The following is a 60,948-nucleotide window of genomic DNA, read 5'->3' as shown; positions in this document are numbered from 1 at the left end:
TGATTTTTTTTATTTCAATTTGACACAGAGATGATAATTACAAGGATTAATTACTGGGCAGCTAGTCACAAAATCAGCACCACGCCACTGTTGTAAACCGTGAACACAACAGTCAGGTCAGGTCACGACCTGACATGACTCTTTTCTTTCATACATTTATGACTACATTGTTGTATTGTCAAGTCGAACTGCTGGGGGAAACTGCAGCCTGTTGACTCACAAACAAAAAGACCACTAATGACATGTTTGTAAAAAAGCAACCGTACATTGGCTGAGAGAGCATAAAAACAGTGATGACACTCGGCTCCTGGCTTCTCTGTGGGGATCAGCAATGACTGAGTTTACTTCTGTTTCTGCTCCTCACTCAGGAACAACAAAGATGTCGTGTGTTTCTTATTTGCTATGTGCACATCTTAAATGAATCAGGCAAAGGATGAAATATATTAAATCTTAACCATTTATTCAGGAATGCACAAAATATAGCCGTTAACATACATCTGGGTATACTTAATTATTCAATTTTACAAACATTAGCAACAATATTCTTTTCATAAAGTATAAAATTTACACATGTTGTACTGTAACAATGGATTTGCATCGAAAAGCACCTTCAGACTGACATGACGCCACAACAGCAGGACACAGAGTCACACTGAAACTCATGTCGTTTTACATACAAGGACATTTGATTGTGCTGACGTGAAACAAGGCTTCCACAGAAGAACATGTCCTTTATAATATCTGAAACACATCTCACCAAAAATGCACTTGTGCCCTCCCTCGGGTTCAATCGGACCAGAAAATGCTGATGTTAAGCGATGAAGTTATTACATGATGAACTCACTGCTCACCAAAACACAGACCTTCACCGTAACTGCAAACCCTTTATAACTCACTGTTGTTAAGGAAAGATACATACTGTGTACAGTACACTTTGGCAACAGAGTTTGGAAACAACTGCATGAAGGGATTTTTTTTTTTACAAAATAGACAAAATAAAGGCACACCAGCAACATTTAGGCTCACACACAAAATATGAATACAGTCCCGAAATATCTACATGGCAACGACAGAATGTGTTTCTGACTTTTCCAGCACTCAAACGCAGAGCGAGAAAATTAAACATGGCACATGGTTTAATATTACAGTATAATAAGAGCAAGCTAAAACTTTGATTTCCACCCATCCTCGTCAAAATGTTATCAGATGAATAAAATATTACAGAACAGGATTCAAGATTCTCTTAAGTGCTTTTCGTATTTAACAATCCCAGAGATTTATGGTAGGCAAATTGTACATGATGTCAAAACTCTGTGGTTTAACTTCAAACTGCATAAGTGAGGACTTCAACACACACTGTGTATGTAACCGGGTGAAACACAGGCAAACCCAAAGGCAACTGTAGTAATGTTACTTACAGTTCATGTGCTGATGAAAGTAGATGTCAATCGAACAGAAGAATTGGCAGCAAGAAATATCTACAGGCCAGAAAACTAATACACTATGATCAGTTTAGGCACTCAATAGAGAGATTTGTCCTTTCTGAAGACTGTATCATCAACACAGTTAATTGTAGCGTAGATGCACTGTGCTTAAAGATCTGTGCAGTGTGCCCACATTGTCTTTCCCTTGGATCCAAAGTTATTTCCTACAGTTTTGTGTTAAACTTGCTGTACAAAACAATAATGGAAATTCTTCGTCATAGAATAAATGCACACACATTTCAAAGAAGAGGATCAGCACTTAAAAACTGATGAATCTTTAACCAATAAAACAAGCCTTTATTGTAAATCCTTAACCCTAAGTGACCCGCAGGACCACCAGCGATCTCAACCAATATTACTGTCTTAAAGAGGCTGTGGTGTGCTCATTTTGTAAGCTAGCATGAAAGTGCTATCATGTGAGACCAGACAACCTGAGGCATCTATCTGTACCAACCACGTCATGCTATCCTGCCGGGAATAAGGCTAAATAATGCTCCAATGTTAGGCTACATTTGGTGAGAAAAACCACAAGATATCAAATAAAAATGGGTTCTATGGGTACCCACGAGTCTCCCCGTTACAGACATGCCCACTTTATGCTAATTCTGTGTAGCTTTTGGCAAAAACCATGCAGTTTTTTGCATGCAGTATAAATGAGTTATATTTGCCTTTTCTAAAAATGTTGTATATGAATATCTCTGCTTACCGGGACACCTAAGCAGTCTTGGAATTGCATAAATTGGGTATGTGTGATGTTAGCCCCCATAGCAACCATTTCATTGTGAGTTTTGAAACAATGTTTTGTGACCTCTAGGGTAATCACAGCCTTTAGGTTCCTAGCTTTCTAATGATGTATACCACTTTCATCATATACTGTTGACCTGCTATCTCCCCCTAAAGATCACTTGTCCCCCTCTAAAATAGACAAAAAATGGGTCTATGCTGGGTCTCTAAGGGTTAACCAAAGATCAATAAATCTCCTTCAAAATAGTTAAAACACACCTCGTGATCACGTTGTGCTTCTTCAACTTCCATGACATGATCAACACTATGAATTATTATTGCTCTGGTTTCATATTTCCGTCTGAAAAGAGCAACCGTTCTGTGATTCAATTGTATTTTTCCAAAAACGTACGAGCTGTGAGAAAGAAACGGTTGACGAGTGCTTGAGTGTGATCATGTACAGTATTTACATCAGTGTTGCTGTGAGAGTTTGATTAAAGGCCTCTTATTCTGTTCCCAGTTTGGCGATCAGTTCATCGCAGATCTTTGTGAGCTCCTCGATCTCTTGATTCTGGGAGAGACAGAGAAGAAGAAGTTTAAATACTTTAGATGATGATGGATGATAAAGTAGCGATACAGATTCCCAATATGTGGTCAGTTTATCCAAATAATGCATGTGACTTCTTTAGAGATGTGAGAGCTGCTGACCAGCAATCAGTCATGAGATACTGTCATGTATATATAAGAGTGTCTGTTGCTAATGGCATACTTAATCATTGATTTAGTAGACATATGCAACATAAACAGAATGATTATACAGTAACCAGTACATTAGTATTTGATTCTGAACAAAGCCATTTCTACTTTTATTTCAGTAAAGGATCTGAGTACTCCTCAATTACTGTCACTAACTCATCACAGAATGAGTCGGAAAGGACAACACTGTTTTTGGGCCGATGCCCATCAACAAAATGAAAATAAGAACAAAATAGCAAAAAATAATAGTAATAATTAAAAAAAACCCTTATGTTTCTCTATTTAATTTTCATTTCTTATTTACTTGTTTATTTTCAAGGATTGATCTTAGAGTTCTGTGCCTACTTCTGTGCCGACCAGGCTCTGGTTTAAGGAAATGAAACACTGCTCCCTAGTGTTAGATGTGTACCAGTGTGTTGGCAGACATGCATTTATAAAATCTGTGCTGAATGCCTGCACATGATGAAGTACTTTACAGTGATTTTACAGATTGCTGTAAATAAAGCATTGATAAAATCACTGTAATGCAACATCATTAATCAGCATTTCATCGCTGTAAGACACATGGGTGGGATTTTTCTATAAACACGTATTGAATCTAAATTGCTCAACACAAGAGAAGAAAGGAGAGCAAAACATTTTAGGGGGGTTAAACAGATAAAAAGCTGATGGGAAGACACATGTATATTTTTTTACTAAACTTAAAGAGAAAACCAGACTTGACAAAGAAAATGCAGACATTAAGATCATCTTACCACTGGTGCGACATAAGACCTACAAATGATCTCAACTGTGATCTTATTTGATTAAAGTATTAATTCCATAATATTACATAGATGTTTAAACAGACCTTCTTTAGCACCTTTTACCAGACTTCCAACAAGAATAACACAAACTGAAAACTCTCCCACTGAAGAGGTTTTAACCTCAATTATCCAGAGTGTCTTTTCAGCATACCCTGCCCCGCACTCACACAGCATAACACTGTGAATCAATTTTAATCATATTTGCCATCATCCTACCTTTTGAAGGACAGCTCTTTCAAGTGACTCCACCCTCATCTGCTCCTTTCTCAGGCTGGCGCTCAATGCGACACTCTCAGCGTTGGCCTTGGCACGTACCTGGGCTATGTCCTCATTAGCCCTGTTAGAGAGGAAGGAAAGGAGACAAGAGAGATTGTCAAAATGTTGTCTACCCTTGAAATGCAAACTTTTTCCAGTATTTAAAACCTGTCATGGCAGCTTACTTGTCCAGTTTCTCCTCGGCATGCAGCTTGAGGGTCTGGTATCGTTGCTCCTCCTGCTTGATCCGCATCAGGTAGTCCTGCGCACACTTTTTCAGCACCTCCTCATTCTGGAGAGACACATGTAGAGAATATCTAGTGATCTAGGTGTGTGGTAGTGGGCTGGACAGCATCTCACGAGGTTCATATTGAAGCTCTACTGACCTTCTTGAAGCCCTCCAGGACTCCCTTCATGTTCTCATACCTCCTGAAGAGGTCAGCAAAGGAGCGCTCCACAGAGTTGAGGTCAGCAATGGCCTGATCTCTCTCCATGGTCAACTGCCTGACTGACTTGGTGCAGGACAAGGACTTCTGCTGCTGCTCGTCCTCTGCAACCAACAAAGGTAAGATATTAAGGAGGTAAGGGCAAGACATATATCACATCTTTAAGTCAAACAGAAGCAGTACTGTCAAATGAAACCTTGAAGCGTATATGGGCACATCACCAGATGAATCACAACATGTCAGTGCATAATTCCACACTGTGTAGACGTTATATCAAATGACAGTGCAGTATAAGCTATCAGAGCAGTATTATGTTTTCCAGTGTTTGGGATTTGTAGGCTGGTAACAGTTACTACAGTTTCACTCTGAAAAGAATGTAAACACTCTCAGTATAAAGAAAACAGATAACACCTTAACCTCATTGCCATGGTTTCATTTTAAATCCAATATGACAAAAATGCACAGTGCTGTCTGACTGCACAATACTATATACATTATAAATGCAATGCATCCTTAAAGGGACAGCTGGCCCTAGAATCAATATATATATTTCCTCTTACCTGTAGTACTATTTCTCAGTCTAGATTGTTTTGGTGTGAGTTGCAGCGTTGGAAATATCGGCCGCAGAGATGTCTACCGTCTGTCAAGTATAACGGAACTAGATGGCATCCTGCTTGTGGTGTTTAAAGCGCCAAAGGAAAAAAAAACATATGAAAATCTCAACAGCAGTGTTTCTTTTTAGAAAAGTTACTCCATTTAATAGTGTGAGCAGTCTCACATAGGAACTAATTTCTTTCAACACACATCAACTGTATCGGAGCGCATAAGGAAGTGAGCATCTACTGCTAGATCACCTAGCACCAGTGAACTAGCTATTGTTACAGCACAGTGGAGGAAGACACCATTAATGTTTACATCTCAAGCTCTTGCAAACACGAGCCCCTCATCCATGGGTAGATGCAGTTTCCATCTGTGTGGTGATACAGTTGACAAGTGTAGTTTTGTAGAAAGAAAGTAGTTCCCTTATGAAACTGCTCACAACAAGGTCTGTGGATTATGTTGTGTAACTTGGTCAAGATTTCTGCAAAGAGACACTGCTGTTAAGTTTTTCAAATATATTTCTTTGATGCTTTGAGCACCACATCTAGTGCCACCTAATTCCATTATATTCGAGGGAAGACAGACATCTCTACAGCTGGTGTATCCAACACTTAGCAACTCACACCAAAACAATCTAGACTGAAAAATATCATTAGGTAAGAGGAGAAATATGTATTTTAGATTTTGGGGTGAACTGTCCCTTTATAATTTAATGACTCCTGAAAGTGTCATAATCCTGGGGGAGCAATCATGGAAAAACACACGCTACTTACTGTGTACTATTAACCACCACCAGGTGGCAGCAACTTACCAATCATCTGTGCAACTGTTTTCTCATACTCTGCAACTATTTTCCTGTCAAGATAAAATATAGAAAGCACACCATTTATCAGTGTTGTTACTCTAAATTAGTATCATTATTATTTTTTGCATCATAATTTTTTTTTAAATGTGAAACGAGGTTCTAGAGAAACCGTGATGCTTCATACCTCATCTCCACAACCTCGGCTCTGCTCTCTTCATACTTTCTCTTCCACTCATTGACCTCGATCTCTTTAGTGATGATCTGATTGGAAGGCAGGGCATTAACAGAAAAATGTTCAGATCCAAGACATTAATCATTAGCAGGTTCACTTTATAAACAGGAGCACTGTGTTTCTGAGTGTGTGGCAGTGACGTACCTCTTCTCTGATCAGAGTGAGCACTGCAGCCTTGTCCATCTCACTCAGAGGTATGTTGTCCTGGGACAGGGCTGCTGTGTCAGGGACCTCACTGCTGGTCATCTTTGTTGTTGGGTTCATGGATATCTCGCTCTGTGGAACATGAGGAAAACATATTGAATATCTGACAAGAACAGGGTGAGGGTGATTGGAGCAACTTCACTTGCCTTCAAGGTGTCGGGAGAAGCAAGATAAATACATTGCAACACGTTGATCTTGTAATTAAGTTGTTCTAAATACTACAAATGTTGTCTGACAAGATCATCCATGACCTTAACATTTTCCAAGAAGATCCCATATGGCATGTCAGATCACATGATGTCTTTTCAAGGTGTGCTCTGGGAAAACTATTCACATGTGTGTTGATTCTATTAAGCAAACATTTGTATTCCCTCGAGGTGCAAGTTTGGTTATCTTAAACAAATACTGTGTTATTAAAGACAATCTAATTACTGTAGCAAAAATAGATACTGGGGCATAAGAATCTACAAATTCCCAGTATGAAATTAATAAAGTAGGACTCTAATTATGGCTCTTCCCAACTGAGATAAAGAGCAGTTGCTGCAAAACAAGCCAGTCATGTTTAAATATTCATACTGCACACTCCCTGTGGTTCTATAGTCTACTTACAATATCTTCTTTCAGACTGCAGGTATCCTTCTCCTCCAGGTGATCTGCAATCTTAGTCTCAGGACCTTTGAGGAGAAAGAAACAAAATGATTCAATGACAAATGTTGATTGCAGTAATTCCCTAAATATATCTAAGTTTCAAAAATAATGCACACAGTAGCCTTCCTGTGTTCAATGTCTCATTTACCTCAAGTTAAGTTTTAAGAATGTTTAAGAACTGTTTCTGTGATGAAATTATGGTGCGATACTTGCACCACCGACACAGACTTGTTTTAATGCACCACTGTGGGAAGCATTTGTTCCCTAGTGTAGCATTTTCAACTTTCTTGTATCCAGGACAGGGTTTTGCTGAGCATGCATGCTCCATTTTTTTCCTTCATAAAGCCTGACACATTCTCAGAGCTCTGCAGAGTCCAGTACTCCAACAGTAGGAAAATTACATAACTGACCCGCTCTCTTTGTTCATGTTTTCCAATTCACCCTGGTGTTGGAACTGGCACCTTTCTGCTAGGCACACCTCCTGTTTTAACACCATGCCTGACGCATACACTTTTTTATATGCCTTATAAAATACTATTAATCTAAATACATCACAAGTAAATTTCCAAGTTCCCAGCTTTCAGTTGATGTATACCACTTTCATCATATGGAAGCATATGGGTAGCATGACTGAGTAATTACCTTACAACTGTCTATCTGTGGAGCCAAAACGTCTTACTATATGTTATTGTTTGTTTTAACTTCAAACACTGCTTTAAATTCTTCACACAGCAGAGGATCCAAACATACCTTCCATGACAGATACGTCACTGACTGGCTGTTTCTTCACAGGTGCTTTGATGCATTCAGGCTCTCCTTTGTCCTCCTGGCTGTCTGTTGTCTGGCCCATGATGCCGGTGGAGGCGAGCTTCTCCTCATCAGTGGCGTGATGAACTCGCTGAGTGATCTCTGGGGTCTGAGCCACCACCTCGTCCTCCTCCTGGAGACAAGGGAGGAAGACAGAATCCACATTGTACTGACATTTCATACTTAAATATCAAATATGAAGTAGAATTAATTAGAAATATAATATAGAACTCCTTACAGTAAGAAAACAATCATTTAGCTGTTTTAGTAAAAACTTTTATTTTTTTTTTTTACATAGGAAAGTGTATATGTACCATGTGGATTGCTAAAAGAAATGTTTGCTCCCTGTGTGTTTCAACCAAAAATGTTTTGCACCAGTCAGGGGTTACTTGGCTGAAAAAAATTCAAAGGGGGAATATTACTAAAAAAAAAAAGTCTGAGAAACACTGACTCATCACAGTCACAAAAATCCAATTCTGTTTCATGGGCTTTGACAAACTTTAGTACAATAAGTTATTGCAGAGACTCTTAGGCAGTAAACAATGTCTTGAGGAGATCTCCTGAGGACAGAGGAGGTGATATATTGAGGGCACATGGGAGCAGCAGACTAATATTTGACTGCAGAGTGATAAGTCACAGTTCTGTCACCATGCCAAGCCAGCACTGCAGAGCTGGAGCCTCTGCTGATGCTCCTGTCAGCCAGTGTCAAAGTGTTTTTGTGTGCATGCATGAGTGTGTGTGTGTGTGTGTGTGTGTGCGCGTGAAGAGGAGAGGCCGAGAGGTGAGACAGCTGCTGAATAATGGACGCTGCAGTGTCACTGCAGTAAGGTGAACCATTTCAGCTGACAAAACACACATTACCTGATTGCACACGTCGAGCACCAGGGACTGGCTCTCATCATATTTCTGAACTTTACAGGAATTCCTACAAAACAAACACATGATGACAACACACGTGTCAGAATACACAGATCCAAAAGCAGAGATCCTTAAAAAGTTTAACTTGTCTTCCTCCTGTTCGTACAACCATAGAGATGCAAACATTTCGATGCCCCTTGAGCTGATTGCATTGGCCCACAATACAGCTACATACATAGCTAGTATAGTTAGTACAATAATTCTAGGGCTGCTCAACTTCTGAAGGGATCACAAGACGGGACAAATTAACTTGATGATGTATGGCCTTGTGAGTTGAGGTGAAACCTTCACATGCTCCGTCAACAGTCAGTTCTGGCACAGCACATGCCACAATGAGAGTAAAATGGGAAGCAGGCATGCACGAAAGAAAGAGAGCGTCGATAGTGAGAGTACTTACAACAGAAAACAGAGAAACTTGGCCTGTTCAGATGTCCTGGAGCTAATAGAAGTGGACGAAAGCAGAGGTTGGAGAGGGGTTGCGTAACAGACAAGAGGAAGGAAGGATGAAGGATGAAGGAGAAATTGATTAAGGGAATGGAGAACAGATCAGGGAGGAGGAGACAAAGGAGAGCGTGTGAGTGACTGAAGGTGCTCAGCTCAGCATGTTAGATCGTTTAAAGGTTGTGCATAAACACGAGATGCCGACAGACCTGGAGAAGCTGAAATTAGTCCAAACCCCTGCTGCTATAGGCACTTTTAACAGCCTATATATAACCTGTGGGAATTGCATCAATGGCCAGTATGCAGTGTTAAGTGTTTGCCATGTGTTCAAAGCTTTGTTTGGTGGGTATCCAACCACTAGAGGATGTAAATGCTAACACATCCTGCCAAATACAGAGCAAGCTCAGTGGGGTGAAAGTATAAATTAAATAAACTGAAATCTGAATTTGTGTTGTTGGTGATAATGTTAAAACCTCAAAATTGCAAACTCCTGAGGCAAGGAAGACAGTAGACTTACGTGATTGTCCTTTCTTTGCTCTTCTTGGGGATCTGCCTCACTTTCTTCTCCCCGGCTGGCTGCCCTGCTTTCTGTTTGCCTCCATCTTTTACTTTTTTCTCCGGCTGAGGGGCACTACTAGGGGCACTACTGGGTGAGTCCTCCATATCCAAGGTTTTGGAAGGTTTAAAAGGGTCCACAGAGTCATCAAAACTGTCTGGATCAAAACTGTAGGAGCCCTTAGGGAGCACTGGAGAGCTGCTCACCTTGCTATTGCTACCAAACGGATTGAAGTTTGGGTCGTCCCACTGATTGGGATCAAAGTTATATGTTCCCGACTTAGGAATAGGAATATCGTCAATGTTCAGAGGTGCAGTAGAGTCTGTGACTGGCAAAGCAGTTTCTGGAAGAGGATCTGAAACTGGTTCTGATGCTGGTTGAGAATCTGTTTCTGACACTGTGGGTTCTGGTGCTGGTTTGCAGGAAGCTGCTGATCCTTTGGCCTTTTGCTTCTTCGCTGCAAGTTTGCTAGTTGTCTTTTTACCACCTAATTTCCTTGGGGGTGGCTTGCTGACTGTCCCCTCGTCCAGACTGAACTCCAGCATCACAGGCTTCGCCTCTGACGATGGCTCCATCACCTCTGCTTCTGCTGGAGCTGCTGAACTGGCCTCACACACGGGCATGGAGCTACCAAGTGGCTCAAGTCTGGGGAGAGAGCTTGCCCCAAATGGAGGGGGAGAGTTCTGGATTTTGGATCCGCCGCTCATGAAGGGGTTAAAGCTGTCATCCAGCTGATCAGGGTCAAAATTGTAAGTGGCCTTGGGTACAGGAAGTTCTTGTTCCTCATTTGTTTGGGCAAGCTCATTCAGCGAGGCTTCCACCTTTAGGGGTGGAGGCTTAGACTTGCTGGTTTTAGTGTTTTGAGGAGGCTTTGTCTGGTCGAGGCCATTGCACTGTGGTTCTGGTTTCTGCTCTGGGGGCTCTGGAACTGGGCTGTCTGCAGGTTCACTGATATGAACTGAGTCTGGTTGTGGAGCAGGAGCAGAAACTGGAGTAGGAGTAGGATCAGAAGCTTCAGCAGGAGCAAAAGCCTCAACAGGAACAGAAGCTTCAACAGGAGCAGAAGTTTCAGCAGGATCAGGGGGAGGAGCTGGAGTTGGAGCCGGGGCAGGAGCAGAAGCAGGGGCTGGTTCTGAGGCCAACTCCGGGACAGGATCTGAAACTAGGACGGGGACTGGGGCTTGGGGTGGCTCAGAAGGTGTTGCTGTGCATTCAACTTCTTCAGGCGCTTCCCTCACTGAGGATGAAGCAGGGACAGGCACAGAGTTCAAGGCTTCTGTATGATTCTCTGTTTGTTCTGCTTCCAGGGTCTGGATGTTTACTTCCAACGGGCCACCCACGGCAGCCGCAGGCTCATCCTGACCCATGTTGTGGCGGAGTAAAATATCCTGATCCCAAACAGGTGCAGTCACTATCAGCTGCTCCTCCTGATCCACATCTGAAGAAGAAGAAAACACCAGAATTAACCATAAAACATATTCAAACTACAGAAATAAAACCATATGCACACATCTTTTTATGATTCCCTATCTCTCCAATCAAATCTGAACTCAGATGTAGGTGACATCTGATTGGTTCCTAGCCAGCCAACTGCTCCAATTGCTGCTGTTGCCATGGCAATGCCTTACTATGAGGGCTATAACATTTATAACCAAGCAGTGCATCAGAAGAAAAGAAATAAGAGCTATATGATTGATTTCATGTAGCGGACAACGGGGACAGCGGCTGTTGAGGAGTAATTATTGTCTCCGGGGGGACATTTTGACACATCAACATGTTTCAGTGTGCCTGTCATGCTCGCCATATTCATGCAATATTATGTTGCTAGGATACTAGCACAGCCTGCTGTGTTTCTACCTACTTCCACTAGCATGTCGCCAGAGTGCCATTTTCAAAGTGCTCCTGCAATCCAACATGCCTGTACAGACATCAGTATCAACATGCATATTCAGTAGAAAAGTATCCCCATTTGTTCTCTCACTCTTGTGTTTATCAAGGCAGAATGTGTCGCAGCGGGGATGAATCTCACTCAGCTGCAGTACCTGATTGCAATAATACGCAAAACATGGTCTAATTTGAATAGTAAAATGAATTGTTTTGCATTTGTTTACCAGTTTTTAACAATACACAATCATTGTTTTAGTATGAGTAAAAAAATACCTGTGCATAGTAGCTGGTTTAAATCAAACACACCTATATTTTCTATATATTATTATTATTTTAGGGACTATCCTGAATTTCAGGCAGTTTTTTCAGTGTTTTGAAAAACCAAAACATTGCAGATAGTTTGATAATGAATTGCACATGTATTATAACTCTAGTCGAATGTCAGTTTATCATGAATTGGATGGACTGATCGATGGATAGATCCATCCAGGAGAAATACAAAGCAACCCTCATGTATCCATCTGTTAATGTAAGCAAGCTAAAGGAGCTGTATGGAACATTCAGAACATTAATATAGCAGTAAACCACTACTTGCAATGTAAAGATATAGTCGAATAATGGCATCCTGAGCAGAAAATGGAGGTACGCTTTCCCTGTGTGTGTTCTTGCCCGAGCTTCTCTGTCCGTTGTTGCGGTAGCCTGTCCAGCTGAGCGTGCATGTTAGTGCATGTTTTGTGTGTGTATCCTACTGGCTAGCTAATCAATGATAACACCATCCCGACCTCCAGAAGTTGAACAGAGTCGTGGCAGAGGCATAACACCCACTCTCTGGTTTCACCCCACATTAACACCATTAGCTCTCTCAGCACTGTTCCCGTTGTTAACACTATTGACTGAGTAAGCACCATTAGCTGCTAGCTGCCAGTTAAGCCACCTACATACTGAGAGCTGTGAGCAGACAATCTCTGCTCAGACTGTGAACCATAGATATGCTCTGATTGTCACATGCGACCCCTTTACTGTTAGCTGCCTTTTTGGCTCTTCAGCTGTCTGTTAAATATTTATAAACCATCCTCATGTACAGAGTGACACTAATGAAGTAATGGAGGCTTTGGATGGGCATGGACAAACACAGCTATGAGCATGTTTATATTCAAAGAGGTTTCTAGAGGCACTTCAACTCCTGCCTGCCAGGATTCAAACTTCCTCATACACAGCTGCAGGGAGGGATGTTTGTGGTTGACACAAAAGTGAACTCCCTCCTTGCTCGATACTGGTCGACCTTCACAACGTACACTTTGGGAGATGTTGTCAGAGCTGTTTTACAGGAAGGATATATTCCAACCAAAACAGCAACAGCCCCCCATAAACACATGGTCTCCTAAAAACCTCCTTAAAAAGCCAGCTGCGTGATGGTTTCAGCCTGATAACAAGCTTTGTTTAGTCACTCCCCTCATTGTGACCTCTATCAGTTACCAATACAAAACGGGGCGACTCAAAGCTTTTGTTGAACCTGTTGAATTCCAGAGCAAAGGCCATTCCCACACTCTGCTATAGGCTCCTCCTCTCAGTGATTCATATGACAGCGACAGCGCCATCATCACACTCAAAACCCACCCAAAACTCAGTGTGCATACCAGCTTACATACCAAGCATGCAGGACATGTTTCACTGTTGAGGTGTTAGTTATCTTAGGTACCTGTAATAAACTGCTGTGATTCAACACATTTGCTGCATGGTGCTTATAGTTAAAAAAGGCAGGTGAAGTACAATTTAAAGCTAAAATGCAGTAGGTTGGTACATTCCTGAAACAGTCAGACTGCATATGTATCCAATTACTCTGGCGCGGTGAACCTAATACGCCACGCACACAATTCAGACACAGTAGTGGAGTTCATATTTGCCCAGATGTGCTTATCATATAAAGATGACTTAGTTAGTTGATGCATTTTGGAAACATTTTTCTTATGCTGGTCCAAGACAAACACATGCACACACACGTGATGTCTGAACATTTCGAGCAACATCAAAAGACTCTTGTTTCCATGGCAACTTTAAGGAGGGACACTCTTTCTTTATTTGCTGTGTACTTGAAACTCCTGTGATCTTTCCTGTATTTGTAATGTTAATGAGAACCTTCAGCCACCCCGAGGTGTTACTGCAGTGCGTTTACGTCTTGACCAGCATGTATGCCGACTCTGCTTCTGTTTCTCTCCCTCTGTGTTATTTGCTCAGCAGTGGCCTCACCTGTTTGGTCTGCATCAGTGTTGTTGTTCTCCAGCTCTCCTGGGAAGGTCGGAGGGGCGCGGACAGGAGTTGCTGCCTCAGGAGTGTCGAAATGACCCTCTGAGTCGGAGCTGTGGAAGCAAGAGAGGGACAGGGAGAGAGCATGAACTTTCCAAACATTCAAAACATGAGAAAACAGGAGGACAGAATTATCCTTATGTAACTGAGGAGTAATGATCGAGTTATAAATACTGGAGCTGTGTACACTCAGAAGCAAAAGGCTGACTCAGCACTGTGAAAGAAGACTTGCGTAAACAGAACTGCATTAAAATGTGCATTATGTGCAAGAACAAAAGCAATTTTCGCTTTCTATCCTCTCCGTCCTGTCGCATGACCCTTCATCATGATACTTCAACTTAAGAGTGATGTTCCCTTCTAATGACTTATTTTTTGAGGCCTTAAGGGGTACGACTATATTTTTCTTTGGAATAAAAAAAGCAAAGATCAGACAATAGCATGGATGATAAGTGCAAGTGCTGTTTTGGATATAAACCTGTAGTGTACTGAATATAATCATATACACATGTTGATACGTCTAGTATTATGTATCATGCACAAAGACAACTTTGATACACCTTTACAGGTCTCTACTGTCCTAAAATCCATCTATATTACACTTTCTCCTCTGATGTTGTGCTTTGGCAGCACTCAGCAGTATCTGCACTCATCATTTGATTCATGGCAGTAACTGAGAGTAAGAGAAAGATTAAGTAAAAGATAGAGGAAAAGAGGAAATAGGGCAACCCACTCTTTCCTGTCACATTTTCAGCACTACACAGAACGAGGTACTAGACTACACCACGCAAACTACATGTGTATTTTAAAATAAGATGTGAATACTACAACTAAAAACAACATTTAAATGTGATCTGATCACATCAAGAAGCCACATCACAGTCTGGTTAGACATTAATAAGACTCTGGTTAGATAACTGCTGTGATAGTGAACAAACATGGCTTTAGGCCTCGTGGTAGGGCAGTGATACATTATCTGCTCAAAGAAATAGTTGTGAATCTTTACTTGGAACAATGGCCAAGATAATGTGGTCATCAAAGCAGACACGAGGAGCAAAGAGAGACAATAAGGCCCTGACGTCTCGAACGTGTGTCATGTTTGTGAGCAATGATTACATCATTAAACTAGGTGCAGTGTGTGTTATTGCTGTGAGGCCAGAGAAAGGAGGATGTAGTGTCAGTTAGGCTGAGAAAAACACTCAGCTCAAACACCGTGCAACCCAAACCACAGACACACCAGAAATGTGTCACCACTGCGCGACAACATGAAACATCTGACATTTCTGCATGTAAAAAATGCAGATAAGACATCAGGGTCTCCATCTAACTTTCATAATATTAGATTCCTCAACCTGACAGGTGGACACACACATGAACACGTGTGAAAATGCCCCCTCCTCCAGTCCAGACAGTGTGAATCACGGATTCAGAAGTCTCAGGGCTACAGCACAACACTTGCCTGCAGCCTTGAGATCTCTCCTCCTCCTCCTCCTCTCCTCTCTCTCCATGTTGCTCCCTCTCCTCGTTGGCCTCCTGCCCCTCTTCATCCTCCTCTCCACCTCGCACTGCCGTCCACGTCCATTTGGCCCATGACACGGGTGACAGCCAAGACATCACTCCTCTTTCCACGAGGCTTCTTTCAACTCAAAGACTCACTGGACTGGTTTCCAGAGCCTCACTGATCCTTTTCTGTGTGTTTCTTCCTCAGATTTCCACCCTGCCAACAGCTCTCACATCTTTCCACAGAGCCTCTCTCTTCACACGACTTCCCAGGTTCCCATGAAAGGACAGAGACATTTCTTTTCCACTCTTCTGTTTGTAAATTCTCCGTCTTAGAATCACAAAGACTGCAGCTGCTTTCTTTTATATTCTCTATTCTTTTTTTCCAGTCACGCTCCCTCTCCCCCTGCCTCTGTGGCAGAATACCACTGCTCTGATCAGCTGGGTTTCAAAATGCTGTTCTCACTCTCTCCTCTGCTGAGCACCCCCTCCCAAACTCCCCTCCACCTCGAGACAGTCCACTCACAAAAACACAGGCGGGGGAGGCAGGAAGCTCAAAGCTCTTAAAAAGAATGCTGCGTCTAGTTACTGAACTGCATGAGTTCCCCTGTGGTTGGAGAATGGTATGATCCTGTCAGGCCGCTCTTCCACTCTGAAGCAAAAGGAGGGAGTCAGAAAACAAACACAGAAGGTGGAGGAGGAGCTGGACTGTTGGGGCTCCACATTTTATAGCCTAGAGAGAAGTTAGGAATGTGGGGCTGGATTTTTAAGCCTCCTTTGCTCCTCGGGCTGCTAAACAGTTAACTGTTTCTCCCATCCAGTGGCAGGTATGCATGACCAGCGGAACCTGTTCTGTGTGATAGCCCCAGGATACCTACCTGGCTGGCTTCAATTTGTCTGCGCTATCAGTTCAGACAACTGAACAGACAGGGAACTATAACCCTAAATGCACTAATTAAAAGATGGTTAAAACCCACTGTTGTATGTGACACCGGTATTGTTCAATGTCATCAGGGAAAAGAAAGCATGACATAACCCATGACGTGTGTCTGAAATACCTCAACAGTACAAGAGACTGTTTTCTAAAATAACTAATGCTGCTTAAATAAAGCCAACGCCATTCACTAATATCAACAGCGGGCTAGACTCAATCTATTACTAACAGCTGATGCTGGTGATTATGCTATTTAAATTTTACTTGATTACAGCTCTCCATTTAATACAGTTGATGGTGAGATTTTGTTTTATCACCATGATAGACAGGCCAGCCTCAAGTGTACGGTCACACATGGTGGGAACTCCCTTTTTAGTGACACCTTTGACCAGTGGTGTTCCCCAGGGCTCCATCCCTGGCCCCCCGTTGTTCTATATACTTGCTCCCAGTAGTACATGTTATCTACAAACACAACGTTCATTCTCCATTGTTGTAATGTGGGTAAAACTCAGATCTTTACCCCAAACCAGTGAAGGCCAATGATATAATCTAATGTCTTGTGCATCAGAAATCAAAACTGGATGTCCCCAGACTTCCTCCAGCTGGTCCTCCAAGGTCCTCACCCTCGCTACAGAATACTCTTGGCGCTCTGCCTATAACTAAAGGTGACAGGGCTTTTGAGGTCAGGGCCACTCAGCTGTGGAACTTCCTGTCTGTGGATCTACATCTTGGAGAATCAGTAACATTATGAATAACTTCTTAAAACTCATCTTAATAATCAAACACAAAAACAATTTTATAAATGTCATCAATTTGTCACATTACTTCTAAAATGTTTTATTTGTTCTATTTGTTTATTTCACACTTTTATTATTTTACTATGTATTTCATTCTTTTTCTTTTTCTGTACTTTTAGTTGTGTGCTTATAGGGCTGAATTGTTTTGTCTTGATTTGTCCATGTATAGCACTTTGTAACTTTGTTTTGAAAAGTAAACTTATTATTAACAATTAGAATTTTAATATGTGAGTTTTCAAAGCCAAATGAAACACATATCAGAGCCTCAAAGCAGACACCGCTTCTGTTCTTTGGTAGATTTGATATTTTTATTTTGGGAGTCTTGTCATTTAACATGCCTGTGCATCCTATGTGTATTGTTTTCTAATACTGTACTCCCCCTCCAGTAACTCCTCCAAGGTTTGGTTTGGCAACGCAGCAGCTAAACTCCTCCCAGATTCCGATGGAGGAGCAGAGACACACGTGCCTCAGTCAGGCTCAGAGTTTCCACACTGGACCAGAAAGGGTGGAGTTTGTCCTCTTCCCACTTATTTACTGTCTGGGTCTGGTGGAGCTTGAGGCTGGGGTGAGGGTGAGGGGGATACCTGCTTGCATTATACAAGCAGTCCAAAGAGAATATCACTAGAGCAAGAGGATCAATTTGTGCCTTTATTCTAGGGTCAGTATTGGTTTCTTGTCCGTAAAAGGTTAGCTCAAAAAAGCACTAGGCTCTCCAGTTTTTTAAGTCACGAAGCCACAGTGGAGACCCTCAGTACATCAGGTTTATTAGAGCAGAAGATTACTGTCTTTTCACACGTTATGAGCTGCAATCCTTGTCCACTGGACAACAATATTTCATCAACAGACAGAGCTACAACACATGAGAATGAGGAAGGCATGATAGGGGAGTGTTTTCTTCATCTATCAAGCTTTTTTTTCCACAATAAATTAATGTTTGCAAGTGGAAAGAGCATTAAACTCTTTGTTTCCATGGATTCTCTGTTTATTCTAAATGGCTCACTGAATAAGTGGTGAGCAGTGAAGACTCATGGTAGCCAGGGATAAGTGGGTTACATAAGACAGGGCTCCTATTACCATCCCTAACATAAAATCATCACAATTCTTTGCCAGTTTTCTTCTTACAAACACACTAAAAAAAACTTAACTGAGCACCACTATCTTTTCCACACCTTTAAAAACAAACCAGTCGTCCTCACAGATGACAGCGTTATGCATGTTTTCTAGTCTAAAAATGGCATCAATAAACATCAGTATGAGGCAGCTGTGTGTGTCTCCAGATAAAAGACCAACCCATTTTGCCATCACCACCATAGCTACAGCCATAAGAGGTCCTGCCAAGAAGTCTGACGCTCCACCAAAATCCAAACACAATCTCAAAGGAGCTCCGATTTCAAACACAGTGGGAGGAACCCAAAGGCATTTTTGAGAAAACAAAGTCCCTAAAACTAGAAGGAAAACAACTCTGGCCTTTTCTGAGTCAACACAACAACTCAAATTCTGCCTGTCTCTGCACAAATATGACTAACGACACAGTTATGTTTAGACTCCGTGTCAGGCTTAACATCCAAAAACAATATTTTACTGACAAAGCTGCCCTGTAACTTCATGGCTCAAGTGTCTGAAAGAATGCAGAGGTACAAGCTGCACATAAGCACATGATATATTTACACTGTGTCTCCAGTATCATACTTTAAATAAACTCTCTCCATAAATAGAGACTGCATTTCATTTTTAGAGGACAATAGTGGAGCCACATCATTATGCTACAGCCCTTCCACTGGAGCCTGAAATAAGCGTAGACACAATGAGGAAGGACGGCAATCACAATGTGACCAGAAGAATAGTGATTGAGGAACAGATGAGGAAGAGGAAGGACAAGTGGAACAAGAGCCATTGACAGAGATGATTTGTGCAACAACTAGCCTACGTTAGTGTACAACTGTCCTGACTTTCGCCTGTGAGGGAACCAAACATCTCAGTGGCAAACTGAACAGTGTGAGATGAACATTCATCAACCAGCAGCAGCCAGATTTGACCTGAACTTATGACCACATCCTGACAGATATGAGTAACTACCTTCTCAGGCCAGACAAGTACCCATGCATCAAATATTCTATTATATCTCAGTTTCACTGTGAGCTGTCAAATCACAGACTCAGTGTGTTGCAGCAACATCTAGTGGTTTAAGTGCAAAGTGACATTTTAACAGTGCACCTCAGATGAAAAAAACATTGGTGAAAATGCTGTTTACATATCTGATAGCAATAAACATCATCAGTTGGAATACTTAGTTGACAAAGTTCATACACAAACCTAAAATTAGTATATGGCATCTATTATGTGGTACACCTTTACACAGTTCAAATTTCCCTCATAATTCAAGATGCTAACTGTTGCACACCAATAAACTGTATGAACGTGCACTGCGATGACATGTATAGTTTATGAGTTATATAAAGCACAGTGCAAGTACACAGAGGCTCATTTATTTCCTTAACTCAGCATTCACACTTCATTCATAATGTTCATTAGTGCACATAAGTCGTTCAAGATGGCATGTCAAGGCCATGAGTTATAAAATGTATAAAAGACTTTGGAGTAGAGCTGCAACAGTTAATCGATTGGTTGTCAACTATCAAATTAATCACCAAGTTATTTCTGGAAATTGATTAATCAGTTTGAGTAATTTTAAAACAAACAAACAAAGTCAAAATTCTCTGATTCCAGGTCCTTAAATGTAAATATTTGGTTTCTTAACAGCTTTTTAACAGTAAACTGAGTATCTTTGGGTTGTGGACAAAAGACATTTGAAGACATCATGTTGGACTTTGAGAAACACTGATCAACATTTTTCACCATTTTCTGACATTTTATAGACCAAACAACAAATTGATTAATCTAGAAAAAAATCAACACAATTGATTGACGATGAAAATAACCGTTAGCTACAGCCCTCCTTTGGAGCCCATTTCACTTGCAATGTATTTAAGCTACAACTCAGCCTCAACATACAGCACAAACTTCATTTAAATCTCAGTTTTATTGTTTATTTAATTTGCATTGTCATGCTATGTCCACCATAAACAAGCAATTGGGCTAATGCCCTAACGTCTTTTCAGGCCATGATACGTAGTGTGTCATTAATTTAGGAATATGCAACATGTAAGCACTAAATGGTCCCATTCAAGACCATCCTTGAAACTCATTGAATGTTATTCAATTTTGAGCTGTGGTGTTGCATATTCCCAAACAACTTTCCATTTTAATTAACACAACCTATTTGACCCACTGGAAGCCTAAAGCTTTCGAGACCTCTGGAGTACTGGGGCCCTGGCTTTTTCTTTACTGGTAATCAGGCTCTCTTCCATTTACTCCCCTTGAATTTGTAATTAGCAATCATTATACTACACTAAAATATATTCTTGCAAATTCACTGAAAGATCTGACAAAAACACAATTTGATTGTTTTTCAGGGCTATAACTACATAACTAAAACAACTTTGTATTGTTACTATGAGAACAATTAAAAGGGTGATTTGCCAATTCAAACACAAAATAAAAGTGTAAGAAGAGATATTTTGAGGAATAACATACATCCCCAGTGCTTTGAATAATGTCAGTTGTTAGCTGTTAGCTTAGACTAACCTAGCTAAATGGTTAATTTTGGTGCAGGAGCCATGCTAGTCTGTTAAAAACAGTTTCCCCCTCCTTCCACAACTTGATAGTGCCCTGTCACTCACTGCTTACAGGAGCTAATGATGCAAAGCTATTTCCACTATGTATAGTTAGCAGATGATCTCACAGTAAGGTTGAGCCCTTTGACAGATAAATGTAAATCTTGCGAAACATAAATAAACTACTTTGAGTATAAATGAATCAAGCTTGGGAACCCCTGAACATCATAAGCAACAACTACTAATTCAATTTAAAGTTATCTTTATTAATTGCAGTGTTAGTTGTGATGCACTATGTGTGTGTTAAGTCCTGCATGTCACTGCTCTCCCTCCTGGCATCGGTCACATCCCTGACATCAATCTTATGCAATGCTGCCCTCTGTTGGTAACATTCACGCTTCTGATCAGCATTCCTCATAGTAGCTGCAGCATAAAAAATTTAGTATGTGCAAAGTTTAGCATGTAAATGTATGCACTATTTTTCTTTTGCCCAAAGAGCAAATCAACAGCAAAAAATGTGTGATATATTCTGTTTTGGTTTGTCATGAAATGTTGATCTGTAATGGTGTGCAGAGTGTTAATATCTTGCATATCAATTTCAAAAAACATAGTGGTGCCATTATCACTGAAGGACTTTGCATTTTTTTAATCTCTGTGCATGTCATCTTTGGTTCAAAGCAGTCAAATGTCACGTACATTCACACATGGGTAGGTCTTTTCCACAAACATGGCATTCATTTTATATTGTACATTGTTTGTGGCATGTAAAATTGTCTCTGTATCCTGCCTAAAAAATATGTACGTTTAAAGTGCTATGCATGACTGTCTGCAACAAAATTTCGACATAGGCACCTGCCGGTAGATGGTCCCAAACACCAGGTCTTTAGTCAGATGGACCTGTACAGCTCCATCCATAAAATGTTTCAATTTGAAATTAATAACAAATAAAAAAACATCATTTTAAAGCAGCAGGGATGTCTGTCAGATTCAAACATCATCAGAAAAGCAGCCAAATATCTAACTGTGTTTGTTTGTTTTGCATCCTTCCTCCTTGCTTCCTCATCTATCTCTTCAGTCATTTGATTCCATGTTAATATTCAAATAAGGTATTTTGTCAGACCTGCAGCTCTATGCAGAAGCACAAAAACCTGGTAGCTGCATCAAACTACAGTCCCCAGCAAACAAGTTCAAAGCAGCCAAAAGCAAGGTCATAAACATCAAATGGCAGATGGCACATATGACCCAGTGACTGCTCAAGAAAGTGTCACATTTGTGACACTGAAATGCCGCATGACAAAACCCTCTAAAATCTTTAACATTTTGAGGTCAAGGACTTTTTTTTTTAAATGTCTAGAATGCTGTACTAAAACCAAGCTAACAGCATGCCAGTCCATTCCTTTGTATGTAACTTTAAAGTTAACATTTTAATTTTATTTAATTATTCAATTTAAATAGAGTGCAGCGGAATGCATTTGTGAAAAGTGAGAGCAGATGGAGCACTGTGTGCTGTTTGCTTCACTTACCGGGCTCCGGAGTAAAGTATGTTGTGGTCAACCTCATCAAGCAGAGAAGTTAAAGAGCAGAGAAGTTAAAGAGCAGAGAGGTTGAGAACATGTTATTTGACAAAAGATAAGGTGAAAAATAAAATAAAAAGAACTGGATATACTAATTTTTACTGGTACGCCATGAATATCGTCGACGGGCGGCAGTAAAGTTCCTCGCATTCTCAATGTGTGAAAGAGGAGAAGAAGTCCGCCAACCCTGAAGAAGAAGTACTTCCGTTGTGACGTACTCAATTATTAGTAAATGGCGGTTGCGAACAGGGTGGACAGTAAACATTACAACGGTTATAACTGTAACTGTCTAATTATCATCAAAACATGTACTGGAGTGTGTCGGAAATACAGAGTAGTTACAAAATGTTTATTCTCAACTTTCAGGTCGGTTCATGTGTCGTGCTGACAGGAAATTCACTGCCAAAGAGACGAAAACGACATAAACGGTAGGAGCTAATGTTAACATAGCCAGGTTAGCACAGATAGGGATAGCTGTCATTAACACACGTGTATACACATTTATTTAGCAAAAGGGTTGAAAAACGTATAGTTACTTAGACTTTCTGTGACAGCTGTGCTATCTGCTGCCTTTGTATAAAGAATTATCTTCGTCCTGAAACTGATAGCGTTAGAAGTGCTAACGTTAGCTTCTATGGCTGATATTTCCAGGCAGATGTAAGTTACAAACTTGACTGTTGCTGTCTCCAGTTGATCTAATGGAGAACGAAGATGGAGAAAAGGACTCGAAGTCTGAAGAAGCAGAGCTCCGCCTGAAAGTAGAGTCTTTGAAGCAGGACCTCCATGAGTGCAGAACAGAGCTGGCCAAGTTGCAGAAACAGCTGAGCCAGTCCGAAAGACTTCAGAGGAGCACAGAGAGCTACAACGAAGACCTGAGGAAACAGGTCAGTGCATAATAACACTGACCATTATGACCTTAGCACAGGTGGTCTTTATTTTAGACGAGGTAGTCTACATCTAATTAATTGATTATTTGCACCAAAGAAGATTTGAAAATAGAGCCAGTTTCACTTGATGGCCACACTTAAAATATCTCTGTAAGGCTTTTATATATTTTAAGGAGTATTTTATCAAGAGATGCTCACAACCACTCAATCTTCAAAGGAAACATAGTGGCCTCAGCAGATTTTAGACCTAGTGTACAAAACTATGACTGAGAACATTTAAAGGGATAGTTCGGGATTTTTGAAGTTGGGCTGTATGAGGTTCTTATTTATAGTCAGAGTATTACATACAGTAGATGGTGTTTGGCAAGCCCCCAGTTTGGGACAACATGCAGGAGACCCACCAGAGGAGCTTAGCAATACATTGCTGTGGGTGAGGGTTGACATCAAAGTGTATTTTGGCCACCTTAAAAAAAAAAAAACAATCAGTCTACATGGACACTATATTGAGGATTATTTCACCGCTTTACTTCCCCGTCAGATAGCCTTTTTATTTGGCACTACATTTTCTCAACTGCAAAACTTCTGTTTTACTGTGCTGCCACTGCTGCATACTATAGAATGTATTGCTGAGATACCCTGGTGCCTGGTACGGTCAGCTAAATTATACATTTAAGAGAAAACTCATTAGAATTGGTTCAATGGTAGGTAAAATAGTTAGCATGCCACAAAAGCCCTTGACTCCACTCTTTACAGAGAGGAGTAGGAAGAAAGCGTGGAGTACCCTAGCAGATAACTCCCATCCTCTCGGGAGCCAGTTTGAGCTCTTAAGCTCCTTAAGGTGCTATAGTGTCCCTCTGGCCGTTAAAGACATGTTTAAGAAGCCCCTCATCCCTACCATCAGCATTCTTAACTTAACAAAATGACCGATGAGTTAACCACAGACACTGACGTGAGTCAGACTTTGTGTTTCTAATGATATTATCAATATGTTTGCTTTACTAACTGCTCCTCTGTTTGATTGTTATATTAGTCTCCTGTGTTTGTGCGCCAAAGACAAATTTCCACCCTGGTGGACAATAGGTGTATTCTGTCTGTTATAAAACTCAGCAAAAAGCCCTGAATTAAAACAGTCTGAATTTGTAGATCATTGCAATCCTATTATCATGTTATTACAGTGGTTATTAAAAGGATGTCAGCCAATTGAATTTATCTAAATGATATTGTTTCAGGTTGACAAGCTGAGCGCAGAGATTCATGAGCGGAAGAAGAGAGAAAAAGACAAAGTCGACAGTGAAACTCAGACAGAAGAATATGTATGGACAGAAACTGGTGTGTTAATTTTGTATTTACATGAAGTAAATTGATGATCATTTCAGTCAGTCAGAAAGTGAGTAAACTGTTTTTAATTCGCCTTTCCAGATTATTACAACTACTACTATGGAGGCTACTCTCAGAACCCAGAAGGTTCAGAAACTCAGGAAGGCCTCAACACAGTAGCAGCAGTGGATGCATCAGCAGTGGACAACGCAGCAGTGGACGCAGTTGATGGCAGTGAGACAGCAGATGTTTCAATAACACCAAATGAAGCAGCAGCTGCTGATGCCAATTTTAACCCTAACCCTGATGACAGTGTTGCCGAGGTTTGTTTAATTAAAAAGATAGATTAAAAGATTCAAAGTTTTCTTTTTACATAACAAAGGTCTAAAACAATCATTATCAAATACAGAAATTAGGTGATGTTGATATGAATACATTAGATTAATTTATTAGGCAGCAGTAGCTCACTCTATAACGACTTGACTTGGGAACCAGAGTGTCACCGGTTTAAGTCTACGTAAGGACCAGGTGTGGAGTGTGGACTGGTACCTGGAGAGGTGCCAATTCATGCTCCTGGGCACTGTCCAGGTGCCCTTGAGCAAGGCACCGAACCTCCAATTGCTCGGGCGCCTGTCCACTGGGAGCCCACTTGCTTTGACATCTCTCAATTTAATGCATGTGTATAGGCCCTGTTTGTGTATGTGTGTGTATATTTTGGGCCTGCGTATATGTAACATGTAAATAACAAGAGTGAAAAAATTGACTTTCCCCTCAGGGATTAGTAATGTATGTCGTCTTCTTCTTAAATTGGAGTTTTTATGACCAATAAATGGTGCTGTCTCTTTCAGCAGGGCGATGCAGGATCTATAGCTGATATGTTGAGGGCCACTGCTGAAGAAGCTATGACACAGACTGGGTTTGTCTTTGATGAGACTACTGGGATGTACTATGACCACAGCACTGGCTTCTACTATGACTCGGTTTGTCAAACACCCTTTTCATTAATGTTATAGCAGGATTACTTTAGAAGCAATGCACTTTTCTTTCCTCATAGATTTTGTACCAGTATCTGATCTTATACATGTTTTTCTCTTTCACAGGCCAGTCAGTTGTACTATGATGCCAACACAGGCATTTACTACTACTATGATGCAGAGAGTGGGCGATACCAGTTTCATTCCAGGATTGAGGTTGTTGCTGCACAAACTGCTGCAGAGCCTTGCCAAGACAAGAGCACTGGTGAAAAGAAGGGCAGAAAGTTAAAGAAAGGGTCTAAGAAAACCACCTGCCGGGATGATAAGGTATGTAACACCTGCACCTTTTTACTGATGCACTACATACATATACTTGGTGACTGACAGCTGGCTTTTGACTTTGTAGTTCCCCTTAAAATCTGTTGTTTCAGATACTTGTGACTTAATTGGTTTCAGTTTTCAAATGCTTATTTTTTTTCTTATTGTATAAATGTGAGGCTAGTCAACTAAAAAGATTATCCTCTGACCTAGGTGCAAGAGGTGACTAACTCATTGGCTAAAATGAAGATTTCTTCTTACCGGAATACTGCTCGCCACAGAGGTACATCTTAATATCAACATGTAAAGCGGTTGAAAAGAATAGTTAAAAATGTTTTTAACATGGGCTTTAATTCCATAGTTTTGCCATCACAATAGGAGGAATACATACTGACAAATCAGCCATATAGTTCCAATGAAGGTGTCAGGTTCTGTTATTCACACAAAGCAACATCTTTAAAGTATTTGAATGTGATGTGATGATACACACAGTCTTGTTAAGGGATGCTCCCAACGACTAATTTCCCTGCATGATCTTAATAAAATATTGGGCCTCCCTGATAGATGATAGTGTAGCCTTTCCATGTCAAGTGTGCTAGTAAGTTCGCCTAACCAGACACTGCATCTTTGTTTCCTCTGGGTATCTAAATAATAAGTTAAATCCACTAGTATTTCTGATAATGACTACTAAGGGTAGCAATGTTAAATCAACTAGTTGCCTCATGGCGCACATCTTTAGTCTTGTTTGGTTTATATATCAAGCTTTAAAGTAAGTGATGACATTTTGACAAAATCAATAATGTGATGGCCAAACAAGGAAAGTAAAGCCCAAGTGAAAGCGAGTTGGAATTTGATTCATAAAGCATTCAGTCATTTCATATTGTAGGACATCACTCAGTCGTTGGTGTAACCTAACAACTATTTAAATGGTCATTAGTTACTCTGTACAGTGTTATAGACCACAAATAACTGAAGGATTTGGCTGCCTGTGCTTATAAATCTGGGTGCAAAGTAATATTTAGATCACTTGAAGATTTCCCTGGGGGTCTGTAGTGAATTGTCTTTGAAGACTGAAACCATGTACAAAAACATTGCCAGACATGGTGTTGTTATGGGGTCTACAAAGCCAGCTTGCTCTCTGTCAGCAAACATCACTGGATACAGTTACATCAGTGTTTACTGTCTGATGACAGGAACTCTTAAATGAAGAGGTAAAGATGGAAGAAGAAGAAACTGAGTGGGTCGAATGGCAAACGACAAAGAGGACCGAAGAATCACGAAAACTGAAGCGAAGGTCTCGCAGTCCAGATGTGGCTCCACATAAAAAAGACTCTTCTAAATACAGAGTGGAGAGTGACAAGTCTTCATCAAAGAGGAAGAAGCAGAAAAACAGTTCACACGATGATGACGATAAGAGTAGGTCGAGGAAGAAGAAGAAAAAATTGAAGTCAAAAAAGCGAAAGAAGAAAAAGAGCCCGACTCGTAGCGATGACTCTGAGGGGAACAGTGAACCAGAAGAGGGTGAAATCACAGAGTCGGAGAAAGAGGAGTGGATGTCCACTCCTTCATTTTCATCATCTCCAAGCAGCTCCTCCTCCAAGGAAAGCCCAGAGTCAGAAATGGAGACTCAGAGTCATGAAGGTGAGAGTAAAAACAGGCTGAATTTAGAGCTTGTTCAGGGCACACCTCCTTCACAAGTAGCTGTTGGGCAAATTAATGTAATCTGATAGTAACTTTATGCTAGTTAGATCATCGTCTGTCATTTGTTCCTAACACTAGCTTTGTTATTTTTCTTGCAGCCAGAGACATTTGGCCGCCCTGTGTGAGAGTGACAGTGGTCAGATCTCCAGTGCTGCAGGTGGGCACTCTGTTTATCATCACAGCTGACTCTCCAGCCACCATTGGAAGGTTTGTGCTATTTTCCCTCTTGTAAGAGTTACATATCAGTAAAAGGTTTAAAGAGGTCATACAGAGTGAGTGCATATTGCTTTAGGTTGCCACAGGGGAAACGTTAGTGCTGAAGCCGCAGTACCAAAAAAGCAGAATAACTTTGATTTAAGTAAGAACTGAGAAATGACCCCCCTTTCAAGGCTGCAAGTAGTGTGTCATTTAGTGAAAATATGAGAAACTGACTTCTCGGTAAGTCATAAAGAAGACAATCTGCTGTCTTTGTGTTGCAGAGAGAAAGATATGGACCACGCCATCAGAATACCAGAAATGGGAGTCAGCAAGGTACCCATCTCCACTTCTGTTTTTGTCCAGGGATTTTCTTAATTCATTTGCAAATTTGATGTCTCAAACTGTGAACTGTGTTGTCTTTCCAGTTCCATGCAGAGGTGTACTTTGACCAGGAGCAGCAGAGCTACATGCTGGTGGACCAGGGAAGCCAGAATGGAACGGTCATTAATGGCAACAGGATCTTGCAGGTTAACATTTTGTCTTAGTTTGTTGCCTCAAAATAAAGCAGTAAAACGTGAACACAGCAGTGATGGTATCAACGCATCTTTCCCCTGCAGCCCAAAACCAAGTGTGAGCCACATGCACTGATGCACGGGGATGAGGTGAAGATGGGAGAGACTGTGCTGTCCTTCCATATCCACACGGGGACTGACACCTGCGATGGCTGTGAGCCCGGTCAGGTGATGGCTCACCTCAGCAAGCACAGGAGAGAGGAGAACACAGGTGAGCCAGCTCAACGTGAACGGTATATATTCATGAAACAGCAGTGATATATTGAGTCTGTTGAGTCTTTAAGCCATTCCTCAAGTACTCACTAGTTGTGCTCGTTTACTATGTCATGAGAAGAAAATGACTTTAGAGTGAAAGATTCGGCTCTACTCTGTGTTTCCCTAAAGGCCCCACTCTCACCAAAGAGGATAAAGAAGCACTGAGACAAAAGGAGCTGAAGCAGATGAAAGCCAAGTATGGCCTGCAGGTGAGTGTTAGGACTAGCAGCCGCCAGTGTAAGTTTTAAACCCTCTTCTTCTCTTTATGCTGCCAGTCATCTCTGTGCTTTTCTGTATACAGAGCAGTGAATACGAGGAGGCCAAAGCCCTGAGGAACCCCAAATACACGGACCGAGCAGAGTCTCGACGACAGACGGTTGGCAGCGAGGGTGTTTTCCAACGAGATGATGCACCTGCTTCTGTTCATCAGTAAGCATATTGTCCTTAACTGTAACTGCTAAAGATGGAAAATAACGGATGACGTATGACGGATGTCTTATTTGTATTCTTAAAGGGAGATCAGTGAAGTCAATAAAGGACGGAAGATGCTGGAGAAGATGGGCTGGAAGAAAGGAGAAGGTCTGGGCAAAGGGGGGACTGGAATGAAAAACCCGGTAAGACAATCTGGTGATGTTCTGCTGGCAGATTCTATTTTGAATGAAAATGTATTGTGAAGCAACAAAATGATTCGATTTCCTTCTCATTCCTTTCTTTATAGATTGAACTGAAAATCAGAAAGTCACAGTCAGGTTTAGGGGCCGGCGCTGCCATGTCTCTAGATGCCGTCTCCATGACCAAATCAAGGTCCCAGAAGAACTGGGAGAAAGCGCGTGAAAGATTTGCAGATTCGTGCCAGCCTGACATGCTGTCACCTAAAACACAGAACAAGTCACCCAAAGCCTGGGTCAAAGGGGAAGAGACTGAGATGACAAACACACCAGCAGGTGCTGATAGAGACGGACAAAGTTAGGAATAACTGAGATACAATATACTGTAGATTTAAACGCTCGGAGGTTTGATGCGTATGAGTTTCTCTACTTTCTGAGGAAATGTGATGCAGTGTCTGTAAATTACAGTAAGCAATAACACTATTTTCATCATAAGGAAGTGTTATAGTGTTATTTTACTCTCACAACCCTCAGCATGAGGAAACATCGCTGAAGACTGCAGCAACCAACTGAATCTGAGCTGTTCTTGATAGAAAGAGAACAGAAGGGGACCGCAATCATGTCACACTGTCTGTCAACCAGTTGTCCAGTGCTGTGCATTAACAGAATCTGTAAATGTCAGTATCTGTGGTTTTAGAGTGTTTTTTCATCACCCACATCAGTGAACTGTGTGGAATGTTTACGCTCCAAAACACTCTGAGGAGCAGCAGTGTGTGCGTTTCACGGTCCAATGTGTCTGTAGTCCAACCTACAGGGAGCTGCCACTGTACCTCCCAGAACAAAGAGGACGTGAATCGCCTCAAGCAAATATTGACACGGCGAAGCTTTATTTCTCACAATGAGATCATGCTACGATGAGGTATCTGTGGATGTGTTTCGACAACTCTGTAACTGATCATGTTAAACCAGTCATAACTGCTCGATGTGACAGCTAAAACAGAAATGTTGCACATAAAAATGTGAACTTCAACCTTTTACTTCTGTTTGATTCTTTGCCTGTTGTTATTATTGTCATTAGTGTGTTTGCCCAGAAGCAAATGGGCACACACATGCACATACTTGTGTCAGAGCCAGTGAGCAAACACGTTTAACAGTCCATATGTATGCAGTCTTTATCTGTGGGTTCACTTTGAGGGTGTGTGAATATTTGCATGTGTGTGTGAGTGTACGCTTGAACAGAGGTCACTGTCACACCAAATGGAAAAAGAATGCAAATCGAGTATAAGTTTTCACCGTAGTAAAATATAGTAGCATGTTTCATATTCTCAGTGCTACTGTATTACTTTAACTGCATACAACTTCACAAATAGTAACTAGTAATATGGGAGAGGTATAAAGAATCATTCATCACTGGTTCAGCTGTAGGGAATGCAAGTTTTAAAGCAGTGAATTCAGATGAAGCGACAGTCAATGTTTGCTGTGAAATAAGCATCAAACAGGTGATCTGACTCACGGGACGCTGTTGGAGTGACTCCTCAAGCTGGCTTGCTTGCTGCCTTTCCTCTGACTTACAGTGCCACCCATTTTGATCTTCCTTCTCGTCAGTCAGTAGATAGACTTTGCCACCAGTGTGTTTCCCTTAGCTTGCAGTCATACTCCCCTAAACTCCTCTGAGACCGTATCAGTGGTGCAACGCTTTCAGGTTTCGTCTCTCTTGACAGGTGGGCCCACCCTCAATCTCCTCCCTCCACTTCACTCCACTGACGAAGTAAACATTGAGCAGCTGATACTGTAGTGTAATAAAACTGGGAGGGATCAGCTTGTGTCCTGTTAGCCGCTTGTACTGGGTAGAAAGTCTCAGCCATAAAAAGATGTGGTGAGTCATGAGATAAAGTGGGAATTCATTCCTCTGTGAGGATGTGGCTCAAGGCTTTTGAGAGATCTGGCTTGACCAGTTCCTGACACTGCGAGAGCATTTAGAGGAACACTGTGCCACTGTTTCTTTCAAGTGCAGGCTCTTCATGATGTCATTTTGTCATAAGTTACACAAAGGGTGAAGTGATTTTAAGTAATTTAGGGCAAAATCAGCAGAATTTAGTTATTTTCATGGCCTGTTAAGTGAAAATGAACAGAATTTCTTCTGTTACTGAAGTGCATCTTTCCAGCTGTCAGCTGAAAACTGGAGTGCTGACACAAGTTGTGAAATCTGTGCAACAAAGATAGTGCCACTGCACATTCATCTTGCAGAGAGAATACACTTTGAATTGTATCACTGTGAGAAAATGTGACTATTCCTGAGGCAACTGTCGGGCAAGTGGGAACAAGTTCTCTTTTAGTTTGGAGGCGAAAGTGAATCAGGGTTATGTGACAGACTAGAAATAGGTTACAACTGTTCAATACTAGCTTCAGGCTGAATAGCAATAAAACATATGTAAAGTATAAAACATAAAATAAACAACTCGGGGTTAAGAGAGGGGAAAATGCTTTTACTATTTCACCACATCTGTATTTTAGGACCCAGAGTTTTAAAACTACTACTACTGTTTTTATAACCAACTGGAATTTTTACACAGTGGCTCAAACTTGCCACGGCAATGTCTGGCCCTCATAGTGACACCTTGTTTTCCACCCCTTCTAGCTTTGGGCTGCGAACAGGTCAGAGGTCAAGGAGCAAAGAAAGGTCATCCTCTTTTTTTCATACCACATGTCACAAAACATACATACATGCACTCCGTCACACACACTTGAGAAAAAAATCACTGTTGTGAGCTGCGTTTTAAAATAAGATCAAACAAAGGAGAGGGAGCGTCTCATGTCTGCAGATAACAGCGGTATGTTTTGACTGTGAATAGAGTGTTTCAGGTATTTAGATATTTACGTCCTCACTCGCAATCTTGATTGTTAAAATGAGTCAGAAGTTGTTAATGGAGGAAAAGCATTGTCTTGCTATAATTTGCACTTTCCATGTGAGGTTTAACATACAGTTCAAGATTCTTAACATTAAGTCTCAGGCCATTCTTAAAATAAAATGATAACGGTTATTATGATATGGTTACATTACACACTGTGTTGTGTCAGACTAATAAAGTGCACTAAAAGAGAGAAGACATTTAAATAACTAAACTGAATTATATTAAATAATTAAAGTAAATTTAATCAACTAAAATATATTTACTTAAAGAAAATTATATTAAATTACACAAAATGGACTGAATTAAAATAAATCTACTGAATTAAAGTTAACTAAAACAATTAAATTAAATCAGATAAAATCAGACTTTATTTATGAAACAAAGTAAAATGGGTGGAACAGTGTGCAGTGGTTAGCATTGTCACCTCACAGCAAGAGGGTTCCCAGTTTGAACCTGGGGTAGGGGAGCCCTTCTGTGCAAAGTTTGTTCTCCCTGTCTCTAATATGTGGGCTTTCTCTGGGTACTCCAGCTTCCTCCCACAGTCCAAAGACATGCAGGCTAGGTGAATATAGTAGTATAGGTGTGAATGGTTGTCTGTCTCTATGTGTCAGCCCTGTGATAGTCTGGTGACCTGTCCAGGGTGTACCCTGCTTCTCGCCCAGTGTCAGCAGGGATAGGCTCCAGCCCATCGTGACCCCATCACGATAAGCGGTTGCAGAAAATGGATGGATGGACAAAGTAAAATATCAGCTTTTTTGTGTGAGAAAATGTTCCTACCTCATCCTCTTATTATGTAATTATACATTTAGCCATACTCTTCAGATAATCAATCTGTGGCAGTGAAACTTTATTCAATTGGTGATTATTGGTCATTTAATATACACTTAATCAACTGTCAAATATGGTCTCTAAAATTCCTGTTTCTGAAGGAAGATTAACTCTTTGGTTGGGCGGCCCCAGGGATCAGAAATAGACTTTGTTCTGTTTTAAGGTGTCACGAACCAGAAGTTTGAAACTACAGTGTGACTGAATCATTTCTCACCCCACTCTGCCACCCTGTGGAGGCTGGGAAGGAAAAGTTGTCCAGACATGCAGATGCCATCAGTTGAAGCCTGACATCAACTGGTAGACAGTGAACACTACTACTAGAGTCTGTGTGCTGTAGACTTTGCCTGCTGTGTGTCACAGTGACCACACAGTAATAGTAAGAGAGCGACTCCTTCATCAACATCATTCATAGTTTCCCTGCGCGGGGCAGGATGTCATTCATTTCCATCATGGCCAAGGGCTGGGCTAGGCTCACTGAGGTCTGTAATTTAGGAAAATGCACGTCATAAATACAGTTCAGTTAGAGACGGTTTCACTTTTTAAAGACTTGAATTGCAGTTGCGTGCGTTCAGAGCCTGGCCGGTGTGTTGCATTGCTCGGTGCTGACCACGGCTTGTTGTACTTTGAACTGCCTGTCACAATGTGTTTATCAGAGCGAGTCAAACAGTTGTGTGGCAGAGTGAAGTTTTTGTGTTACATACAGTGTACACACAAACAGCCATGGGGTCATGTGAGCGATCACAGCCATTAAATGAAGACAATAGCTTTACAGACTCATGGGAGTCCTCTCTTTGTAGTCCACACCACTGCAGTGTGTCATGTGTCACTACTGCCAAAAGGTTTAAATGTGCTGCATGGATCAGGAGGTGAAACAGGAAATACAGTATACAGTGTGAAAAATCTGGATATATGATATTCCAAATAAAGGACGACACATGCATGGTATTGATTGTTAGGATGCCTCTGTGCTTTTTTACATGTTGCTATTGATGCAGTACAATACAAATTCCACCATGAGGAACGTTACATAACAATATGTGTTTCAGTTACACATGTTTCCAGTGGTGGAATATTACTAAGTACATTTACTTTAAAGTACATGTACTTTACTTGAGTATTTCTATTAGCCCATATGATGCTTTCTACTTCTGTTCCACTACATTTCAGAGGCAAATATTGTACTTTTACTCCACAACATTTATTTCACAGCTTTAGTTACTTTGGAGATTTAGATTTTTATTACAAAATATAAATCAGATAATAAACTATAATATATATATTATAAATGATACAATGGATTAATTATCCAGCAGTATATAAAGTAGCCTAATTTAGCCGCACCTTTTCCAGCTGCAGCATCAACATGATGCACACATAAATGCATCACTAATTATGATAAAGTAATAAATTCTGATTGTGAAATGGGCCATTCTGTACAATGAGTAGGGGAGAGTGGGGTATGATGAGACAATTTTTACTTGTGTTGACCTCTTTGCAAGAAAAAAAAATAGACAGAAATACAGTGAAAATATCTACCCATATTTTAAAATGTGTCCCATCAACCAACCATCTCGAGGTTAACTGACCATCTAACTTTGTAAGCATAATTAAAAAAACAAAAAAACAATTGACCTTTCCTTTTCCAAATAGTCTTATTTCTTTAAGCTGACTTAAACCACATAAAACCAACCAAATAATGTTTAATATTCCAGATCTTTTAATGTGTGCCATTGGTGAAACAATCTTAAAAACATGCTAAATGATGGTAGTCATCGAGATTAAAAGGAAAGCTACTGTAGTTTTGATGGGCAAAAAAGTAAATTATTTAATTTAAAAAATCTTGACAAAATGATGTAAGAGTCACATAAAAAATGAAATGTTTGGCAGAAAAAATTGACACGGATAGATTGTGGTGTGCCATGAACACCTATGAGAATATAATATAATTCATTCTATCAAGAAAGTGTTTTAAACTACACAAGATAAGTGAGCATTTGCTGACTCACTGAAACATGTTTCCTGCACACCCTACCTGCTAAAGTCCAGTTGTCCTTGACAGGAATGTTTGTTTCTGACATTGCAAATGCCAGTTCATGGCATTTCCTTGGACTAAGGCAAAGAAAAAAGTCAGCCTTTTTGATGAGGTCTGCAAACTCCTTCTCTGCAGCACCTCCTCTGTGAAGATCCACTTCCGCTGTTCCACTGTACCTCACTGTTTTTACTCCATTTACCTCCTTTTTAATGTACCTCTGCAGGGTTGACCTGTCAGTACTTTTGTCCTCTGTCACTGATGTGATATTCCAGCCTTGACATCAATGGCTGCTCTCTGCGTCTCTACAAGGGGTGTTGAGCCTCATTTGGTTCTTCTAATGTAGGTACTTGGCGTGATAGCTTTTCTACAATGTTTAACATATAATAAATCAAAGCAGCTGTGCAATACAATATTGAAATACCATTTTATACTTCAGCAACTGTATTTAACTTTAGTGCCTTAGCAAGACTAAGTTTGACCACTGGATTGATTTACTCCACAGCATTTGGCTCACTTTGCCCTATAGCTGCCATTTTGGAAAAAAATACCCAGTTTCGCAGTTCTAATCTCTGGCTAAAAGATTCAAGTGTTTCTTTATGATGGCGAATCACCAACATGTATAATACACATCTATAGACCTGGATAAATTTGCTTTAACAAAACAGTCATTATACCTCACATGCTGCAATGTTATGTCAGCAAGCACAAACAGGTTTTTTGTGTGTAAATTCCTACCTATAATAATCCCATATGCATCTCTTCATCACAGCCAGATCATGGATGTATTAGGAGACCTGGATACAGCATTGGCAGCAGGGGTCCTTTCATTCCTATAAAAGTTGCTCAGGGGCGCATGAAGCCAAAATCGCGCAATGTCCATGTTAGGGAAATTACCCAGATGATCAGTGCTGCTTCTACATTGTTCTGCTCATGGAGCAGGTTTACTAGAGACTTATGGCCATCCATCGTGGCCGGACAGGCCAAGTTCCACCGGTCAAGTGGTTGTCTTCCTGTTTAGTGTTCCGCTAACTTGAATGGGAATAAAATAATTTAATTTTGTGGCTCTTCTAGACTTTCCAAATGTTACTGGACCAAATGGATTAAATCTTGATAGTAGGATGGGTCATTTCACTGGGGTTGTGACACTCAAAAAATGTATCTATTGATTTATAGATGTCTTTATCCGAGTGTAAGTCTCTGGAAAAAAAACTTTTTGGGCCCAGTGGCATCACGTGATGGACCTCAGAAATTGCAGTATCACTGTTTGGCCACTATGAAAATTGGCTTCAAAGCCCAGCACACCTCGTAGGGGCCTGAGCCAGAATTAAATGACAAGTGCTTCCTAAATTTATGGTCACATGACAACAAATGTGCACAGTAGCCTAGAAAAAGTGGTACAGTTTAACAACTGGCTCATTTTACCCCACTCTCCCCTACTTTTACTGTTCATACTTTAAAGGTCTAGTGTGTAGGATTTAGTTGCATCTAGTGGTGAGATTGCAGATTGCATCCAACTGAAACTTCTCCCATGTCCCAAGTGTGTAGGAGAACTATGGTGGCTGAGAGATAAAACATGAATAGAGAGTTTGGTTTGTCCACTCTGGGCTACTGTAGAACAACATGGTGGACTCTATTGAAGAGGACCTGCTCGTATGTAGATTTAAATGCTAACTTAAATACAGCAATTCATATTTTCAGGTGATATCCCCCTAAATCCTACACACTGGACCTTTAACTATATTTGGGTAAGAGTTTGAATGCAGGACTTTAACTTGTAACAGAGGTTTTCGGTTTACACTGTAGTATTGCTTTGTTAAAAGATCTGAGTACTTCTTCCGCCACTGCTTGTCATTTCCCCCCAGCCAGACTCAACACACTTTCATTTCATTTTAGCCAGACCATGTCTGTCTGTCTGCCTGGGCCTGCAACTCTGTGTTATCGCAATCTCAGTCTGTGCCCGTGATCCCATTGAGAGGCATGAGACCAGAAGCGACACAAGTCTGAGAAACAGTCCTGTGTTGACTCAACTTCCCCCCACACTCCACTTCCGGCTCAGCCAGCCCTCCCAGCCACGTCCGTCCACACCGGTGCCTGAGCCACTATAAATCAGAACAGAGCACACAGGCACAAAACACACACGATTGCACTATTTCAAACTTTGTTTGTGATTCTTGGAAGGCAGTCAAAAAAGATTCGAGCACAAAGAATACACTTGTTGAGTGTGAATGCTCACGTGAGGAGAGGGGAAGTGAGGAAGTGGGGGGTTTAAATGCTTCCAAGAGTTCACAGGTCGTCCAGCATGATCTGTTTGGCTGAGAGGAAATTATCCTCATTCCAACTACATTCCAGCCTTAATATATTTTAATCATGAAGCCCCCTCTTTCAAAGTGGTCCTCTATATATTGGAAAATTAAATTACACTGTTTAGAAAAAAGAGGCCTCTTGACAAATCATTTTTGTGTAAAATAAAACTCATTATGTAATCCTAGTAAAGCTGTCATAAGGCTTCTGTTTGTGTATTTGAGGGGAATTTGACCCTTCCCATGTACGTCACACCATGTGTCTCAGTATAAATACCACATCCAGACCAAACTTCTTGTGCTCCAAACAGAATGGAAATTCCAAGGAAACTATGGCTTCCTCCCGGCAAGTGACTCAGTCAGAGCTGCTGTTGAATGTCTTCCACTCTTGGCCTTTTCTGCTCGCAGCCCGGGTCCTCTGGGTGTGCCTCCCTGTGACCTCATCTTCTCAGAAAATCCTCCAGAAACCTCGGCAGCACGGTTGCTCACATGATGCAGCCTCCATGCAAGTTGTCCATAACAACAAACCGGTCAATTTATAGACTAAACATCTTACTTTGCTAATGACAACAACAGCACCGGTGGTTGTGCCGGTGCCTGTTCATTCGACCAGAGCATCATCCAGAGTGTGTTAATATGTGTGTGTGTGTGTATGTGTGTGTGTGTGTGTGTGTAGACGAGCATCCTGTTTACAGCCTGTTACTGTTGACAACTAACACAAACCAAACTTTCAGTCTCAATCTCATTATTCTTGCCAAAAGTTCTTTCCATTCAAATATTTATGACTCATTCTTCCTCCAGGATAAAACTCTTCCAGTAACCTGCCTGTGACTGTACGTCTCCACAAGAGCACACAAGCACTGAGCAGCTCCACACATCACACCCACCACAAACTGCTGGGTCGACTAGCAAGGGGAATTATAGATTTGTGAAAAGAGGCTTTGTGTTCATGCAAAAGACAATAGCTCCCACATGGCAGCAGGACTTTTAAACCAGACACAGCACATTCAGTGAGTCATCTGGCGTACTGTACAGAAAGTCAGCAGATCAATACCAGAAAACACACAGTGAACTAAAGCAAACACACATTGTACTCAGAGCACACAGTGGTACAAGTAACGGGGCACCTGACAGGCAGGAAGGCTGGCTGTCACACTTTGAGTTTCAGAGTGTAAATCATACCTCGGCTTCTCTGAGGGGACTGACGGGCTGTGACGGATCTGCTGGGTGGTTTGCGTCCTTCACAACAGAGTGGATGGAAAAGTCCTTGGTCAGTGACAGCGGTCCTTTAAGGGAGTCTGTGCTCTGACTGCTGTCGGAGTTGCCGCTCTCTGAGTGAAAATACTTGTTCTCTCTGCGTGGCGGGGCTTAGTCCATGTGGCTGGATGGGAAATGGGAAATGAACTTTCTGGGCAAAGAGCCAAGAGCAGAGTGGGTTTTAAAGACACAGCAGTTTCAGTGCTATATAAGGTTTAGTCATACTTTACTCTGTGTAAGGTCCAAAGAAAGACATTTTCAGCTGCTGTATTTATCAGCTCCATACATACTGCTGAGTTCATTTCCACTGTTACTTATGCATAATTATTTTACTTATGCTTCAAGGAGCACTTAGCATTTCAATAGTCATACTATTTAAATTCAAACCAATATCACAGCTTCAAACTAATGATTTTAATGGCTGAAATCTACTTTAATCACAAAACTCATGCAAACACCTACAGAGTTTCCCTCTTCCAATGGTGGGAAGTAACTACAGTACAATTTTAAGGTGTGTCACAAACCAGCCTAAAGTCAGTGACAAAAACAGTGAATTACACATGAGATAAACTTAAAGGGTAACTGTGGTATTTTTCAACCTGGACCCTGTTTTTTTTAAACTGGCCCAGTATTGAGTGGATGGGCAGCAGGCTGCACGAGTGAAACAGGCGGCAATGTAATCACTTGGGGAACTGCACACCCTCAATGTACGTCCACTAAAAATGCTAATTCCCTTCTTTTTTTTTAGGTGTATGACAGCAGTACGGAAATGATTCTTAGAGATAGACCTCTGTGTTAAAGAGTAAGATCCTTTTTGTGTGACCGGAAACAGCACTGAAATTGCTATCGCTAAACCTACCAGACTTTTAGCATGTATAGAGGCAGCATATTTTCACATCTAATTAGATGCATACAGGTTTATTTCAACCAAACCAGAGTTGGTAATTGTTGGAACAGAGAAAAGACAAACCAAGATGGCTTTTGTGAGTTTTATTTTACTTCTGTGGACTTTTAATGAAGTGTGTTTTATGATGATAAAAGGGCTGTTTATTTCAATGGAGTCTGGTGGGTTTGGTGATGACAATTTCTAGGCTGTTTCTAGTTGAACAACAAGGATCTTACTCTTAAAGAAAAAGGTTTGTCTCTGTAGGGACCCTTTCCATTATGTTGCCAGACACTTAGAATAACAATCTGAGCCTCTCAGTGGCAAAAACAAACACTTGTAGTGGACGTATATCGACATTGCACAATTGCCCCAAGTGGTTACATTGCAGCCTGTTTCGCTACTGCCAGCTGTAGTGTTCTTACTCAATACTGGACCAATTTCAAAAACCGTTGTTGCCATTAGTTACTTGGACACAAACACATGAGAAAATTGAAATATACTGAAGTTACCCTTTAAAAGCAAATTAAGATTATTGTGACAGAACAATCACAATACTTAATCAGGCAGGTCAGCAATGAATGCAGTATTTACTTCACTTTATTATGATTATTTTTATTTTACCAAATTCCAACTTATTTTTTACTTTGTTATTTATTTACAATTATTATAAATTGTATTTTTTTTTCCACCTAAAAATTTGGTGTTGGATTTTGTATCATGCTTATGTTATGGTATGGTCTTTGTCTTTTTATCTTTATTATATGGTTAAGTGAGTTTGTATCATGGAGAACAAAGTACATGTGTATGAAATGATTAAATAAATAAAAAGTAGTTAAAAGAAGAATGCAGCATCTGGAGTGCAATGTGTGACTGATATAAACAAGACACAACATCTTAACAGAACCAGCTGGTGGAGGCCTGGGAGGAAGAGCGAAGAGAGAATTTAGAGATGAAGGCACTTAAAATAGGCCTGGTTTACTCAGGTGCAGGCAGTTTCCTGCTGTCCGTCTCTACTCTGCCCACCAACTCCTGAGTCAGGCAGCCAAACCAACCAGCAACAGGCAGGGCGGAGGGACATCACAGGTACTTTACTTGCGTATTTCCATTTACAGCTACTTTGTACTTCGACTCTACTACAATCCACAGGCAAATATTATAAGTTTTACTTTACTATATTTAGTTACTAGCTATTTTACTGCAAATTCAGATTATTACTACAAAATACACATTATCATGAGACAAGACTAACAAGCGACCAAGCAGTATATAAAGTATTCAATTCAGCCCCATCTTTACCAGCTGCAACATTAAAATGGTGTACTGATAATCCAATAATATAATATACATAATTCTGAAAGGGGTATTCTGCACATTGAGTACTATTACTTACGTTAAAGGGGAACACCACCTAAATTAAGCATTCCAGTATGTTATTTCCATGGCAGAAAGGTTCAATCAATATTTGTGAATATGAGCATCTCTCTCCCAAAGCCAAAGTCTCAAACTTTTCATGTCATCAGGTATAAAGTCTGGAGCTGCTCCATAGACAGTCGACGAGAGACTGATTTTGTGGACCCAAAGAAAGTTTGTTTTCTTTTTGTTATACCCAAATGAGCTTTATTCTATTGTAACGTTCTTAGTATTGAAGTAGCAGATGTACGCGTATACTGCTGCTCTCAGCGTCATAGCTACATCTCTCCCAATTTATGCTGAAGAGCAGCTCCTGTCTTTATACCCTACAGTATGACATCACAAAGTTGACTTAAAGCACTCTATTTTTTGGATTTGGGAGAAAGTTGTTCATGTTTACTAATATTTTTGGACTGTCTTAGACTGTGGGAATCACATGTATGAATGAATTTTTGAATTGGTCATAATGCTAAAACTTTTTAAGTTTTACTTAAGCAACAGTTTAAATGCAGAGCTTTTACTTGTAATAGAGTACTTCTTCACTGTTACTGCTTTGTTATGTGAGAGTACTTTTTCCACCCTCTTCGGTGATCTCTTCACTCATCATAGCTACTCTGAAACGGGACAAACTCAGTGGGTGGTCTGTGATTTTAGTAACTAATAAAAAATTTCAATGAAAATGAGATTTAAATGTGCATAATAAATCAAATTAAAGGAAACATCTGTTCAGTTGTCACGAATCAGTTGTCACTGTTGAGCTGTCTTTTTGTAGTGCCTGTTTAAAGTTTGGTAGTTTGGTAACATAAATTTGAGAGTTTTGTCCATTACAGTGATGGTTATGACCACATACTTACACAAGAATAATTACACTATACATAACAAAAGCAGTCAAGAGCTGTAAATAAGTGAGCTGGTGTCTCCCTCTAGTGGTTGATCCTGAGAAGACAACTGCAGCAAGTGGCTCTGCTACACATCTGCCTGCTGCTGCTACCTGAAACTCTGTGCATCATATAGTGTACCATTGAAAAATAAATACAATAAGAAACAGGTTTTCTTTATCAAATAGGATCATCTGTTTTTTAATATAATTTTAAGCGAGCAGTGTGTAAGATGTAGGAGGGCTTAGTGGCATCTATTGGAGAGGATTGCAGATTGCAATCAGCTGAAACTTCTCCAGGTTATAATTCCTTCAGTGTTCATTGTTCAGGAGGTTTTTACCTGGAGCTGAATTATCCAATGTGGTCTCCTCCTCTCCAAAACAAACGGATCTGGTAATATAAATCACTAAAAACACAGAATAAAGCAGTTTCATGTTACAAATCAGTGTCATGTTAAAAAAAACAGTATCTACATGAGAATAATATCTAAAAGAAACGAGGGAAACTTCTCAGAGGCTGTTTGTATCATTAATCATCATTATGTGTTTGCTTTCAGGAAACACATGACATCACCTCTCCGGCCCCAGGGAGGCAAATCTGATAATGACTTTGTACCAAAAACTCATCACATACTCAGACAAACCAGCAGCGAGCAGCATCACACAGAGGCACTGCAGCTGTCATAGCCACCAGGCCAATTTAACAGTCCACCAAAGAACTGTGTGGTTTCCATCTCAATATGTGATGAGATCATTTTCTCTTCTGCTGCTTCCTTTTCACTATGGATTAACAGGCTGGACTTGATCATTTATGCATCCTCTCCAAACCTCCTTTTATTCCCACCGTAGCCTGGCAACAAGCTACTGGATAATATGCACAGACACAGCTTCATTTCACCACTTCAAGGTGCATGATGAGGTGATACAAAGGGCTTAGTCAAATCTAAATGTCATGTGTTTCTCACAGTGATTGTGTACCGATGGTAGGTGGTGTGTTTGTTAATAACTCAAGGTGAATTCTCGAATATCTACCCTGCGTCTTAGTCTGATGGATCTCAGCCTTTTTGAAGATCCAAGGTTCATTATCACAGTCACATAGTTTCATTCATGGTGTGATGTTTTTTCTCTTTGTTCATAAACCACAGACCAAATCTGATACATGGACATGTACGCATTTTGTCTACAAAGTCACAGCTGTGTAAAATCAGTGAAAGGACAACATACAATAACTACACAACCAATTAATAAGGGGCTAAGCCTAGTTTCTCCATCAGCTTTTCTCTGAGTGATGGGATCCTGAACATGCTAAATTCTGCCAGAGTCAGAACAGTTTTGGTTGTCTCACTTGAGAGATTTCTGTTTTGCCTTGTTTTTCTCTGAGCGCCTCTCACTGGTTCGAGGTGGGCGGATTTAGTGCTCTCTCTCAGGAAAGTCTTCGCTGCATGCTGATAAACAGAGGAGACACTCAGCTTTACTCTGCAAAAATGACGAGAAAGAGGCTGCTGAACTGAATGCACTGCCAAGAGGTGCGTTCCAAATCCATGCACAACAAGTACCCATAGGAGTGCAAAACAAAGAAAGAAATGAAAGGTGCTGAATTAAAAAAACTGCAAATACCCAGATCAATCATGTTACAGGTGTTATTGACAGAATATTGGGGCAGATCCATCGTACAGGGCAGAGTCATGTTCACACACACAAAAATGTACAGTATTTTTACAAACATTTTAAGTGGCATTAGACAAGGTTTTGCTTTGGACAGTGTAATGGCTATAGAATAATGACACCATCAGCATTTAGACTGGTTTCCTGTAAGCTTCACCTTAACTACACACAATCTCCCAGGAAAAAGGAAGTGTGTCAATCATTGCACAACCAAAACAGAAAGAGCTGTGCTTTTGTTTTCACCAGCACCTATCCGCAATTAGCAATTAGTAGAAATGGCAGATGGTTGACTAACAGAAGAAACTGTGGAAACTCTACCACACCAAAAAAAAGACCCCCATTGCTAGGAGGAATATGGAAAGTGATCTGGCTGTCTTTGGGATGGTGGCGCCATTAGATTTTATGTAGGTGTTTATGTGTTTGCAGTATTAGAAAAAGGTGATGACACATATTCTGTGACAGCTGGTGGTATGTTGGGTTAGTGTCAGTTAAATCAGATCAAACCACACTCACACTGTCCTGATGGCGCAGCAAAAACCAAATTGCAGTATGCAAAACATGCAGATCAAAGATTTCTGACATAGATGCAACAATTTCCAAGTTCTCTGACATTTGAAGTTGCACAAAGAACAGTAAATTGAGGCAAATAGTTAGCAATGCTCAGCTAGCATTAGCTTAGCAGCTAAGTAACTTTTTCACGAACTTGTTTTAACAAATAAATGCATATTTAAAAAAGCATTCATGAGGGCATCATAAAGAATGTGGTGACAGAGACATTTGCTTGTTTTTCTTGAGAGGCCACTATGTTTGAATAGTCGTTGTTTAATTGTAGATTTTTGTATTATATGTTGTATTTGTTGCATTTTAAACATGTTTTGATTGGCTGCTACCTTGGCCAGGTCTCTCAGTGGGACTTCCTGGTTAAATAAAGGTTATAGAAATATAATAAAAATTTTAGTTGTAGCCATCTTGGTGTTTTGGTGCCAGATGTGACCATATTTGGATGAGAGGGTGGAGCTGTGGATGAGGATTGGATTTGACTGAGAAGCAGCCCGCCCTTAATTATGCATAACTTTACGTCTTGATAAAGATGTAAACAGGTTAGTTATGTAAGAATTCACCCACTGTACAGCTGTCATGAATGTTGAAATTAGTTATAGAGATCAACCCACAAAAATTCAATTCACAAAAAACTCTAAAAAAAACCCCACCATAGAATATTTTTTCTTTACAAAATAGATAACAAATATTTTAAGTGTTTAAACTCTTTCTAATATTAAATCTATTGAGGCTTTAGGAAGGTCTACTGATGATGTTCACCTGGTCTTTGAATCCTGTGTTTCACCAAGTGGGATCTGGAATTGATAAAATCAGTATATTAACTGAACAAGTTATAACATGTATTAGAAGGTGTGTTACATGACAGCATGTTACACTGCTGTCAGCCAACAGAGGGCAGGAGTGCTGAGTTTTAAAGTGATGATGTTAATTTATGAATCTCACAGTCTGCACTTATCAGAGAAATGTTCAAGCCGAGGGTCCATATCTGCTGAACTCCTGGGGCTGAAACTAGTGGAACACTTTGAGTTCGCTGTTGAGTTCCTGGAAATCTTTCACAGGTACAAAATTCAGACGAGTGTAGAAAAGATGAACAATTAATGCAGCACTTGTTGCAATATAACACAACACAAGTTTAGATGGAGTATTAGATTTATTCATGAGTAGCAATCTCACTAGTAATATTGCTATCAGCTTAACTAATACTGTAGTTGTTGCATAACAACAAAAGAGCTTTAAAAAAAAAATCAAAAAAGATCTTTAAATAGCATGCTACAAAGTGTATTGGATTTAAAAAGTAACACTCGTGTCAGAATCAGGAGTGATCAGCAAGTGTTTATGAAATCAAATTCAAGATTATTTTCAAAATGATTTTGATCAGCCAAAATAGTTCATGTTTCTCTCTTTTGCTTTGACATTGTAGATGAAGGAAAGAGCTTTAAGAGGGTGTGTAGGCAATGTTCCATTCAAATCCTTTTTTTTTTTTTTTGCTGTAGTGCAGACATCACAAACTTTGGAAGACATGAAAACTATTTTCTCTTAATGTGTCTGATTGTTACTATGATTATTTGGCTTTGTCTAAACATATATTATGTACAGTTGAAAGCAATTCCCTTCAAATGGGCGTTTAATAGCTCGTTAAACATGAGTTATATCATGACATGTACAATAGGACACATATTAAATATTTGGATGGAATATTGTTGAGGGTTAGGGTTAGGGAGGGACCCTCTTAAAGACCCTTTACTTCTATTATAAGCAGTTGAACACAGACAAACTGATTATACCACGACACAAAAATTTAAAGTGATATGTTTCATTCATTCAGGAGGAGAAGAGGTATGTAGTAATATTTGTGTCAGCTTTAAAAATACTGTTTTTGCAAACTCACAAAATGTATTAAAATCTAAAAAAATAGTCTAATAAAGATCTTAAAAGGCATCTCACCGTTATTGAATTTTGACATTAGCAGCAGTCATAGACTTTAGAAGATGTGAAAACTATTCTCTCATAATGTTTCTAATTAGTAGCGTAATTATTTGTGTTAAACATATTATATATATAATAATATATAAAACAATTCCTAAAATGAGTTGTTTATTATCTTGTTAAACTAATGTCTTGTTATATCATGACTTTGCAACATATATTTGGATAAAACTTTGCCAAAGGGTCAGGGTTAATGAGGGTTAGACCCTCTTAAAGACCATTCCTTCTGTTATTAAGAGTTCAGTACAGACAGACTTTCTTGTAACACGACACAAAAAGTTCAGATGATACATTTCATTAATTCATGAGTAGACGTAGTATGTAGTAATATTTGTATCAGCTTTGATAATACTGTTATTGCTGCATAAGCAACAGCAGCACTAACCTCATTATAACACAATACAAAAAGTTAAGATGATACGTCTACTTAGGATTTATGTGAGTAGAAGTAGTATGTTATAATATTTGTATCAGCTTTAATAATACTGTGTCAGGTGCATTAACAACAGCAGTACTAAGAGAGCTTTTAAGGAAACTAAAAAATTTTTTTTACATCCATGTCCACAATGTTTGGCTGCGTTGTGTTCTGGTTGAGTTCCTGCTCCATCGTGTTTTCAGTGCCCACAGGAAACATTTTAGAAGTAGAGCATCTGTTCCTCAGCAGCCACAAATCAAATGTAGTTTGCAGATGTTTTGTCAAAGTTTTTGTTGCTTTACAAGTAGCTATTTCTATCTCCAGATGTGTTAACAGACACTGTGTGGCTGGACGGTACTGTTAAATTTCTGGACAACCTTACTGTCTTCTATCTGAATTCCCTGAATAATGTCCATAGTCTTTGTCTAAATGAACATGTAAGTTTGTGGCCTCGGTCTTTATTAGGCTGGTATTTTCCTCACCCTGAACTGAACTTTTTGAAAACCAGGGTAGAGCAGTTCAAACACTAGGAAAGCTTTTGTTACTTCCTGTGATTACTCTTTTTTTTACTTGTACTGTGATCATTTCTGATGTTCTGATTATGTCATTTCATGGATCCAAAAGCCTGAGCTCATTTCATCAAAGTCTAACACAAGCATTCATATCTAGTTGTTAGTCAAAAGATGTGAATGTCATCAGGATAGTGAGCCATATAACAGAGTCACAGGCAGAACTAGCAAACCTAAACCTTTCCAAACCACTCATCATTACTGTCAGGAATGCTAATGCTCATTTTGATACAGAGATTTATGTAGAAAGTCTGACCATAGACTGTGCACTCTTGAACTCTTGTAGATCAAACTAGTAGAAGATTTTTTAATCAGAGTTTTTACTGGTTAATACAAATGGAAAAAAATAAATGAAATAATGCAACATTGAGACTGATACTAGCTCTCAGCCACAACATTGTAATATGAACAATAGGAAACATAAACTGTATTACGATGATACATTGCCAAAGGGTTAGGGAGGGTGAGACTCTCCTAAAGACATTTTCTTCCACAAATTTTGGTGGTACTTTGGATCCTAGCCTCCCTTTAGATCAGAGCATCAAAGATATCTCAAAGACCACCTTCTTTTACTTAGAGATTCTGTAAGATTCTGATCCAGTAGCTTTTTTAAAATTCTGTAAATATCTCCTCACAGTCCAGTTGTGGTTCATTTTGTGTGTGTGCTGACAAAAAAACAGGTGGTCAGAGAAGAGCCTGTCACACACACTGACAGGTGTATAAATGCATCTCAATAAACTGAAAGTGTACTGCAGACACAGAGAGGAGGAACACACCTGAGTACAGTAGCTAAAGGCCAGTGTTTATGTGTGTGAGTGTGTGTAGAAAAGAGAGACAAGACGTAGAGCAGTAGATAATAAGCAGTGAGAACGATGCAGCTTAAATGACTGTGTGTGCATATTCATATGAATGGCACCTTCAGAGGAATTCTGAATAGATGGAGCCAAGCGGGTAGCAGAAACAGAGCAGAGAGAGACGGCAGAGCAACAGTAGGAACAATGGTCATTATTCTCCTCTGCCTAAGCCTCTTTCATATTGTGACACACAGATGAATTATAGTGCAGAGACTAGGTCCGGCACTTATCTATCTCATCCAACAACGCAACACACCCCAACCCACAGCTATTACTGCTCAGCTGGAACCGCTGCCAGAGCACGTCCACATCTTCTACTGCTGATGCAATAATAACAATGAATACTGTGTTGCACAGGACGTAGAATTCTTTAGCCAAAGACAGAATTGTTGAGTTTTTGTATTGTTAGTCACACAAGCATAGAGAAATGGAGGAATGCTTCATGTTATAATTAATATAACATCAACAGGATTGTTCAACAAACAAACGCTGTCTGTGTCAAAGATGCACATTTAAGTAAAAATTGCGTCATGCAGAAATGCCATAGTCGACCAGTTTGGATAGATGCATACATTTCACACTCACTTGTTAATTAAACCTATCCTTGTTTGCCTGTGACAGCACAAAGCAATGAAACATGATTAGATACCAAAACAAAAGACGAGCTTTGAAAATGTTCCTGTGTAAAATGGCATTAGCTCTGGTCTCATGCTGCACCAGTGAGACGGCATACATAATTAGGATTAACTTTAAGAGGAGAGGGTCATGGGAAGACAGAATTTACCCTCAAAGTCACTCACCCTGGTGACAGATAACAGCACTGTAGTAGTGATCACCCTGTACTGAATGCAGGAGAAGCACTCTTGTTTGTTACGATACATAGAATTGTTTTCAGTTCTGTCCAAACCCCAAAGGATTTCCTTTTGTCAGACGTGTAGCTGTGAAAATCCAGTTAAAAATAGATTTCTGAATACTGCATAATGTATGCAGAAGATTTTATGTGATAAGCTTTCAAATTCTAGTTTCCATATCTATGGTATGAGATCCCTGATAAACCATCTTCCAGTTTCAGTCCAGGAGGCAGACACTATCTTCAGATTTAAGAGTAGGGTTTAGTCTTTCCTCTTTGATAAAGCTTATAGTTAGGACTGGCTCATGCTTGCTTTGGACCATCTCCCAGTTAGGCTGCTATAGGCCTATGCTGCGTTCAAATGGGGTTCACTTTGTTGAATGCCCCCATCTTGTGGTATTAATGATCTCGTAAATGGAATTTTACGAGAGCTCCAAGTTCACATCTTCCTGTACATGATTGTAAACACAATCTCACAAGTTCCATCTGAACGCAGCACTAGTTTGCCCAGCTGAGCTCCTCTGACGTCCTCTGTTTCTCCATCTGCAGATGTTCATGTTCCACTAATGCACGTTACTAACTCGGCCTCCTCCCCGGAGTCTTTGTGCTTTCTCACCATACAGGTTTCTTGGATCATAATGGCCCCTGGATTGTGGTAGCGCCTGCTGCTGTGGTCCTGCTTGGTGACCACTGTCATTGTTATTATTATTAGTATATTATATTATTTCTATTGACTGTTATTATTGCTACTATTAATATCATTCTATTATTTATATTATTCATCATATCTTTTTTTAATATCAAAGGTTATTGCTATTATTATTGATTGCTGTGCATCCCTGTCTCTCTGTCTCAGTCTCTTTCAACCCAGCCAGTCCAGGCAGGTGGCCACCCACATAGAGTCTGGTTCTGTTTGAGGTTTCAGTGTCTTAAAAGGAACCATTCCTCGCTGCCATCATCACGCTGCTTGCTCTTGGTTGGAATAGTTGCGTAAAATAAAAGAGTACTGTCTTGACCTGCTGTGTATAAAAATAAACTAAAAATTGACTTGGGATTGTGAATGATATGTCTTACTTTTTATTGCATGTGCAACATATATATGCACATGGATATGGAGCATTGTTTCTCTGGTGACATTACCTTTTCTGGAGCTATCATCATACATCATGAACTGTGGTGTCTGGTTTTTAGCTCCCTCTGTAGTCTGTTTAACAGCATAACACTTATAGGTCATGAATCAGATCACTCAGTGAAGCCCTTTTGGAAAACAAAGCTGTGGATGTAGATTCTTCCTCCTGTAGCTCCCCTAATGTCCTCAAGACGCATGACTAGGCTTTAATGCTTGTGAAGAATAACAACTTTTCTTTGAGGGGCCAAACAATTTGTTTTAACAGTAAACAAATAGGCTATGAAGTTGAAATTATCTTGGACAATTAAAAATCAGTCTTTCAAAAATCTAACTAATGCTAAAACATGGGGAGTAGAATTTTATATTTTTTTCTTAGACTGCATTATTAAATCTAAATCCTTTTGGTAATTTACCGAAAGGCCCTCACATTTAACATCATGAAGATGGGGATAGCAGAACCAACAACACACATACACATTTCGTGCACCCAGTGAAATGACAAAAACTTTTGGAGGTAAAACGAATGCATTTGAATACATTTGTTGTATGATGACTGTTTTTTGTGAGTTCCACTTTAGAAAAGGATAAAATATTTTAACGTTGGAAATACATCATCTAACTTTTAACTTGACCCAAAAAAAAGCCACGTTTTATCTTAAATTAAATGGGCAAAATGTCCCTAACCCCAAGTCACTGATGTCGATTCATGATTTTTTTTTCTTTGAATTTTGGTTAAATGTAATTTTGAGTGACATTAAAAAAGTCTTAAATCTAACTCACCTTAAGCTGTAGGAACCCTGTAGACTACCTCATCCTACATTTTGATATTGAAATAGGGTTTTTCTTATATAGAATTAATAGAGAATAGTTAGTACACTAAGAATTTATTAATCTTAATAGTGCTGATGGTAAAATTAATGGACTGCATTTACACAGCATGTCTCAAAGCACCATTCATCCATTCACCCATTCACACATACATTCATACACTTGTGACAGAGGCTACCACACAAGGTCCCACCTGCTCATCAGATAAACATTCAGATACACCCAGTTTGAGGTTCAGTGTCGGGCCTAAGGACACTTCAACATGTAGACTACAAAGGCCAGAGATCAAACCACAGACCTCCTGAGCCACAACTGCCCAGTGGTATACTCTGCAAAATATCAGCCTATGGAAAACACAAACTGTGATAATGAGGCCACCTTGTGGCTGCTGTCCATCAATACCAAGGGACTGAACATTTCCTAGTCTGTTGTAGTAAAGTCAGATCAAGTCAGATTTATTTATAGAGCACATTTCAAACAACAAGCACTGACCAAAGTGCTTCACACATGAATGATCAAATAAAAATAGTCATAGATAAGAGAATGTAAGGAAAATTAATCAGAGCATGCAACGTTTCGACGTAATCATAGCAAAAACAGCATTGCACAAACAACAAAATAAAATACATGTGTTAAGCAGTGTGGTCGGGTATGTCATCATAATGATGATCAGGGAGCTATAGAAAATAGATAGATCTTCAGATGGGTTTTAAATACATGAATGAAGGGGGAAGATCCAACTGTAAGTGGGAGACTATTTCACAGTTTAGGACCAATAACAAATAAATGCTCCCTCACCTTTAGTTATGATCTCTTTATGTGGAACGGAGAGCAGTGATTGGTCACCAGATCTGAGGTAGTTGCTTCCTTTAGAGCAAGACAGCATCCAAGTGTATCAGTGTAGACTACTAATGCCTACTAAAACAAGGGATTGTATTTTCTGGTCATCTCTCTGTTGAACAAGTAATACAGTATTGTTCAACTTCAGTATCGCACAACAGATTGTGGAGGATACATATGTGACATTACTCTGGGAATGATCAGCAACAAAAGTATCTCACAGAGAGGCACATTAAGAGCATTATCAAGTGCAGTGACAGTACCATGAAACAGAAAACCTCCAATGAGGCTGTGATGATCCATATTAGTTTATCACTGTGCAAAGAATCAGATAAGGGTACACAAACAAACAAACAAACACAATAATGCAGGGCCCACTGCCCCTTATAATCTCATGAGATATCTATAAAATCTCCCACTCCCAAAAAAAAAGAAAAGAAAAAAAAAATCAATATTTTGTCTAAACTTGAGACAAATACCCAGGTTGATTATTTGTTACAGTGAACCTGAGACTTTTGAAAGTTACCATTACAGCATCTCAACTATAAAGTTACCACAGTCACTGATCTGCGTTACATGTATTTACTGTTGAGGCCACGCTGAATAGCATCGCTGCACCTGTCACGTGAGGCTGAGAGCTCGAGCTCATCTAACGGCTCTACAGCTTTATCCAGATGTTTCATGGAACAACAGCTGGTTATCTTGTGTTTCCTGAGCTCTACTATCCAACACCAAAGTAAAGATAAAGGTAACAGATGTGCTGCACTGAAACAGCTACCAGGTAAACCTGCTTTATATATTCTGTTTACATATATGGAAGTTTGACCTCCACTGACTCAGTTTGGCCAGATGTTATTACAGTAGTGATATAAAGTATGCTAGCCGACAGTCGTATAACACACCGTTTAAATTCAGTGTGCTCACTAAGCAGTGTCCTTGTAGTGATGACGTATGAAGCTGGTTGCCATGGAGTCCGACCAAAACTGTATAAATACAAGACACTTCTCAAATTCATCATTTCACTTTGAGACTTTAGAGGAGAAACATACACTCGACGACTTCCACAAAACTGAGCAAGTGACCACCAAAAAGAGGACACCAGTGGAGCTAGTTTTCTGGTTCATCATGGAGACTGTAAGAATATTTAACTGTTTTTAATATTGCTTTTGTTTCGGTCATTTTCTTCGACGCCTCAACTGAATTTCAGCTATTAGAAACTTCGAGAGCCTCAAAAAATGACTTTCATGACTTAAATTCAGTTGAAGCGTCGATTAAAATACTTTTTCCTTTATAATAGTCATTTTATTTGACGATTTAACCAAATTTAAGCCCTGAGCCATCGAAAATTTGACCTGACAGCCCAACAGACTTTAGTGGCTTAAACTCAGTGGAGGTTTCACTTAAAATTGTTACTTCAAGTCATTTTTTAAGCCTCAACTGAATATCAGCTTTGAGAAAGCTCTCAGAGCACCAAAAGCTGACTTTCAAACGAAGTGTGCAATAAAAATACATTTTTCAAGTAATTTTATTTGACGACTTCACGAAATACAAGCCTTGAGGCGGCGAAAGTTGACTTTCATGCAGTACCAGGTAAACATGCTTTATGTAGTTATTCTGTTTACAAATATCGCAGTTTGGCCTCCTTTGACGCAGTTTGACCAGGTGTTATTAGCTAGCTGACACTAACACACCGTTTAAATTAAATGTGTTCACTAAGCAGGTGACATAGGTCCGGTGTCTCTGAAACATATTTACAGTAATCTTAAGGCCTAATTGAAACATGGCGGCTAACCACAAAACAACCGAGCTAGCTGCAGCTAACAACTTTGCCAGCTAACTTAGCTAACGTTACTGCATTTTAAACATAAACACACATGTTGTTTTTGAAAAATTGTTATTTTTGAAAAATGTCAATAGTAATGTAGTTAGCAGTGGTCTGTGAGTGATGACGTATGAAGCTGGTTGCCATGGAGTCCGATCAAAACTGTATAGATACAAGACACTTCTCAAATTGATCATTTCACTCTGAGACTTTAGAGGAGAAACTCTCACTAGACAATTTCTACGAAACTGAGCAAGTAACCAGCAAAAAGAGGACACCAGTGGAGTTTGTTGACTGGTTCATCATGGAGACTGTAAGAAAATAACATTTTTTTAAGACGTTTTTCCAAGTCATTTTCTTCAACACCTCAATTGAATTTCAGCCTAGAAAGTTCAAGAGCCCCAAACATTGACTTTCATGGCTTAAATTCAGTTGAAGCATCGATTAAAATGCTTTCTGCTTTCTAATAGTCATTTTATTTGACGACTTAACCAAATTTACGTTAAGCTTTGAGCCATCAAAAACTTGACCTGACAGCCCCACAGATTTTCATGGCTTAAATTTAATCGAGGCGCCTAATAAAAGTACTTTTTTCAAGTCACTTTATTCGACGACTTCACGAAATATAAGCCTTGAGGCGCTGAAAGCTGACTTTCATGCAGCGTCGAGCTGGTTCAGTAAAATATAATAAAATATTAAATATACAATAAACAGTTAAGTTGTTGGTATAAACAACTGAAATGTGAGAACAGAGGTAACAATGCCAAATGCTGAACCGACTGCTGATTTTCAAGCAAATGGTGACAATGTTTAAGACTTGTTTGCACAGCTTAAGGAAAATATAATCTTGCATATTGCACAGTGATTGTTGTTTTAAAAACACCATAGAGGTTCCTCTTTCAGTCTATTTTTCTCAGGATGTAGCCCTCATTCATGCTTCATTTGATGATTTTAAAGTTATCCATTTTTTGGTGAAGTTAGTTTTCCTCATGTCACATAAAGGTAAAGACAAAAACACCCTGACATTTACATGCAGAGTACAAAATAACTTGTTTATTTAAGGGAAACAGTGAGACATCAGTGTGCTTATTTGTGTGCTTATCTGTGAATTGAATGGATTTTCACATTCATTAAATGTTCAGTCAAATATAGTTGTGTTGAATGAAGTTGAGTCTATTCCTGAACTGCATTTCAATTATTACAGATGTGTGATGTGCCAACCCCCCTCCACGACCACCTGTACTGGCGGAGAGAGCCCCGTGGGAGCCCCCAGGAGGAGCACCCTGCTCCCAGCACCAGTGCTAGCACCTCTGAGGTAAAACTCATGGCTTTTGGTGTCTGGGATGCACACGGTTAAAGTGTGTGTCCTTTTAGATTTGTTATGAGTGTGTGCTTATTTGAAATATATTGAAATATATTTCAAATGTGTAGTTTAGTAGTGTAGTGTAGTTTGATACCTAATAAGTATAAATGATAATTGTAATTGCCCATACCATCTGTGAATATATGCATTTGTCTACATATTATAAAAGTTCAATGTATGTTTAATGGAAAGTCAACACTTACATCTGTGATGTTTGTGACACTGCAACAACCATGACATAATGTGTGCCACATGTTGAAAAATGTCATCATTTATTATTCAAACTCTAAACTAATGCCTCACATGGTTACTCTTGTCTTGATTTATAACACTCTCTTGAATAACAAAATGTTTGAAAAGAATTTAAGAAAAAGAAATCTTTCTGTTGCAATTTTACATAAAGCAGCTAATTTGCAATTAGTATGACGGTCAGTTGAGACCTTTGATAGTAGTTCTCAGTCCCTCAAACTTCAATTCTACTGCATGTGCTTAACTGAGTTAAACTGTAAATGTGAGTCTCCCCCTGCTGGGGACATGGTGGGAGAAAGTTAGTCTCTTTGTCCCATCCAGGGACAATACAGAGGCCTACAGCTCCTGCCAGGAAGGCTGTATCTGTGAAAATAGAAGTCTCTGCTGAAGTGCGGGACAGATGGACATCTCAGCTGGCTGTCCTGCACCTCAAACAGAAGTCTCTGCTGAAGTGCGGGACAGATGGACATCTCAGCTGGCTGTCCTGCACCTTGTTCAGCAGAGATAGCGTGTAAAGGTAAGACGTATGTCACCCTGCGGTCCAAGCATCACCCAGGACAAGACGGACACTCTGCCGGTGTAACTTCCTCCTCTCCAGTGTTGCCATGACAGCCAGTCACATCATAGCTGCACGTTGCTGCGATGTGGTTTTGTCTCTCGTTCCTCATATCGGCCTGTGACCCTCTCCTGGAAGCTGCAGTAACATCTGTCTTGCGGGCAGGTGACCTACTGATTGTTTATCCTCCTGCAGGTCTTCATGCGCCACCCGGATGACGATGATCTGCCGACTGTGCGTTTGGTTCCGCCGCGGTCCGTGCGTTTCTCTAAGTGATCAGTAAGTTTGATAAGTCGCTCGCTTACTCAGAGACCAGTGGGATTTGCTGTGTGATGAGTGTGGAGTGGAAGTGTGTGCTGGAGCTTTACATGTCTGATTTCTGTTATTATTGCCGTCAGCAAAGGCCTGCTGATTGGTCTCTGGCAAGTTCACCTGATCCTGACACATCTTGTGATCATTTGGGTTCACCTTGATGGCCTAAACAATGGCCACGCTCATTAAACATGTGGCATTAGCTGTGTGAAATTTTTCACTCAGAGTTTAATGTTTTAGTTTATAAAGTGTTCTCAATGATGAAACAAGCGTTACCTTTGATTGAGATGAGGTGGCACACCACCTCCATAAAACACTATGAAACCCTGCAGCTATTGAATTTGCACTAGGTGGCACTAATGAGTTAGTTAGGTAATTATGGAATGTGTTGCAGTGTCCCCTGCTGTTGCAAGGTGACTTATTACAAATAAATTAAATCTGACCTGAAGAGTTTACATCTCTCTATACTCAGTTAATGTTGGTCAGACCAGACTGAAGTCATGATGCTGTGTTCATGTCTCATCTAAATAATGTGAAATCCGAAAGCCGCTGATTCTGTTTTTTCATGTAAACATTGTATATAAAACATTTACAGCACAAGTGATGTGTTAAGTTAACTTGTTACATCAAAGGAGTAACCTGGACTTTGTGCCAGTATTTATTATAGAGTTATACTACTCCTATAATGATAATGTTTGGTATAGTAATTCTAAGAAGTGTTTACCCTTTCATGGTACCATTTTGTAATAAAGCAGAGCAGGTGGATAAAATACAATGATCCGTTCAGTTACACAGGAAACACAGATGGAAACCAGTGACGTACCAGCAGCAGTCTGAAAAGACTATAACTGAACTAGTTTGACCTGGTCCCTTACTTTTTGCTTCTGTTCATGGCTTTAACAGGTTGCAGGAGGCAGGAAGAGGCAGAGGGAGGAGAGCCGCTCCAGAGGCACCGAGGAGCCTCCAGAGAGACGCCGCTGTAGCCGCAGCCCGCAGCCATCCACCTCTACGCCACAGGCCAGGCCGGAGGATGTCCAGGTGGAGGTGAGTACTCCAAATATATACACTGGGTCAAAACCACTGTATCCTAGCTCTGAGGTCACCATACACATTTATCCCACACTACTGCATCTAGCTTAAAGAGTGTACATGAACCAGTCTGACCCCTGACCCCTCTCTCTGGATTTCTAAACGGTTCAGGAAAGGACGACCCAGCCTGGACCCCTCCAGCAGCCTGTGGATGACGTAGACTACGATGACGTCATGGCCCTGCCCCTCTGGCCCTCTGTCTACGGTCCCCAGCCTGGTGGTCTCCCACCTACTGCTTTCAACACAGTGGCGGCGATGATCATGGCGTGGATGACAGACTCTCCCTACAACCGCGAGATGTGACAGTACCACACCACCACCACTCAAACATACTCACAGCCACTCACACACACACTCAAACACTCTCACACACTACACACCTTTCCTTCCAACTTACTTTCATTTCCTTCTAAAAAAACCCCCAAAAAAACCAAAAAAAAACTTCCTTTCCTTTCAGTTTCTAGATAAGTTTTAAGGCCCTGTTCACACAGAAAACGTTTTAGCAGTTGGAGGCGCCTTTTTGTAATTGATTTTCATGGGAATGAAGCTTTTTAATTGCGTTTTTTGCACTGCGATGCTTTAAAGCACCTAGTGTTTTTGCCAGAGTGCTCTGAATTCCTTAAGTTGAAAAAAAAAAACTTAAATTCAGTGGAAAAGTGTGAAAAAATGCCCCACGTCATCTCTTTTTGCGTCAAAGTCAAAACAACAAGTTTACAATGGTAAACAATGGAGGAGAAACTGGTGGTGGCGGTTGCTGGATACCCTGAGCTACATGGCCTGACGATAGACAGTAGGTTATCAAACTGCCCGAGTCCTCCTGAAATATGTCTGGAAACGGCCATCATAGAGGCAAAACTCCTGGACCAACTAGTGGTGATCGTGATCCACCCTCTTTTTTGGGGTCTCATGTACCCACACAGTTCTCTGTTTCTCACCCTCAGCCATGGCTAGAGCAAATACCCTCTGCCTGTCCGTTTTAGGAACTAGATACTAATTACTGGGACAAAAAAATGGTACATTGATTACATGGGAAGGTTAGTGTAAGGATGTGTTAGTGTGGTTACCTGGCAACAATAAAAGGCATAGCAAGCTTTTTTTTTTTTTTTTTAACTTTTTTTTTAACTTAAAAAAAAGGCAGTGAGGTGCATAGATATCACATACAGTAGATACCTCGTTGACGACTTTGGCCCGTTTCAGCGATGCGTCAACGTCGCCGCCATCTTGGGGAGGTCACTGCTGGCTGGCTAGTACTGTTGTGTATGGGGATAAGTCTTCAGCAAACTTGGCGTGCTCACTCAAAAGTCTCAAAGTGTAATTGGGTGCCGGTCCAAAAAATTACAGCAAAACAGAAAAACCTGACAGCACTCACTAATAAGTATAATACTTTTTAATATAGTGGATTGAATAGCAGCAGTTGAACGGGCACGTTTCAGCTCATAGCAGTCCTCAGTGTTAGGAAATGGCCAATTTAGAATGAAAATACAGACAGTACTTACTGACCCTCATGCCGACAAGAAGTCCAGTGTAGTTTTTAATCCACAAAACTCGTTTGGGGTTGGGTTAGCTAGCCGGAATAACAGCTACACTATAAATGCATGGAACCCATATTTTGAAAATGTAAAAAAAACTCTGCTAATGCGTTTCAAAAACGTCAGAACGGCTCGTCTGTTGTAATCCAAGTGCCCTGAAGCTGCAGCATGCAAAATTGACTTGAAAAGACATAATTTACTCCACTTTAATAGCATCATTTCTCACCATGGTCTGTTAGCCTGCCCCGCAGGCTGCTGAGACTCGAGACTCGAGACTCGAGAACTAGCACCACCACTAGCCATCAACTAGTCTCGCGCGAGTTGCCATGTAAACACAGCAGTCGTAGCTGTTATCCTCCAATATCCCGACATTTTGAGACTTTTGAGTGAGCATGCCAAGTTTGCTGAAGACTTATCTCCATACACAACAGTACTAGCCAGCCGGCAGTGACCTCCCCAAGATTGCAGCGACGTTGACGCACAGTAGCCACAGGAATGAGTCATCTATGATTATATATATCTATGGTGAGGTGCACCTCACGTTTTGCAACTTGCAAAATGCATCCTGTGTGATCAGGGCCTAACTCTTTCATTCCTTTTAGTTTAGAGATAAGTTTCCCTTCAGCTTTCAACTTTCATTTCCGTCTTTAAAAAAAACAAACAAAAAAAACTTCTTTTGCATGTCCTTTAGATAAGTAGTAAATCTTTTCCTTCCTTTTAGTTCAGAGATAAGTTTCCTTTCTGTTTAAGTTTTAACTCTTTAATTCCTTTTTGTTAAAAGATAAGTTTCCCTCCAGCTTTCAACTTTCATTTCTGTGTTAAAAAAAACAAAAACAAAACATCCTTTGCATGAACTTTATTTAAGTTTTTAACTCTTTTATTGATTTAGGTCACAGGTAAGTTTCCCTCCATCTTTAAATTTCATTTCAAAACCCAACAACCTTCGTTTGCATGTACTTTAGATAAGTTTTAGTTTGGAGATAAGTTTCCTTTCAGTTTCTCGATAAATAAATAGAAACAAATAAAGAGTTATGGTCAGTATTCATATACACGGAAACTTGATAAAAAACATAAAATTATTTTCCATAAACAATAAGCAATTTCGATCAATTAAGAATGTCCAAAATATTTAGGCAACAAGTTCTTTAAGTATTTAAAATCTTTCTATTATTAAATCTAGTGAGGCCAAGTTATAATGACTTCATTACAGTGGTAAAAGGCTGTATCAGAGTCTAGTTTTGGAGGCTTTTTCCTCTGTGCTAATTTTCCAAATGTTTCATCAAGTGGAATCTTGAGTTGCTAAATTTAGTGTATAAACTGAGCGAGTTAAAACATGTATTAGAAGGTATTACATGACAGCATGTTACACTGACTTCAGCCAACAGAAGTCAGGAGTGCAGAGTTATTTTAATTTAAATGTTATTTAATTTTCAGTTTTATAGTTTTGTTTTTTTTTAATAGTTTTGTATATTATTAAAAAGTGTTGTGTAGTATAACACAACAAACGTTTAGATAGAACATTTAATATATTCAGGGTAGTAGTTGTACTAATATTGGCCGTGTTTCCCAGATCCAGTTAAGAAGATCTTAGCACTAAGAGCTTCTTAAGAACACTCTTAAGCCTCCTGTGAAAGAAAAACGTGTTTTCCAGATTCGCTCCCAGCTTAAATAATACTGTGGTTGTTGCATAATAACAACAGCAGTACTAAAAGATCTTTTGAAAGAAACCTACAAAACTAAATAATTTAGATATAAAAATTTTAAAAAGCATGCAGCAGTTACAAAGGGTTTTGTATTTAAACAGCAGTTTTGTCAGAATCAGGAGTAAACTGGAATTACTAACAGCTCTTAGATGGACGAGTAGTTACACTTAAAAGTGTCTTTGAAACAAATTTAAATTGTTTAAACTATTTTGATAAGAAAGAATAATTCACATTTCTCTTTTTCTAACTTTTGACTTTGTAGAAGAAGGAAAGAGCTTTAAGAGGGTTTGTAGGCAATGTTCCATTCAAGTCCTTTTACTGCTGTAGTGCAGATGTCACAGACTTTAGAAGATGTGAAAACTGTTCCCTCATAATGTTCCTAAATAATACCATAATAATTTGGCTTTGTCTAAACATCAGATTATTAACAGTTGAAAACAATTCCTAAAATTATTGTGTCATGTTTTATACGTATAAACAATAGGAAACAGATCTTTGGATGAAGCATTGCCTAAGGGTTAGGGTTAGGGAGGGACCCTCTTAAAGACCTTTCCTTCTATTATAACAAGTTCAGCACAGACAAACTGAGTAAAACACGACACAAAAAGTTAAGCTGGTACGTTTCATTCAGTCTTGAATAAAAGTAGCATGTCGTAATACTTGTATTGGCTTTAATAACACTGTGGCAGTTGCATTAACAACAGCAGTACTAAGAGAGCTTTTAAAAGGAAACTAAAAAAACTTTTTAACATTTATGTCCACAAAGTTCGGCTGCGTTGCATTCTGGTTGAGTACAGACTCATTAACAGCTTCATTGTGTTTTCAGTGCCAACAAGAAACATTTCAGAAGTGGAGCAGCTAATGTAGTTTATGTTATTTTTTTTTCAACATTTTTGATGCTTCACAAGCAAAAATACATATTTGTGGCTCGAGATGTGGCAACAGATT

At 40.0% G+C, this 60,948-nt stretch overlaps 2 protein-coding genes across 8 annotated transcripts; one reads left to right on the top strand and one right to left on the bottom strand.

Annotated features, from left to right (window-relative positions):
- Positions 1-443: 443 nt before the first annotated feature.
- Positions 444-38,605, bottom strand: tacc1 (transforming, acidic coiled-coil containing protein 1). 3 transcript variants are annotated; one of them, XM_049604480.1, is made up of 13 exons: positions 38,433-38,605; positions 13,816-13,925; positions 9,643-11,119; positions 8,628-8,691; positions 7,710-7,899; positions 6,921-6,985; positions 6,252-6,383; positions 6,060-6,136; positions 5,882-5,925; positions 4,411-4,574; positions 4,210-4,316; positions 3,986-4,106; positions 444-2,778 (listed from the first exon to the last, which is right to left on the bottom strand). In XM_049604480.1, the coding sequence occupies exons 3-13, from the start codon at positions 11,046-11,048 to the stop codon at positions 2,713-2,715; spliced, it is 2,436 nt and encodes an 811-aa protein (XP_049460437.1). In that variant the 5' UTR covers positions 11,049-11,119; positions 13,816-13,925; positions 38,433-38,605; the 3' UTR covers positions 444-2,712. The 3 variants fall into 3 exon arrangements, with proteins under 3 accessions (XP_049460437.1, XP_049460355.1, XP_049460278.1); XM_049604398.1 differs by lacking the exon at positions 38,433-38,605 and adding an exon at positions 30,692-30,884; XM_049604321.1 differs by lacking the exon at positions 38,433-38,605 and adding an exon at positions 15,329-15,832.
- aggf1 (angiogenic factor with G patch and FHA domains 1) lies at positions 22,534-30,200 on the top strand. Of its 5 annotated transcripts, none has more exons than XM_049604677.1 (16): positions 22,546-22,629; positions 22,715-22,776; positions 23,039-23,232; positions 24,465-24,564; positions 24,655-24,875; positions 25,401-25,532; positions 25,653-25,853; positions 27,038-27,485; positions 27,644-27,752; positions 28,025-28,076; positions 28,169-28,270; positions 28,361-28,526; positions 28,700-28,779; positions 28,872-28,999; positions 29,085-29,184; positions 29,289-30,199. In XM_049604677.1, exons 3-16 carry the CDS (start codon positions 23,047-23,049, stop codon positions 29,538-29,540), a joined length of 2,277 nt encoding a protein of 758 aa, XP_049460634.1. In that variant the 5' UTR covers positions 22,546-22,629; positions 22,715-22,776; positions 23,039-23,046; the 3' UTR covers positions 29,541-30,199. The 5 variants fall into 5 exon arrangements, with proteins under 5 accessions (XP_049460884.1, XP_049460555.1, XP_049460634.1 ...); XM_049604834.1 differs by having other exon boundaries at positions 22,559-22,629; positions 23,000-23,232; XM_049604757.1 differs by having other exon boundaries at positions 22,588-22,620.
- Positions 38,606-60,948: the final 22,343 nt, after the last annotated feature.

The sequence above is a fragment of the Epinephelus fuscoguttatus genome, linkage group LG1 (assembly GCF_011397635.1).
Source record: "Epinephelus fuscoguttatus linkage group LG1, E.fuscoguttatus.final_Chr_v1".
NCBI lineage: Eukaryota > Metazoa > Chordata > Actinopteri > Perciformes > Serranidae > Epinephelus > Epinephelus fuscoguttatus.
Note: the sequence above shows the minus strand (reverse complement) of the source record. Positions and strands in the feature narration are given on the sequence as shown.

What these genes read in the sequence shown, in the direction of transcription:
- tacc1 (XM_049604321.1), bottom strand. Translation starts at nt 15,483, where the DNA reads ATGTCTTGGCTGTCACCCGTGTCATGGGCCAAATGGACGTGGACGGCA. An exon ending in TGACGTATCTGTCATGGAAG is followed by an intron (nt 6,986 to 7,709) that starts GTATGTTTGGAT and finishes TTCTCCTCAAAG; the next exon opens with GTCCTGAGACTAAGATTGCA. An exon ending in GCCGAGGTTGTGGAGATGAG is followed by an intron (nt 5,926 to 6,059) that starts GTATGAAGCATC and finishes TTATCTTGACAG; the next exon opens with GAAAATAGTTGCAGAGTATG.
- aggf1 (XM_049604598.1), top strand. Translation starts at nt 23,047, where the DNA reads ATGGAGAACGAAGATGGAGAAAAGGACTCGAAGTCTGAAGAAGCAGAG. An exon ending in ACGAAGACCTGAGGAAACAG is followed by an intron (nt 23,233 to 24,464) that starts GTCAGTGCATAA and finishes ATATTGTTTCAG; the next exon opens with GTTGACAAGCTGAGCGCAGA. An exon ending in GGACTGGAATGAAAAACCCG is followed by an intron (nt 29,185 to 29,288) that starts GTAAGACAATCT and finishes CTTTCTTTATAG; the next exon opens with ATTGAACTGAAAATCAGAAA.